The sequence below is a fragment of the Macaca mulatta genome, chromosome 5 (genome assembly GCF_049350105.2).
Source record: "Macaca mulatta isolate MMU2019108-1 chromosome 5, T2T-MMU8v2.0, whole genome shotgun sequence".
Lineage (NCBI taxonomy): Eukaryota > Metazoa > Chordata > Mammalia > Primates > Cercopithecidae > Macaca > Macaca mulatta.
Genome location: NC_133410.1, coordinates 90,268,685 through 90,340,448, shown reverse-complemented (window position 1 = coordinate 90,340,448; position 71,764 = coordinate 90,268,685).

The following is a 71,764-nucleotide window of genomic DNA, read 5'->3' as shown; positions in this document are numbered from 1 at the left end:
TCTCACAGATTTACATCTGTATTTCGTGGACCTCTTTTCTAGCCTTATTTCTGTGGAATCTGAGAACAGATATTTCGGATCCCTTTGAAGACTATAGGGCCAAAGGAAATATCCTCCGATAACTAAGAGAAAGAAGCTTTCTGAGAAACTTCTTTGTGTTCTGTGAAATCATCTCACAGAGTTACAGCTTTCCCCTCAAGAAGCCTTTCGCTAAGACAGTTCTTGTGGAATTGGCAAAGTGATATTTGGAAGCCCATAGAGGGCTATGGTGAAAAAGGAAATATCCTCCGATGAAATCTGGAAAGAAGCTTTCTGAGAAACTGCTTAGTGTTCTGTTAATTCATCACACAGAGTTACTTCTATATTTCGTGGATCTCTTTGCTAGCCTTATTTCTGTGGAATCTGAGAACAGATATTTCGGATCCCTTTGAAGACTATGGGGCCAGAGGAAATATCCTCCGATAACAAAGAGAAAGAAGCTTTCTGAGAAACTTCTTTGTGTTCTGTGAAATCATCTCACAGAGTTACAGCTTTCCCCTCAAGAAGCCTTTCGCTAAGACAGTTCTTGTGGAATTGGCAAAGTGATATTTGGAAGCCCATAGAGGGCTATGGTGAAAAAGGAAATATCCTCAGATGAAATCTGGAAAGAAGCTTTCTGAGAAACTGCTTAGTGTTCTGTTAATTCATCTCACAGATTTACATCTGTATTTCGTGGACCTCTTTTCTAGCCTTATTTCTGTGGAATCTGAGAACAGATATTTCGGATCCCTTTGAAGACTATAGGGCCAAAGGAAATATCCTCCGATAACTAAGAGAAAGAAGCTTTCTGAGAAACTTCTTTGTGTTCTGTGAAATCATCTCACAGAGTTACAGCTTTCCCCTCAAGAAGCCTTTCGCTAAGACAGTTCTTGTGGAATTGGCAAAGTGATATTTGGAAGCCCATAGAGGGCTATGGTGAAAAAGGAAATATCCTCCGATGAAATCTGGAAAGAAGCTTTCTGAGAAACTGCTTAGTGTTCTGTTAATTCATCACACAGAGTTACTTCTATATTTCGTGGATCTCTTTGCTAGCCTTATTTCTGTGGAATCTGAGAACAGATATTTCGGATCCCTTTGAAGACTATAGGGCCAAAGGAAATATCCTCCGATAACTAAGAGAAAGAAGCTTTCTGAGAAACTTCTTTGTGTTCTGTGAAATGAGCTCACAGAGTTACAGCTTTCCCCTCAAGAAGCCTTTCGCTAAGACTGTTCTTGTGGAATTGGCAAAGTGATATTTGGAAGCCCATAGAGGGCTATGGTGAAAAAGGAAATATCCTCAGATGAAATCTGGAAAGAAGCTTTCTGAGAAACTGCTTAGTGTTCTGTTAGTTCATCTCACAGAGTTATATCTGTATTTCGTGGATCCCTTTGCTAGCCTTATTTCTGTGGAATCTGAGAACAGATATTTCGGATCCCTTTGAAGACTACAGGGCCAAAGGAAATATCCTCCGATAACTAAGAGAAAGAAGCTTTCTGAGAAACTTCTTTGTGTTCTGTGAAATCATCTCACAGAGTTACAGCTTTCCCCTCAAGAAGCCTTTCGCTAAGACATTTCTTGTGGAATTGGCAAAGTGATATTTGGAAGCCCATAGAGGGCTATGGTCAAAAAGGAAATATCCTCAGATGAAATCTGGAAAGAAGCTTTCTGAGAATCTGCCCTGTGATGTGTGACTTCCACTCACAGAGTTACATCTGTATTTCGTGGATCTCTTTGCTAGCCTTATTTCTGTGGAATCTGAGAACAGATATTTCGGATCCCTTTGAAGACTATAGGGCCAAAGGAAATATCCTCCGAAAACTAAGAGAAAGAAGCTTTCTGAGAAACTTCTTTGTGTTCTGTGAAATCATCTCACAGAGTTACAGCTTTCCCCTCAAGAAGCCTTTCGCTAAGACAGTTCTTGTGGAATTGGCAAAGTGATGTTTGGAAGCCCTTAGAGGGCTATGGTGAAAAAGGAAATATCCTCAGATGAAATCTGGAAAGAAGCTTTCTGAGAAACTGCTTAGTGTTCTTTTAATTCATCTCACAGAGTTAAATCTATATTTCGTGGATCTCTTTGCTAGCCTTATTTCTGTGGAATCTGAGAACAGATATTTCGGATCCCTTTGAAGACTATAGGGCCAAAGGAAATATCCTCCGATAACAAAGAGAAAGAAGCTTTCTGAGAAACTTCTTTGTGTTCTGTGAAATCATCTCACAGAGTTACAGCTTTCCCCTCAAGAAGCCTTTCGCTAAGACAGTTCTTGTGGAATTGGCAAAGTGATATTTGGAAGCCCATAGAGGGCTATGGTGAAAAAGGAAATATCCTCAGATGAAATCTGGAAAGAAGCTTTCTAAGAAACTGCTTATTGTTCTGTTAATTCATCTCACAGAGTTACATCTGTATTTCGTGGACCTCTTTTCTAGCCTTATTTCTGAGGAATCTGAGAACAGATATTTCGGATCCCTTTGAAGACTATAGGGCCAAAGGAAATATCCTCCGATAACTAAGAGAAAGAAGCTTTCTCAGAAACTTCTTTGCGTTCTGTGAAATCATCTCACAGAGTTACAGCTTTCCCCTCAAGAAGCCTTTCGCTAAGACAGTTCTTCTGGAATTGGCAAAGTGATATTTGGAAGCCCATAGAGGGCTATGGTGAAAAAGGAAATATCCTACGATGAAATGTGGAAAGAAGCTTTCTGAGAAACTGCTTAGTGTTCTGTTAATTCATCACACAGTGTTACTTCTATATTTCGTGGATCTCTTTGCTAGCCTTATTTCTGTGGAATCTGAGAACAGATATTTCGGATCCCTTTGAAGACTATAGGTCCAAAGGAAATATCCTCCGATAACAAAGAGAAAGAAGCTTTCTGAGAAACTTCTTTGTGTTCTGTGAAATCATCTCACAGAGTTACAGCTTTCCCCTTAAGAAGCCTTTCGCTAAGACAGTTCTTGTGGAATTGGCAAAGTGATATTTGGAAGCCCTTAGAGGGCTATGGTGAAAAAGGAAATATACTCAGATGAAATCTGGAAAGAAGCTTTCTGAGAAACTGCTTAGTGTTCTGTTAATTCATCTCACAGAGTTACATCTGTATTTCGTGGATCTCTTTGCTAGCCTTATTTCTGTGGAATCTGAGAACAGATATTTCGGATCCCTTTGAAGACTTTAGGGCCAAAGGAAATATCCTCCGATAACTAAGAGAAAGAAGCTTTCTGAGAAACTTCTTTGTGTTCTGTGAAATCATCTCACAGAGTTACAGCTTTCCCTTCAAGAAGCCTTCGCTAAGACAGTTCTTGTGGAATTGGCCAAGTGATATTTGGAAGCCCATAGAGGGCTATGGTGAAAAAGGAAATATCCTCAGATGAAATCTGGAAAGAAGCTTTCTGAGAAACTGCTTAGTCTTCTGTTAATTCATCTCACAGAGTTACATCTATATTTCGTGGATCTCTTTGCTAGCCTTATTTCTGTGGAATCTGAGAACAGATATTTCGGATCCCTTTGAAGACTATAGGGCCAAAGGAAATGTCCTCCAATAACAAAGAGAAACAAGCTTTCTGAGAATCTTCATTGTGTTCTGTGAAATCATCTCACAGAGTTACAGCTTTCCCCTCAAGAAGCCTTTCGCTAAGACAGTTCTTGTGGAATTGGCAAAGTGATATTTGGAAGCCCATAGTGGGCTATGGTGAAAAAGGAAATATCCTCAGATGAAATCTGGAAAGAAGCTTTCTGAGAAACTGCTTAGTGTTCTGTTAATTCATCTCACAGAGTTACATCTGTATTTCGTGGATCTCTTTGCTAGCCTTATTAATGTGGAATCTGAGAACAGATATTTCGGATCCCTTTGAAGACTATAGGGCCAAAGGAAATATCCTTCGTAAACTAAGAGAAAGAAGCTTTCTGAGAAACTTCTTTGTGTTCTGTGAAATGAGCTCACAGAGTTACAGCTTTCCCCTCAAGAAGCCTTTCGCTAAGACAGTTCTTGTGGAATTGGCAAAGTGATATTTGGAAGGCCATAGAGGGCTATGGTGAAAAAGGAAATATCCTCAGATGAAATCTGGAAAGAAGCTTTCTGAGAAACTGCTCTGTGATGTGTGACTTCCACTCACAGAGTTACATCTGTATTTCGTGGACCTCTTTGCTAGCCTTATTTCTGTGGAATCTGAAAACAGATATTTCGGATCCCTTTGAAGACTATAGGGCCAAAGGAAATATCCTCCGATAACTAAGAGAAAGAAGCTTTCTGAGAAACTTCTTTGTGTTCTGTGAAATCATCTCACAGAGTTACAGCTTTCCCCTCAAAAAGCCTTTCGCTAAGACATTTCTTGTGGAATTGGCAAAGTGATATTTGGAAGCCCATAGAGGGCTATGGAGAAAAAGGAAATATCCTCCGATGAAATCTGGAAAGAAGATTTCTGAGAAACTGCTTAGTGTTCTGTTAATTCATCACACTGAGTTACTTCTACATTTCGTGGATCTCTTTGCTAGCCTTATTTCTGTGGAATCTGAGAACAGATATTTCGGATCCCTTTGAAGACTATAGGGCCAAAGGAAATATCCTCCGATAACTAAGAGAAAGAAGCTTTCTGAGAAACTTCTTTGTGTTCTGTGAAATGAGCTCACAGAGTTACAGCTTTCCCCTCAAGAAGCCTTTCGCTAAGACTGTTCTTGTGGAATTGGCAAAGTGATATTTGGAAGCCCATAGAGGGCTATGGTGAAAAAGGAAATATCCTCAGATGAAATCTGGAAAGAAGCTTTCTGAGAAACTGCTTAGTGTTCTGTTAGTTCATCTCACAGAGTTATATCTGTATTTCGTGGATCTCTTTGCTAGCCTTATTTCTGTGGAATCTGAGAACAGATATTTCGGATCCCTTTGAAGACTACAGGGCCAAAGGAAATATCCTCCGATAACTAAGAGAAAGAAGCTTTCTGAGAAACTTCTTTGTGTTCTGTGAAATCATCTCACAGAGTTACAGCTTTCCCCTCAAGAAGCCTTTCGCTAAGACATTTCTTGTGGAATTGGCAAAGTGATATTTGGAAGCCCATAGAGGGCTATGGTCAAAAAGGAAATATCCTCCGATGAAATCTGGAAAGAAGCTTTCTGAGAAACTGCTTAGTGTTCTGTTAATTCATCTCACAGAGTTACATCTGTATTTCGTGGATCTCTTTGCTAGACTTATTTCTGTGGAATCTGAGAACAGATATTTCGGATCCCTTTGAAGACTATAGGGCCAAAGGAAATATCCTCCGAAAACTAAGAGAAGTAAGCTTTCTGAGAAACTTCTTTGTGTTCTGTGAAATCATCTCACAGAGTTACAGCTTTCCCCTCAAGAAGCCTTTGGCTAAGACAGTTCTTGTGGAATTGGCAAAGTGATATTTGGAAGCCCATAGAGGGCTATGGTGAAAAAGGAAATATCCTCCGATGAAATCTGGAAAAAAGCTTTCTGAGAAACTGCTTAGTGTTCTGTTAATTCATCTCACAGAGTTACATCTGTATTTCGTGGATCTCTTTGCTAGCCTTATTTCTGTGGAATCTGAGAACAGATATTTCGGATCCCTTTGAAGACTATAGGGCCAAAGGAAATATCCTCCGATAACAAAGAGAAAGAAGCTTTCTGAGAAACTTCTTTGTGTTCTGTGAAATGAGCTCACAGAGTTACAGCTTTCCCCTCAAGAAGCCTTTCGCTAAGACAGTTCTTGTGGAATAGGCAAAGTGATATTTGGAAGCCCATAGAGGGCGATGGTGAGAAAGGAAATATCCTCAGATAAAATCTGGAAAGAAGCTTTCTGAGAATCTGCCCTGTGATGTGTGACTTCCACTCACAGAGTTACATCTGTATTTCGTGGATCTCTTTGCTAGCCTTATTTCTGTGGAATCTGAGAACAGATATTTCGGATCCCTTTGAAGACTATAGGGCCAAAGGAAATATCCTCCGATAACTAAGAGAAAGAAGCTTTCTGAGAAACTTCTTTGTGTTCTGTGAAATCATCTCACAGAGTTACAGCTTTCCCCTCAAGAAGCCTTTCGCTAAGACAGTTCTTGTGGAATTGGCAAAGTGATGTTTGGAAGCCCTTAGAGGGCTATGGTGAAAAAGGAAATATCCTCAGATGAAATCTGGAAAGAAGCTTTCTGAGAAACTGCTTAGTGTTCTTTTAATTCATCTCACAGAGTTAAATCTATATTTCGTGGATCTCTTTGCTAGCCTTATTTCTGTGGAATCTGAGAACAGATATTTCGGATCCCTTTGAAGACTATAGGGCCAAAGGAAATATCCTCCGATAACAAAGACAAAGAAGCTTTCTGAGAAACTTCTTTGTGTTCTGTGAAATCATCTCACAGAGTTACAGCTTTCCCCTCAAGAAGCCTTTCGCTAAGACAGTTCTTGTGGAATTGGCAAAGTGATATTTGGAAGCCCATAGAGGGCTATGGTGAAAAAGGAAATATCCTCAGATGAAATCTGGAAAGAAGCTTTCTGAGAAACTGCTTAGTGTTCTGTTAATTCATCTCACAGAGTTACATCTGTATTTCGTGGATCTCTTTGCTAGACTTATTTCTGTGGAATCTGAGAACAGATATTTCGGATCCCTTTGAAGACTATAGGGCCAAAGGAAATATCCTCCGAAAACTAAGAGAAGTAAGCTTTCTGAGAAACTTCTTTGTGTTCTGTGAAATCATCTCACAGAGTTACAGCTTTCCCCTCAAGAAGCCTTTGGCTAAGACAGTTCTTGTGGAATTGGCAAAGTGATATTTGGAAGCCCATAGAGGGCTATGGTGAAAAAGGAAATATCCTCCGATGAAATCTGGAAAAAAGCTTTCTGAGAAACTGCTTAGTGTTCTGTTAATTCATCTCACAGAGTTACATCTGTATTTCGTGGATCTCTTTGCTAGCCTTATTTCTGTGGAATCTGAGAACAGATATTTCGGATCCCTTTGAAGACTATAGGGCCAAAGGAAATATCCTCCGATAACAAAGAGAAAGAAGCTTTCTGAGAAACTTCTTTGTGTTCTGTGAAATGAGCTCACAGAGTTACAGCTTTCCCCTCAAGAAGCCTTTCGCTAAGACAGTTCTTGTGGAATAGGCAAAGTGATATTTGGAAGCCCATAGAGGGCGATGGTGAGAAAGGAAATATCCTCAGATGAAATCTGGAAAGAAGCTTTCTGAGAATCTGCCCTGTGATGTGTGACTTCCACTCACAGAGTTACATCTGTATTTCGTGGATCTCTTTGCTAGCCTTATTTCTGTGGAATCTGAGAACAGATATTTCGGATCCCTTTGAAGACTATAGGGCCAAAGGAAATATCCTCCGATAACTAAGAGAAAGAAGCTTTCTGAGAAACTTCTTTGTGTTCTGTGAAATCATCTCACAGAGTTACAGCTTTCCCCTCAAGAAGCCTTTCGCTAAGACAGTTCTTGTGGAATTGGCAAAGTGATGTTTGGAAGCCCTTAGAGGGCTATGGTGAAAAAGGAAATATCCTCAGATGAAATCTGGAAAGAAGCTTTCTGAGAAACTGCTTAGTGTTCTTTTAATTCATCTCACAGAGTTAAATCTATATTTCGTGGATCTCTTTGCTAGCCTTATTTCTGTGGAATCTGAGAACAGATATTTCGGATCCCTTTGAAGACTATAGGGCCAAAGGAAATATCCTCCGATAACAAAGACAAAGAAGCTTTCTGAGAAACTTCTTTGTGTTCTGTGAAATCATCTCACAGAGTTACAGCTTTCCCCTCAAGAAGCCTTTCGCTAAGACAGTTCTTGTGGAATTGGCAAAGTGATATTTGGAAGCCCATAGAGGGCTATGGTGAAAAAGGAAATATCCTCAGATGAAATCTGGAAAGAAGCTTTCTAAGAAACTGCTTATTGTTCTGTTAATTCATCTCACAGAGTTACATCTGTATTTCGTGGACCTCTTTTCTAGCCTTATTTCTGAGGAATCTGAGAACAGATATTTCGGATCCCTTTGAAGACTATAGGGCCAAAGGAAATATCCTCCGATAACTAAGAGAAAGAAGCTTTCTCAGAAACTTCTTTGTGTTCTGTGAAATCATCTCACAGAGTTACAGCTTTCCCCTCAAGAAGCCTTTCGCTAAGACAGTTCTTCTGGAATTGGCAAAGTGATATTTGGAAGCCCATAGAGGGCTATGGTGAAAAAGGAAATATCCTACGATGAAATGTGGAAAGAAGCTTTCTGAGAAACTGCTTAGTGTTCTGTTAATTCATCACACAGTGTTACTTCTATATTTCGTGGATCTCTTTGCTAGCCTTATTTCTGTGGAATCTGAGAACAGATATTTCGGATCCCTTTGAAGACTATAGGGCCAAAGGAAATATCCTCCGATAACAAAGAGAAAGAAGCTTTCTGAGAAACTTCTTTGTGTTCTGTGAAATCATCTCACAGAGTTACAGCTTTCCCCTTAAGAAGCCTTTCGCTAAGACAGTTCTTGTGGAATTGGCAAAGTGATATTTGGAAGCCCTTAGAGGGCTATGGTGAAAAAGGAAATATACTCAGATGAAATCAGGAAAGAAGCTTTCTGAGAAACTGCTTAGTGTTCTGTTAATTCATCTCACAGAGTTACATCTGTATTTCGTGGATCTCTTTGCTAGCCTTATTTCTGTGGAATCTGAGAACAGATATTTCGGATCCCTTTGAAGACTTTAGGGCCAAAGGAAATATCCTCCGATAACTAAGAGAAAGAAGCTTTCTGAGAAACTTCTTTGTGTTCTGTGAAATCATCTCACAGAGTTACAGCTTTCCCTTCAAGAAGCCTTCGCTAAGACAGTTCTTGAGGAATTGGCCAAGTGATATTTGGAAGCCCATAGAGGGCTATGGTGAAAAAGGAAATATCCTCAGATGAAATCTGGAAAGAAGCTTTCTGAGAAACTGCTTAGTCTTCTGTTAATTCATCTCACAGAGTTACATCTATATTTCGTGGATCTCTTTGCTAGCCTTATTTCTGTGGAATCTGAGAACAGATATTTCGGATCCCTTTGAAGACTATAGGGCCAAAGGAAATGTCCTCCAATAACAAAGAGAAACAAGCTTTCTGAGAATCTTCATTGTGTTCTGTGAAATCATCTCACAGAGTTACAGCTTTCCCCTCAAGAAGCCTTTCGCTAAGACAGTTCTTGTGGAATTGGCAAAGTGATATTTGGAAGCCCATAGTGGGCTATGGTGAAAAAGGAAATATCCTCAGATGAAATCTGGAAAGAAGCTTTCTGAGAAACTGCTTAGTGTTCTGTTAATTCATCTCACAGAGTTACATCTGTATTTCGTGGATCTCTTTGCTAGGCTTATTTCTGTGGAATCTGAGAACAGATATTTCGGATCCCTTTGAAGACTATAGGGCCAAAGGAAATATCCTTCGTAAACTAAGAGAAAGAAGCTTTCTGAGAAACTTCTTTGTGTTCTGTGAAATGAGCTCACAGAGTTACAGCTTTCCCCTCAAGAAGCCTTTCGCTAAGACAGTTCTTGTGGAATTGGCAAAGTGATATTTGGAAGGCCATAGAGGGCTATGGTGAAAAAGGAAATATCCTCAGATGAAATCTGGAAAGAAGCTTTCTGAGAAACTGCTCTGTGATGTGTGACTTCCACTCACAGAGTTACATCTGTATTTCGTGGATCTCTTTGCTAGCCTTATTTCTGTGGAATCTGAAAACAGATATTTCGGATCCCTTTGAAGACTATAGGGCCAAAGGAAATATCCTCCGATAACTAAGAGAAAGAAGCTTTCTGAGAAACTTCTTTGTGTTCTGTGAAATCATCTCACAGAGTTACAGCTTTCCCCTCAAGAAGCCTTTCGCTAAGACAGTTCTTGTGGAATTGGCAAAGTGATATTTGGAAGCCCATAGAGGGCTATGGTGAAAAAGGAAGTATCCTCCGATGAAATCTGGAAAGAAGCTTTCTGAGAAACTGCTTAGTGTTCTGTTAATTCATCTCACAGAGTTACATCTATATTTCGTGGATCTCTTTGCTAGCCTTATTTCTGTGGAATCTGAGAACAGATATTTCGGATCCCTTTGAAGACTATAGGGCCAAAGGAAATATCCTCCGAAAACTAAGAGAAATAAGCTTTCTGAGAAACTTCTTTGTGTTCTGTGAAATCATCTCACAGAGTTACAGCTTTCCCCTCAAGAAGCCTTTCGCTAAGACAGTTCTTGTGGAATTGGCAAAGTGATATTTGGAAGCCCATAGAGGATTAGGTGAAAAAGGAAATATCCTCCGATGAAATCTGGAAAGAAGCTTTCTGAGAAACTGCTTAGTGTTCTGTTAATTCATCTCACAGAGTTACATCTGTATTTCGTGGATCTCTTTGCTAGCCTTATTTCTGTGGAATCTGAGAACAGATATTTCGGATCCCTTTGAAGACTATAGGGCCAAAGGAAATATCCTCCGAAAACTAAGAGAAAGAAGCTTTCTGAGAAACTTCTTTGTGTTCTGTGAAATGAGCTCACAGAGTTACAGCTTTCCCCTCAAGAAGCCTTTCGCTAAGACAGTTCTTGTGGAAGTGGCAAAGTGATATTTGGAAGCCCATAGAGGGCGATGGTGAGAAAGGAAATATCCTCAAATGAAATCTGGAAAGAAGCTTTCTGAGAAACTGCTCTGTGATGTGTGACTTCCACTCACAGAGTTACATCTGTATTTCGTGGATCTCTTGGCTAGCCTTATTTCTGTGGAATCTGAAAACAGATATTTCGGATCCCTTTGAAGACTATAGGGCCAAAGGAAATATCCTCCGATAACTAAGAGAAAGAAGCTTTCTGAGAAACTTCTTTGTGTTCTGTGAAATCATCTCACAGAGTTACAGCTTTCCCCTCAAGAAGCCTTTCGCTAAGACAGTTCTTGTGGAATTGGCAAAGTGATATTTGGAAGCCCATAGAGGGCTATGGTGAAAAAGGAAATATCCTCCGATGAAATCTGGAAAGAAGCTTTCTGAGAAACTGCTTAGTGTTCTGTTAATTCATCTCACAGAGTTACATCTATATTTCGTGGATCTCTTTGCTAGCCTTATTTCTGTGGAATCTGAGAACAGATATTTCGGATCCCTTTGAAGACTATAGGGCCAAAGGAAATATCCTCCGAAAACTAAGAGAAACAAGCTTTCTGAGAAACTTCTTTGTGTTCTGTGAAATCATCTCACAGAGTTACAGCTTTCCCCTCAAGAAGCCTTTCGCTAAGACAGTTCTTGTGGAATTGGCAAAGTGATATTTGGAAGCCCTTAGAGGGCTATGGTGAAAAAGGAAATATCCTCAGATGAAATCTGGAAAGAAGCTTTCTGAGAAACTGCTTAGTGTTCTTTTAATTCATCTCACAGAGATAAATCTATACTTCGTGGATCTCTTTGCTAGCCTTATTTCTGTGGAATCTGAGAACAGATATTTCGGATCCCTTTGAAGACTATAGGGCCAAAGGAAATATCCTCCAATAACTAAGAGAAAGAAGCTTTCTGAGAAACTTCTTTGTGTTCTGTGAAATCATCTCACAGAGTTACAGCTTTCCCCTCAAGAAGCCTTTCGCTAAGACAGTTCTTGTGGAATTGGCAAAGTGATATTTGGAAGCCCATAGAGGGCTATGGTGAAAAAGGAAATATCCTCCGATGAAATCTGGAAAGAAGCTTTCTGAGAAACTGCTTAGTGTTCTGTTAATTCATCACAAAGAGTTACTTCTATATTTCGTGGATCTCTTTGCTAGCCTTATTTCTGTGGAATCTGAGAACAGATATTTCGGATCCCTTTGAAGATTATAGGGCCAAAGGAAATATCCTCCGATAACAAAGAGAAAGAAGCTTTCTGAGAAACTTCTTTGTGTTCTGTGAAATCATCTCACAGAGTTACAGCTTTCCCCTTAAGAAGCCTTTCGCTAAGACAGTTCTTGTGGAATTGGCAAAGTGATATTTGGAAGCCCTTAGAGGGCTATGGTGAAAAAGGAAATATCCTCCGATGAAATCTGGAAAGAAGCTTTCTGAGAAACTGCTTAGTGTTCTGTGAATTCATCTCACAGAGTTACATCTGTATTTCGTGGATCTCTTTGCTAGCCTTATTTCTGTGGAATCTGAGAACAGATATTTCGGATCCCTTTGAAGACAATAGGGCCAAAGGAAATATCCTCGGATAACTAAGAGAAAGAAGCTTTCTGAGAAACTTCTTTGTGTTCTGTGAAATCATCTCACAGAGTTACAGCTTTCCCCTCAAGAAGCCTTTCGCTAAGACAGTCCTTGTGGAATTGGCAAAGTGATATTTGGAAGCCCATAGAGGGCTATGGTGAAAAAGGAAATATCCTCTGATGAAATCTGGAAAGAAGCTTTCTGAGAAACTGCTTAGTCTTCTGTTAATTCATCTCACAGAGTTACATCTATATTTCGTGGATCTCTTTGCTAGCCTTATTTCTGTGGAATCTGAGAACAGATATTTCGGATCCCTTTGAAGACTATAGGGCCAAAGGAAATATCCTCCGAAAACTAAGAGAAAGAAGCTTTCTGAGAAACTTCTTTGTGTTCTGTGAAATCATCTCACAGAGTTACAGCTTTCCCCTCAAGAAGCCTTTCGCTAAGACAGTTCTTGTGGAATTGGCAAAGTGATATTTGGAAGCCCATAGAGGGCTATGGTGAAAAAGGAAATATCCTCCGATGAAATCTGGAAAGAAGCTTTCTGAGAAACTGCTTAGTGTTCTGTTAATTCATCTCACAGAGTTACATCTGTATTTCGTGGATCTCTTTGCTAGCCTTATTTCTGTGGAATCTGAGAACAGATATTTCGGATCCCTTTGAAGACTATAGGGCCAAAGGAAATATCCTCCGAAAACTAAGAGAAAGAAGCTTTCTGAGAAACTTCTTTGTGTTCTGTGAAATGAGCTCACAGAGTTACAGCTTTCCCCTCAAGAAACCTTTCGCTAAGACAGTTCTTGTGGAATTGGCAAAGTGATATTTGGAAGCCCATAGAGGGCTATGGTGAAAAAGGAAATACCTCAGATGAAATCTGGAAAGAAGCTTTCTGAGAAACTGCTCTGTGATGTGTGACTTCCACTCACAGAGTTACATCTGTATTTCGTGGATCTCTTTGCTAGCCTTATTTCTGTGGAATCTGAGAACAGATATTTCGGATCCCTTTGAAGACTATAGGGCCAAAGGAAATATCCTCCGATAACTAAGAGAAAGAAGCTTTCTGAGAAACCTCTTTGTGTTCTGTGAAATCATCTCGCAGAGTTACAGCTTTCCCCTCAAGAAGCCTTTCGCTAAGACAGTTCTTGTGGAATTGGCAAAGTGATATTTGGAAGCCCTTAGAGGGCTATGGTGAAAAAGGAAATATCCTCCGATGAAATGTGGAAAGAAGCTTTCTGAGAAACTGCTTAGTGTTCTGTTAATTCATCTCACAGAGTTACATCTATATTTCGTGGATCTCTTTGCTAGCCTTATTTCTGTGGAATCTGAGAACAGATATTTCGGATCCCTTTGAAGACTATAGGGCCAAAGGAAATATCCTCCGAAAACTAAGAGAAATAAGCTTTCTGAGAAACTTCTTTGTGTTCTGTGAAATCATCTCACAGAGTTACAGCTTTCCCTTCAAGAAGCCTTTCGCTAAGACAGTTCTTGTGGAATTGGCAAAGTGATATTTGGAAGCCCATAGAGGGCTATGGTGAAAAAGGAAATATCCTCCGATGAAATGTGGAAAGAAGCTTTCTGAGAAACTGCTTAGTTCTCTGTTAATTCATCTCACAGAGTTACAGCTGTATTTCGTGTACCTCTTTTCTAGCCTTATTTCTGTGGAATCTGAGAACAGACATTTCGGATCCCTTTGAAGACTATAGGGCCAAAGGTAATATCCTCCTATAACTAAGAGAAAGAAGCTTTCTGAGAAACTTCTTTGTGTTCTGTGAAATCATCTCACAGAGTTACAGCTTTCCCCTCAAGAAGCCTTTCGCTAAGACAGTTCTTGTGGAATTGGGAAAGTGATATTTGGAAGCCGATAGAGGGCTATGGTGAAAAAGGAAATATCCTCAGATGAAATCTGGAAAGAAACTTTCTGAGAAACTGCTCTGTGTTCTGTTAATTCATCTCACAGAGTTACATCTGTATTTCGGGGATCTCTTTGCTAGGCTTATTTCTGTGGAATCTGAGAACAGATATTTCGGATCCCTTTGAAGACTATAGGGCCAAAGGAAATATCCTCCGATAACAAAGAGAAAGAAGCTTTCTGAGAAACTTCTTTGTGTTCTGTGAAATGAGCTCACAGAGTTACAGCTTTCCCCTCAAGAAGCCTTTCGCTAAGACAGTTCTTGTGGAATTGGCAAAGTGATATTTGGAAGCCCCTAGAGGGCTATGGTGAAAAAGGAAATATACTCAGATGAAATCTGGAAAGAAGCTTTCTGAGAAACTGCTTAGTGTTCTGTTAATTCATCTCACAGAGTTACATCTGTATTTCGTGGATCTCTTTGCTAGCCTTATTTCTGTGGAATCTGAGAACAGATATTTCGAATCCCTTTGAAGACTATAGGGCCAAAGGAAATATCCTCCGAAAACTAAGAGAAATAAGCTTTCTGAAAAAATTCTTTGTGTTCTGTGAAATCATCTCACAGAGTTACAGCTTTCCCCTCAAGAAGCCTTTCGCTAAGACAGTTCTTGTGGAATTGGCAAAGTGATATTTGGAAGCCCATAGAGGGCTATGGTGAAAAAGGAAATATCCTCCGATGAAATCTGGAAAGAAGCTTTCTGAGAAACTGCTTAGTGTTCTGTTAATTCATCTCACAGAGTTACATCTGTATTTCGTGGATCTCTTCGCTAGCCTTATTTCTGTGGAATCTGAGAACAGATATTTCGGATCCCTTTGAAGACTATAGTGCCAAAGGAAATATCCTCCGAAAACTAAGAGAAACAAGCTTTCTGAGAAACTTCTTTGTGTTCTGTGAAATGAGCTCACAGAGTTACAGCTTTCCCCTCAAGAAGCCTTTCGCTAAGACAGTTCTTGTGGAACTGGCAAAGTATTATTTGGAAGCCCATAGAGGGCTATGGTGAAAAAGGAAATATCCTCAGATGAAATCTGGAAAGAAGCTTTCTGAGAAACTGCTCTGTGATGTGTGACATCCACTCACAGAGTTACATCTGTATTTCGTGGATCTCTTTGCTAGCCTTATTTCTGTGGAATCTGAGAACAGATATTTCGGATCCCTTTGAAGACTATAGGGCCAAAGGAAATATCCTCCGATAACTAAGAGAAAGAAGCTTTCTGAGAAACCTCTTTGGGTTCTGTGAAATCATCTCACAGAGTTACAGCTTTCCCCTCAAAAAGCCTTTCGCTAAGACAGTTCTTGTGGAATTGGCAAAGTGATATTTGGAAGCCCATAGAGGGCTATGGTGAAAAAGGAAATATCCACAGATGAAATCTGTAAAGAAGCTTTCTGAGAAACTGCTTAGTGTTCTGTTAATTCATCTCACAGAGTTAAATCTGTATTTCGTGGATCTCTTTGCTAGCCTTATTTCTGTGGAATCTGAGAACAGATATTTCGGATCCCTTTGAAGACTATAGGGCCAAAGGAATTATCCTCTGATAACAAAGAGAAAGAAGCTTTCTGAGAAACTTCTTTGTGTTCTGTGAAATCATCTCACAGAGTTACAGCTTTCCCCTCAAGAAGCCTTTCGCTAAGACAGTTCTTGTGGAATTGGCCAAGTGATATTTGGAAGCCCATAGAGGGCTATGGTGAAAAAGGAAATATCCTCAGATGAAATCTGGAAAGAAGCTTTCTGAGAAACTGCTTAGTGTTCTGTTAATTCATCTCACAGAGTTACATCTGTATTTCGTGGATCTCTTTGCTAGCCTGATTTCTGTGGAATCTGAGAACAGATATTTCGGATCCTTTTGAAGACTACAGGGCCAAACGAAATATCCTCCGATAACTAAGAGAAAGAAGCTTTCTGAGAAACTTCTTTGTGTTCTGTGAAATCATCTCACAGAGTTACAGCTTTCCCCTCAAGAAGCCTTTCGCTAAGACAGTTCTTGTGGAATTGGCAAAGTGATATTTGGAAGCCCATAGAGGGCTATGGTCAAAAAGGAAATATCCTCCGATGAAATCTGGAAAGAAGGTTTCTGAGAAACTGCTTAGTGTTCTGTTAATTCATCTCACAGAGTTACATCTGTATTTCGTGGATCTCTTTGCTAGCCTTATTTCTGTGGAATCTGAGAACAGATATTTCGGATACCTTTGAAGACTATAGGGCCAAAGGAAATATCCTCCGATAACAAAGAGAAAGAAGCTTTCTGAGAAACTTCTTTGTGTTCTGTGAAATCATCTCACAGAGTTACAGCTTTCCCCTCAAGAAGCCTTTCGCTAAGACAGTTCTTGTGGAATTGGCAAAGTGATATTTGGAAGCCCATAGAGGGCTATGGTAAAAAGGAAATATCCTTAGATGAAATCTGGAAAGAAGCTTTCTGTGAAACCACTTTGTGTTCTGTGACTTCCACTCACAGAGTTACATCTGTCTTTCGTGGATCTCTTTGCTAGCCTTATTTCTGTGGAATCTGAGAACAGATATTTCGGATCCCTTTGAAGAATATAGGGCCAAAGGAAATATCCTCCGATAACAAAGAGAAAGAAGCTCTCTGAGAAACTTCTTTGTGTTCTGTGAAATCATCTCACAGAGTTACAGCTTTCCCCTCAAGAAGCCTTTCGCTAAGACAGTTCTTGTGGAATTGGCAAAGTGATATTTGGAAGCCCATAGAGGGCTATGGTGAAAAAGGAAATATCCTCAGATGAAATCTGGAAAGAAGGTTTCTGAGAAACTGCTTAGTGTACTGTTAATTCATCTCACAGAGTTACATCTGTATTTCGTGGATCTCTTTGCTAGCCTTATTTCTGTGGAATCTGAAAACAGATATTTCGGATCCCTTTGAAGACTATAGGCTAAAGGAAATATCCTCCGATAACAAAGAGAAAGAAACTTTCTGAGAAACTTCTTTGTGTTCTGTGATATCATCTCACAGAGTTACAGCTTTCCCCTCAAGAAGCCTTTCGCTAAGACAATTCTTGTGGAATTGGCAAAGTGATATTTGGAAGCCCATAGAGGGCTATGGTGAAAAAGGAAATATCCTCAGATGAAATCTGGAAAGAAGCTTTCTGAGAAACTGCTTAGTGTTCTGTTAATTCATCTCACAGAGATACATCTGTATTTCGTGGATCTCTCTGCTAGCCTTATTTCTGTGGAATCTGAGAACAGATATTTCGGATCCCTTTGAAGACTATAGGGCCAAAGGAAATATCCTCCGATAACAAAGAGAAAGAAGCTTTCTGAGAAACTTCTTTGTGTTCTGTGAAATCATCTCACAGAGTTACAGCTTTCCCCTCAAGAAGTCTTTCGCTAAGACAGTTCTTGTGGAATTGGAAAAGTGATATTTGGAAGCCCATAGAGGGCTATGTTGAAAAAGGAATTATCCTCAGATGAAATCTTTAAAGAAGCTTTCTGAGAAACCGCTTAGTGTTCTGTGACTTCCACTCACAGAGTTACATCTGTATTTCGTGGATCTCTTTGCTAGCCTTATTTCTGCGGAATCTGAGAACAGATATTTCGGATCCCTTTGAAGACCATAGGGCCAAAGGAAATATCCTCCCACAACAAAGAGAAAGAAGGTTTCTGAGAAACTTCTTTGTGTTCTGTGAAATCATCTCACAGAGTTACAGCTTTCCCCTCAAGAAGTCTTTCGCTAAGACAGTTCTTGTGGAATTGGAAAAGTGATATTTGGAAGCCCATAGAGGGCGATGGTGAGAAAGGAAATATCCTCAGATGAAATCTGGAAAGAAGCTTTCTGAGAAACTGCTCTGTGATGTGTGACTTCCACTCACAGAGTTACATCTGTATTTCGTGGATCTCTTTGCTAGCCTTATTTCTGTGGAATCTGAAAACAGATATTTCGGATCCCTTTGAAGACTATAGGGCCAAAGGAAATATCCTCCGATAACTAAGAGAAAGAAGCTTTCTGAGAAACTTCTTTGTGTTCTGTGAAATCATCTCACAGAGTTACAGCTTTCCCCTCAAGAAGCCTTTCGCTAAGACAGTTCTTGTGGAATTGGCAAAGTGATATTTGGAAGGCCATAGAGGGCTATGGTGAAAAAGGAAATATCCTCAGATGAAATCTGGAAAGAAGCTTTCTGAGAAACTGCTCTGTGATGTGTGACTTCCACTCACAGAGTTACATCTGTATTTCGTGGATCTCTTTGCTAGCCTTATTTCTGTGGAATCTGAAAACAGATATTTCGGATCCCTTTGAAGACTATAGGGCCAAAGGAAATATCCTCCGATAACTAAGAGAAAGAAGCTTTCTGAGAAACTTCTTTGTGTTCTGTGAAATCATCTCACAGAGTTACAGCTTTCCCCTCAAGAAGCCTTTCGCTAAGACAGTTCTTGTGGAATTGGCAAAGTGATATTTGGAAGCCCATAGAGGGCTATGGTGAAAAAGGAAGTATCCTCCGATGAAATCTGGAAAGAAGCTTTCTGAGAAACTGCTTAGTGTTCTGTTAATTCATCTCACAGAGTTACATCTATATTTCGTGGATCTCTTTGCTAGCCTTATTTCTGTGGAATCTGAGAACAGATATTTCGGATCCCTTTGAAGACTATAGGGCCAAAGGAAATATCCTCCGAAAACTAAGAGAAATAAGCTTTCTGAGAAACTTCTTTGTGTTCTGTGAAATCATCTCACAGAGTTACAGCTTTCCCCTCAAGAAGCCTTTCGCTAAGACAGTTCTTGTGGAATTGGCAAAGTGATATTTGGAAGCCCATAGAGGATTAGGTGAAAAAGGAAATATCCTCCGATGAAATCTGGAAAGAAGCTTTCTGAGAAACTGCTTAGTGTTCTGTTAATTCATCTCACAGAGTTACATCTGTATTTCGTGGATCTCTTTGCTAGCCTTATTTCTGTGGAATCTGAGAACAGATATTTCGGATCCCTTTGAAGACTATAGGGCCAAAGGAAATATCCTCCGAAAACTAAGAGAAAGAAGCTTTCTGAGAAACTTCTTTGTGTTCTGTGAAATGAGCTCACAGAGTTACAGCTTTCCCCTCAAGAAGCCTTTCGCTAAGACAGTTCTTGTGGAAGTGGCAAAGTGATATTTGGAAGCCCATAGAGGGCGATGGTGAGAAAGGAAATATCCTCAGATGAAATCTGGAAAGAAGCTTTCTGAGAAACTGCTCTGTGATGTGTGACTTCCACTCACAGAGTTACATCTGTATTTCGTGGATCTCTTTGCTAGCCTTATTTCTGTGGAATCTGAAAACAGATATTTCGGATCCCTTTGAAGACTATAGGGCCAAAGGAAATATCCTCCGAAAACTAAGAGAAAGAAGCTTTCTGAGAAACTTCTTTGTGTTCTGTGAAATCATCTCACAGAGTTACAGCTTTCCCCTCAAGAAGCCTTTTTCTAAGACAGTTCTTGTGGAATTGGCAAAATGATATTTGGAAGCCCCTAGAGGGCTATGGTGAAAAAGGAAATATCCTCCGATGAAATCTGGAAAGAAGCTTTCTGAGAAACTGCTTAGTGTTCTGTTAATTCATCTCACAGAGTTACATCTATATTTCGTGGATCTCTTTGCTAGCCTTATTTCTGTGGAATCTGAGAACAGATATTTCGGATCCCTTTGAAGACTATAGGGCCAAAGGAAATATCCTCCGAAAACTAAGAGAAAGAAGCTTTCTGAGAAACTTCTTTGTGTTCTGTGAAATCATCTCACAGAGTTACAGCTTTCCCCTCAAGAAGCCTTTCGCTAAGACAGTTCTTGTGGAATTGGCAAAGTGATATTTGGAAGCCCTTAGAGGGCTATGGTGAAAAAGGAAATATCCTCAGATGAAATCTGGAAAGAAGCTTTCTGAGAAACTGCTTAGTGTTCTTTTAATTCATCTCACAGAGATAAATCTATACTTCGTGGATCTCTTTGCTAGCCTTATTTCTGTGGAATCTGAGAACAGATATTTCGGATCCCTTTGAAGACTATAGGGCCAAAGGAAATATCCTCCGATAACTAAGAGAAAGAAGCTTTCTGAGAAACTTCTTTGTGTTCTGTGAAATCATCTCACAGAGTTACAGCTTTCCCCTCAAGAAGCCTTTCGTTAAGACAGTTCTTGTGGAATTGGCAAAGTGATATTTGGAAGCCCATAGAGGGCTATGGTGAAAAAGGAAATATCCTCCGATGAAATCTGGAAAGAAGCTTTCTGAGAAACTGCTTAGTGTTCTGTTAATTCATCACAAAGTGTTACTTCTATATTTCGTGGATCTCTCTGCTAGCCTTATTTCTGTGGAATCTGAGAACAGATATTTCGGATCCCTTTGAAGATTATAGGGCCAAAGGAAATATCCTCCGATAACAACGAGAAAGAAGCTTTCTGAGAAACTTCTTTGTGTTCTGTGAAATCATCTCACAGAGTTACAGCTTTCCCCTCAAGAAGCCTTTCGCTAAGACAGTTCTTGTGGAATTGGCAAAGTGATATTTGGAAGCCCTTAGAGGGCTATGGTGAAAAAGGAAATATACTCAGATGAAATCTGGAAAGAAGCTTTCTGAGAAACTGCTTAGTGTTCTGTTAATTCATCTCACAGAGTTACATCTGTATTTCGTGGATCTCTTTGCTAGCCTTATTTCTGTGGTATCTGAGAACAGATATTTCGGATCCCTTTGAAGACAATAGGGCCAAAGGAAATATCCTCGGATAACTAAGAGAAAGAAGCTTTCTGAGAAACTTCTTTGTGTTCTGTGAAATCATCTCACAGAGTTACAGCTTTCCCCTCAAGAAGCCTTTCGCTAAGACAGTTCTTGTGGAATTGGCAAAGTGATATTTGGAAGCCCATAGAGGGCTATGGTGAAAAAGGAAATATCCTCTGATGAAATTTGGAAAGAAGCTTTCTGAGAAACTGCTTAGTCTTCTGTTAATTCATCTCACAGAGTTACATCTATATTTCGTGGATCTCTTTGCTAGCCTTATTTCTGTGGAATCTGAGAACAGATATTTCGGATCCCTTTGAAGACTATAGGGCCAAAGGAAATATCCTCCGAAAACTAAGAGAAAGAAGCTTTCTGAGAAACTTCTTTGTGTTCTGTGAAATCATCTCACAGAGTTACAGCTTTCCCCTCAAGAAGCCTTTCGCTAAGACAGTTCTTGTGGAATTGGCAAAGTGATATTTGGAAGCCCATAGAGGGCTATGGTGAAAAAGGAAATATCCTCCGATGAAATCTGGAAAGAAGCTTTCTGAGAAACTGCTTAGTGTTCTGTTAATTGATCTCACAGAGTTACATCTGTATTTCGTGGATCTCTTTGCTAGCCTTATTTCTGTGGAATCTGAGAACAGATATTTCGGATCCCTTTGAAGACTATAGGGCCAAAGGGAATATCCTCCGAAAACTAAGAGAAAGAAGCTTTCTGAGAAACTTCTTTGTGTTCTGTGAAATGAGCTCACAGAGTTACAGCTTTCCCCTCAAGAAGCCTTTCGCTAAGACAGTTCTTGTGGAATTGGCAAAGTGATATTTGGAAGCCCATAGAGGGCTATGGTGAAAAAGGAAATATCCTCAGATGAAATCTGGAAAGAAGCTTTCTGAGAAACTGCTCTGTGATGTGTGACTTCCACTCACAGAGTTACATCTGTATTTCGTGGATCTCTTTGCTAGCCTTATTTCTGTGGAATCTGAGAACAGATATTTCGGATCCCTTTGAAGATATAGGGCCAAAGGAAATATCCTCCGATAACTAAGAGAAAGAAGCTTTCTGAGAAACCTCTTTGTGTTCTGTGAAATCATCTCGCAGAGTTACAGCTTTCCCCTCAAGAAGCCTTTCGCTAAGACAGTTCTTGTGGAATTGGCAAAGTGATATTTGGAAGCCCTTAGAGGGCTATGGTGAAAAAGGAAATATCCTCCGATGAAATGTGGAAAGAAGCTTTCTGAGAAACTGCTTAGTGTTCTGTTAATTCATCTCACAGTGTTACATCTATATTTCGTGGATCTCTTTGCTAGCCTTATTTCTGTGGAATCTGAGAACAGATATTTCGGATCCCTTTGAAGACTATAGGGCCAAAGGAAATATCCTCCGAAAACTAAGAGAAAGAAGCTTTCTGAGAAACTTCTTTGTGTTCTGTGAAATCATCTCACAGAGTTACAGCTTTCCCCTCAAGAAGCCTTTCGCTAAGACAGTTCTTGTGGAATTGGCAAAGTGATATTTGGAAGCCCATAGAGGGCTATGGTGAAAAAGGAAATATCCTCCGATGAAATGTGGAAAGAAGCTTTCTGAGAAACTGCTTAGTTCTCTGTTAATTCATCTCACAGAGTTACAGCTGTATTTCGTGGACCTCTTTTCTAGCCTTATTTCTGTGGAATCTGAGAACAGACATTTCGGATCCCTTTGAAGACTATAGGGCCAAAGGTAATATCCTCCTATAACTAAGAGAAAGAAGCTTTCTGAGAAACTTCTTTGTGTTCTGTGAAATCATCTCACAGAGTTACAGCTTTCCCCTCAAGAAGCCTTTCGCTAAGACAGTTCTTGTGGAATTGGCAAAGTGATATTTGGAAGCCCATAGAGGGCTATGGTGAAAAAGGAAATATCCTCCGATGAAATCTGGAAAGAAGCTTTCTGAGAAACTGCTTAGTGTTCTGTTAATTCATCACAAAGAGTTACTTCTATATTTCGTGGATCTCTTTGCTAGCCTTATTTCTGTGGAATCTGAGAACAGATATTTCGGATCCCTTTGAAGATTATAGGGCCAAAGGAAATATCCTCCGATAACAAAGAGAAAGAAGCCTTCTGAGAAACTTCTTTGTGTTCTGTGAAATCATCTCACAGAGTTACAGCTTTCCCCTTAAGAAGCCTTTCGCTAAGACAGTTCTTGTGGAATTGGCAAAGTGATATTTGGAAGCCCTTAGAGGGCTATGGTGAAAAAGGAAATATACTCAGATGAAATCTGGAAAGAAGCTTTCTGAGAAACTGCTTAGTGTTCTGTTAATTCATCTCACAGAGTTACATCTGTATTTCGTGGATCTCTTTGCTAGCCTTATTTCTGTGGAATCTGAGAACAGATATTTCGGATCCCTTTGAAGACAATAGGGCCAAAGGAAATATCCTCGGATAACTAAGAGAAAGAAGCTTTCTGAGAAACTTCTTTGTGTTCTGTGAAATCATCTCACAGAGTTACAGCTTTCCCCTCAAGAAGCCTTTCGCTAAGACAGTTCTTGTGGAATTGGCAAAGTGATATTTGGAAGCCCATAGAGGGCTATGGTGAAAAAGGAAATATCCTCTGATGAAATCTGGAAAGAAGCTTTCTGAGAAACTGCTTAGTCTTCTGTTAATTCATCTCACAGAGTTACATCTATATTTCGTGGATCTCTTTGCTAGCCTTATTTCTGTGGAATCTGAGAACAGATATTTCGGATCCCTTTGAAGACTATAGGGCCAAAGGAAATATCCTCCGAAAACTAAGAGAAAGAAGCTTTCTGAGAAACTTCTTTGTGTTCTGTGAAATGAGCTCACAGAGTTACAGCTTTCCCCTCAAGAAGCCTTTCGCTAAGACAGTTCTTGTGGAATTGGCAAAGTGATATTTGGAAGCCCCTAGAGGGCTATGGTGAAAAAGGAAATATACTCAGATGAAATCTGGAAAGAAGCTTTCTGAGAAACTGCTTAGTGTTCTGTTAATTCATCTCACAGAGTTACATCTGTATTTCGTGGATCTCTTTGCTAGCCTTATTTCTGTGGAATCTGAGAACAGATATTTCGGATCCCTTTGAAGACTATAGGGCCAAAGGAAATATCCTCCGAAAACTAAGAGAAATAAGCTCTCTGAGAAACTTCTTTGTGTTCTGTGAAATCATCTCACAGAGTTACAGCTTTCCCCTCAAGAAGCCTTTCGCTAAGACAGTTCTTGTGGAATTGGCAAAGTGATATTTGGAAGCCCATAGAGGGCTATGGTGAAAAAGGAAATATCCTCAGATGAAATCTGGAAAGAAGGTTTCTGAGAAACTGCTTAGTGTACTGTTAATTCGTCTCACAGAGTTACATCTGTATTTCGTGGATCTCTTTGCTAGCCTTATTTCTGTGGAATCTGAAAACAGATATTTCGGATCCCTTTGAAGACTATAGGCTAAAGGAAATATCCTCCGATAACAAAGAGAAAGAAACTTTCTGAGAAACTTCCTTGTGTTCTGTGATATCATCTCACAGAGTTACAGCTTTCCCCTCAAGAAGCCTTTCGCTAAGACAATTCTTGTGGAATTGGCAAAGTGATATTTGGAAGCCCATAGAGGGCTATGGTGAAAAAGGAAATATCCTCAGATGAAATCTGGAAAGAAGCTTTCTGAGAAACTGCTTAGTGTTCTGTTAATTCATCTCACAGAGATACATCTGTATTTCGTGGATCTCTCTGCTAGCCTTATTTCTGTGGAATCTGAGAACAGATATTTCGGATCCCTTTGAAGACTATAGGGCCAAAGGAAATATCCTCCGATAACAAAGAGAAAGAAGCTTTCTGAGAAACTTCTTTGTGTTCTGTGAAATCATCTCACAGAGTTACAGCTTTCCCCTCAAGAAGCCTTTCGCTAAGACAGTTTTTGTGGAATTGGCAAAGTGATATTTGGAAGCCCATAGAGGGCTATGGTAAAAAGGAAATATCCTTAGATGAAATCTGGAAAGAAGCTTTCTGAGAAACCACTTTGTGTTCTGTGACTTCCACTCACAGAGTTACATCTGTCTTTCGTGGATCTCTTTGCTAGCCTTATTTCTGTGGAATCTGAGAACAGATATTTCGGATCCCTTTGAAGAATATAGGGCCAAAGGAAATATCCTCCGATAACAAAGAGAAAGAAGCTCTCTGAGAAACTTCTTTGTGTTCTGTGAAATCATCTCACAGAGTTACAGCTTTCCCCTCAAGAAGCCTTTCGCTAAGACAGTTCTTGTGGAATTGGCAAAGTGATATTTGGAAGCCCATAGAGGGCTATGGTGAAAAAGGAAATATCCTCAGATGAAATCTGGAAAGAAGGTTTCTGAGAAACTGCTTAGTGTACTGTTAATTCATCTCACAGAGTTAAATCTGTATTTCGTGGATCTCTTTGCTAGCCTTATTTCTGTGGAATCTGAAAACAGATATTTCGGATCCCTTTGAAGACTATAGGCTAAAGGAAATATCCTCCGATAACAAAGAGAAAGAAACTTTCTGAGAAACTTCTTTGTGTTCTGTGATATCATCTCACAGAGTTACAGCTTTCCCCTCAAGAAGCCTTTCGCTAAGACAATTCTTGTGGAATTGGCAAAGTGATATTTGGAAGCCCATAGAGGGCTATGGTGAAAAAGGAAATATCCTCAGATGAAATCTGGAAAGAAGCTTTCTGAGAAACTGCTCTGTGATGTGTGACTTCCACTCACAGAGTTACATCTGTATTTCGTGGATCTCTTTGCTAGCCTTATTTCTGTGGAATCTGAGAACAGATATTTCGGATCCCTTTGAAGACTATAGGGCCAAAGGAAATATCCTCCGATAACTAAGAGAAAGAAGCTTTCTGAGAAACCTCTTTGTGTTCTGTGAAATCATCTCGCAGAGTTACAGCTTTCCCCTCAAGAAGCCTTTCGCTAAGACAGTTCTTGTGGAATTGGCAAAGTGATATTTGGAAGCCCTTAGAGGGCTATGGTGAAAAAGGAAATATCCTCCGATGAAATGTGGAAAGAAGCTTTCTGAGAAACTGCTTAGTGTTCTGTTAATTCATCTCACAGAGTTACATCTATATTTCGTGGATCTCTTTGCTAGCCTTATTTCTGTGGAATCTGAGAACAGATATTTCGGATCCCTTTGAAGACTATAGGGCCAAAGGAAATATCCTCCGAAAACTAAGAGAAATAAGCTTTCTGAGAAACTTCTTTGTGTTCTGTGAAATCATCTCACAGAGTTACAGCTTTCCCCTCAAGAAGCCTTTCGCTAAGACAGTTCTTGTGGAATTGGCAAAGTGATATTTGGAAGCCCATAGAGGGCTATGGTGAAAAAGGAAATATCCTCCGATGAAATGTGGAAAGAAGCTTTCTGAGAAACTGCTTAGTTTTCTGTTAATTCATCTCACAGAGTTACAGCTGTATTTCGTGGACCTCTTTTCTAGCCTTATTTCTGTGGAATCTGAGAACAGACATTTCGGATCCCTTTGAAGACTAGAGGGCCAAAGGTACTATCCTCCTATAACTAAGAGAAAGAAGCTTTCTGAGAAACTTCTTTGTGTTCTGTGAAATCATCTCACAGAGTTACAGCTTTCCCCTCAAGAAGCCTTTCGCTAAGACAGTTCTTGTGGAATTGGGAAAGTGATATTTGGAAGCCGATAGAGGGCTATGGTGAAAAAGGAAATATCCTCAGATGAAATCTGGAAAGAAACTTTCTGAGAAACTGCTCTGTGTTCTGTTAATTCATCTCACAGAGTTACATCTGTATTTCGGGGATCTCTTTGCTAGGCTTATTTCTGTGGAATCTGAGAACAGATATTTCGGATCCCTTTGAAGACTATAGGGCCAAAGGAAATATCCTCCGATAACAAAGAGAAAGAAGCTTTCTGAGAAACTTCTTTGTGTTCTGTGAAATGAGCTCACAGAGTTACAGCTTTCCCCTCAAGAAGCCTTTCGCTAAGACAGTTCTTGTGGAATTGGCAAAGTGATATTTGGAAGCCCCTAGAGGGCTATGGTGAAAAAGGAAATATCCTCAGATGAAATCTGGAAAGAAGCTTTCTGAGAAACTGCTCTGTGATGTGTGACTTCCACTCACAGAGTTACATCTGTATTTCGTGGATCTCTTTGCTAGCCTTATTTCTGTGGAATCTGAAAACAGATATTTCGGATCCCTTTGAAGACTATAGGGCCAAAGGAAATATCCTCCGATAACTAAGAGAAAGAAGCTTTCTGAGAAACTTCTTTGTGTTCTGTGAAATCATCTCACAGAGTTACAGCTTTCCCCTCAAGAAGCCTTTCGCTAAGACAGTTCTTGTGGAATTGGCAAAGTGATATTTGGAAGCCCCTAGAGGGCTATGGTGAAAAAGGAAATATCCTCCGATGAAATCTGGAAAGAAGCTTTCTGAGAAACTGCTTAGTGTTCTGTTAATTCATCTCACAGAGTTACATCTATATTTCGTGGATCTCTTTGCTAGCCTTATTTCTGTGGAATCTGAGAACAGATATTTCGGATCACTTTGAAGACTATAGGGCCAAAGGAAATATCCTCCGAAAACTAAGAGAAAGAAGCTTTCTGAGAAACTTCTTTGTGTTCTGTGAAATCATCTCACAGAGTTACAGCTTTCCCCTCAAGAAGCCTTTCGCTAAGACAGTTCTTGTGGAATTGGCAAAGTGATATTTGGAAGCCCTTAGAGGGCTATGGTGAAAAAGGAAATATCCTCAGATGAAATCTGGAAAGAAGCTTTCTGAGAAACTGCTTAGTGTTCTTTTAATTCATCTCACAGAGATAAATCTATACTTCGTGGATCTCTTTGCTAGCCTTATTTCTGTGGAATCTGAGAACAGATATTTCGGATCCCTTTGAAGACTATAGGGCCAAAGGAAATATCCTCCGATAACTAAGAGAAAGAAGCTTTCTGAGAAACTTCTTTGTGTTCTGTGAAATCATCTCACAGAGTTACAGCTTTCCCCTCAAGAAGCCTTTCGCTAAGACAGTTCTTGTGGAATTGGCAAAGTGATATTTGGAAGCCCATAGAGGGCTATGGTGAAAAAGGAAATATCCTCCGATGAAATCTGGAAAGAAGCTTTCTGAGAAACTGCTTAGTGTTCTGTTAATTCATCACAAAGAGTTACTTCTATATTTCGTGGATCTCTTTGCTAGCCTTATTTCTGTGGAATCTGAGAACAGATATTTCGGATCCCTTTGAAGATTATAGGGCCAAAGGAAATATCCTCCGATAACAAAGAGAAAGAAGCTTTCTGAGAAACTTCTTTGTGTTCTGTGAAATCATCTCACAGAGTTACAGCTTTCCCCTTAAGAAGCCTTTTGCTAAGACAGTTCTTGTGGAATTGGCAAAGTGATATTTGGAAGCCCTTAGAGGGCTATGGTGAAAAAGGAAATATACTCAGATGAAATCTGGAAAGAAGCTTTCTGAGAAACTGCTTAGTGTTCTGTTAATTCATCTCACAGAGTTACATCTGTATTTCGTGGATCTCTTTGCTAGCCTTATTTCTGTGGAATCTGAGAACAGATATTTCGGATCCCTTTGAAGACAATAGGGCCAAAGGAAATATCCTCGGATAACTAAGAGAAAGAAGCTTTCTGAGAAACTTCTTTGTGTTCTGTGAAATCATCTCACAGAGTTACAGCTTTCCCCTCAAGAAGCCTTTCGCTAAGACAGTTCTTGTGGAATTGGCAAAGTGATATTTGTAAGCCCATAGAGGGCTATGGTGAAAAAGGAAATATCCTCTGATGAAATCTGGAAAGAAGCTTTCTGAGAAACTGCTTAGTCTTCTGTTAATTCATCTCACAGAGTTACATCTATATTTCGTGGATCTCTTTGCTAGCCTTATTTCTGTGGAATCTGAGAACAGATATTTCGGATCCCTTTGAAGACTATAGGGCCAAAGGAAATATCCTCCGAAAACTAAGAGAAAGAAGCTTTCTGAGAAACTTCTTTGTGTTCTGTGAAATCATCTCACAGAGTTACAGCTTTCCCCTCAAGAAGCCTTTCGCTAAGACAGTTCTTGTGGAATTGGCAAAGTGATATTTGGAAGCCCATAGAGGGCTATGGTGAAAAAGGAAATATCCTCCGATGAAATCTGGAAAGAAGCTTTCTGAGAAACTGCTTAGTGTTCTGTTAATTGATCTCACAGAGTTACATCTGTATTTCGTGGATCTCTTTGCTAGCCTTATTTCTGTGGAATCTGAGAACAGATATTTCGGATCCCTTTGAAGACTATAGGGCCAAAGGAAATATCCTCCGAAAACTAAGAGAAAGAAGCTTTCTGAGAAACTTCTTTGTGTTCTGTGAAATGAGCTCACAGAGTTACAGCTTTCCCCTCAAGAAGCCTTTCGCTAAGACAGTTCTTGTGGAATTGGCAAAGTGATATTTGGAAGCCCATAGAGGGCTAAGGTGAAAAAGGAAATATCCTCAGATGAAATCTGGAAAGAAGCTTTCTGAGAAACTGCTCTGTGATGTGTGACTTCCACTCACAGAGTTACATCTGTATTTCGTGGATCTCTTTGCTAGCCTTATTTCTGTGGAATCTGAGAACAGATATTTCGGATTCCTTTGAAGACTATAGGGCCAAAGGAAATATCCTCCGATAACTAAGAGAAAGAAGCTTTCTGAGAAACCTCTTTGTGTTCTGTGAAATCATCTCGCAGAGTTACAGCTTTCCCCTCAAGAAGCCTTTCGCTAAGACAGTTCTTGTGGAATTGGCAAAGTGATATTTGGAAGCCCTTAGAGGGCTATGGTGAAAAAGGAAATATCCTCCGATGAAATGTGGAAAGAAGCTTTCTGAGAAACTGCTTAGTGTTCTGTTAATTCATCTCACAGAGTTACATCTATATTTCGTGGATCTCTTTGCTAGCCTTATTTCTGTGGAATCTGAGAACAGATATTTCGGATCCCTTTGAAGACTATAGGGCCAAAGGAAATATCCTCCGAAAACTAAGAGAAATAAGCTTTCTGAGAAACTTCTTTGTGTTCTGTGAAATCATCTCACAGAGTTACAGCTTTCCCCTCAAGAAGCCTTTCGCTAAGACAGTTCTTGTGGAATTGGCAAAGTGATATTTGGAAGCCCATAGAGGGCTATGGTGAAAAAGGAAATATCCTCCGATGAAATGTGGAAAGAAGCTTTCTGAGAAACTGCTTAGTTTCTGTTAATTCATCTCACAGAGTTACAGCTGTATTTCGTGGACCTCTTTTCTAGCCTTATTTCTGTGGAATCTGAGAACAGATATTTCGGATCCCTTTGAAGACTATAGGGCCAAAGGTAATATCCTCCTATAACTAAGAGAAAGAAGCTTTCTGAGAAACTTCTTTGTGTTCTGTGAAATCATCTCACTGAGTTACAGCTTTCCCCTCAAGAAGCCTTTCGCTAAGACAGTTCTTGTGGAATTGGCAAAGTGATATTTGGAAGCCCATAGAGGGCTATGGTGAAAAAGGAAATATCCTCCGATGAAATCTGGAAAGAAGCTTTCTGAGAAACTGCTTAGTGTTCTGTTAATTCATCACAAAGAGTTACTTCTATATTTCGTGGATCTCTTTGCTAGCCTTATTTCTGTGGAATCTGAGAACAGATATTTCGGATCCCTTTGAAGATTATAGGGCCAAAGGAAATATCCTCCGATAACAAAGAGAAAGAAGCTTTCTGAGAAACTTCTTTGTGTTCTGTGAAATCATCTCACAGAGTTACAGCTTTCCCCTTAAGAAGCCTTTCGCTAAGACAGTTCTTGTGGAATTGGCAAAGTGATATTTGGAAGCCCTTAGAGGGCTATGGTGAAAAAGGAAATATACTCAGATGAAATCTGGAAAGAAGCTTTCTGAGAAACTGCTTAGTGTTCTGTTAATTCATCTCACAGAGTTACATCTGTATTTCGTGGATCTCTTTGCTAGCCTTATTTCTGTGGAATCTGAGAACAGATATTTCGGATCCCTTTGAAGACAATAGGGCCAAAGGAAATATCCTCGGATAACTAAGAGAAAGAAGCTTTCTGAGAAACTTCTTTGTGTTCTGTGAAATCATCTCACAGAGTTACAGCTTTCCCCTCAAGAAGCCTTTCGCTAAGACAGTTCTTGTGGAATTGGCAAAGTGATATTTGGAAGCCCATAGAGGGCTATGGTGAAAAAGGAAATATCCTCTGATGAAATCTGGAAAGAAGCTTTCTGAGAAACTGCTTAGTCTTCTGTTAATTCATCTCACAGAGTTACATCTATATTTCGTGGATCTCTTTGCTAGCCTTATTTCTGTGGAATCTGAGAACAGATATTTCGGATCCCTTTGAAGACTATAGGGCCAAAGGAAATATCCTCCGAAAACTAAGAGAAAGAAGCTTTCTGAGAAACTTCTTTGTGTTCTGTGAAATCATCTCACAGAGTTACAGCTTTCCCCTCAAGAAGCCTTTCGCTAAGACAGTTCTTGTGGAATTGGCAAAGTGATATTTGGAAGCCCATAGAGGGCTATGGTGAAAAAGGAAATATCCTCCGATGAAATCTGGAAAGAAGCTTTCTGAGAAACTGCTTAGTGTTCTGTTAATTGATCTCACAGAGTTACATCTGTATTTCGTGGATCTCTTTGCTAGCCTTATTTCTGTGGAATCTGAGAACAGATATTTCGGATCCCTTTGAAGACTATAGGGCCAAAGGAAATATCCTCCGAAAACTAAGAGAAAGAAGCTTTCTGAGAAACTTCTTTGTGTTCTGTGAAATGAGCTCACAGAGTTACAGCTTTCCCCTCAAGAAGCCTTTCGCTAAGACAGTTCTTGTGGAATTGGCAAAGTGATATTTGGAAGCCCATAGAGGGCTAAGGTGAAAAAGGAAATATCCTCAGATGAAATCTGGAAAGAAGCTTTCTGAGAAACTGCTCTGTGATGTGTGACATCCACTCACAGAGTTACATCTGTATTTCGTGGATCTCTTTGCTAGCCTTATTTCTGTGGAATCTGAGAACAGATATTTCGGATCCCTTTGAAGACTATAGGGCCAAAGGAAATATCCTCCGATAACTAAGAGAAAGAAGCTTTCTGAGAAACCTCTTTGGGTTCTGTGAAATCATCTCACAGAGTTACAGCTTTCCCCTCAAGAAGCCTTTCGCTAAGACAGTTCTTGTGGAATTGGCAAAGTGATATTTGGAAGCCCATAGAGGGCTATGGTGAAAAAGGAAATATCCACAGATGAAATCTGGAAAGAAGCTTTCTGAGAAACTGCTTAGTGTTCTGTTAATTCATCTCACAGAGTTAAATCTGTATTTCGTGGATCTCTTTGCGAGCCTTATTTCTGTGGAATCTGAGAACAGATATTTCGGATCCCTTTGAAGACTATAGGGCCAAAGGAATTATCCTCTGATAACAAAGAGAAAGAAGCTTTCTGAGAAACTTCTTTGTGTTCTGTGAAATCATCTCACAGAGTTACAGCTTTCCCCTCAAGAAGCCTTTCGCTAAGACAGTTCTTGTGGTATTGGCCAAGTGATATTTGGAAGCCCATAGAGGGCTATGGTGAAAAAGGAAATATCCTCAGATGAAATCTGGAAAGAAGCTTTCTGAGAAACTGCTTAGTGTTCTGTTAATTCATCTCACAGAGTTACATCTGTATTTCGTGGATCTCTTTGCTAGCCTGATTTCTGTGGAATCTGAGAACAGATATTTCGGATCCTTTTGAAGACTACAGGGCCAAAGGAAATATCCTCCGATAACTAAGAGAAAGAAGCTTTCTGAGAAACTTCTTTGTGTTCTGTGAAATCATCTCACAGAGTTACAGCTTTCCCCTCAAGAAGCCTTTCGCTAAGACAGTTCTTGTGGAATTGGCAAAGTGATATTTGGAAGCCCATAGAGGGCTATGGTCAAAAAGGAAATATCCTCCGATGAAATCTGGAAAGAAGTTTTCTGAGAAACTGCTTAGTGTTCTGTTAATTCATCTCACAGAGTTACATCTGTATTTCGTGGATCTCTTTGCTAGCCTTATTTCTGTGGAATCTGAGAACAGATATTTCGGATACCTTTGAAGACTATAGGGCCAAAGGAAATATCCTCCGATAACAAAGAGAAAGAAGCTTTCTGAGAAACTTCTTTGTGTTCTGTGAAATCATCTCACAGAGTTACAGCTTTCCCCTCAAGAAGCCTTTCGCTAAGACAGTTCTTGTGGAATTGGCAAAGTGATATTTGGAAGCCCATAGAGGGCTATGGTAAAAAGGAAATATCCTTAGATGAAATCTGGAAAGAAGCTTTCTGAGAAACCACTTTGTGTTCTGTGACTTCCACTCACAGAGTTACATCTGTCTTTCGTGGATCTCTTTGCTAGCCTTATTTCTGTGGAATCTGAGAACAGATATTTCGGATCCCTTTGAAGAATATAGGGCCAAAGGAAATATCCTCCGATAACAAAGAGAAAGAAGCTCTCTGAGAAACTTCTTTGTGTTCTGTGAAATCATCTCACAGAGTTACAGCTTTCCCCTCAAGAAGCCTTTCGCTAAGACAGTTCTTGTGGAATTGGCAAAGTGATATTTGGAAGCCCATAGAGGGCTATGGTGAAAAAGGAAATATCCTCAGATGAAATCTGGAAAGAAGGTTTCTGAGAAACTGCTTAGTGTACTGTTAATTCGTCTCACAGAGTTACATCTGTATTTCGTGGATCTCTTTGCTAGCCTTATTTCTGTGGAATCTGAAAACAGATATTTCGGATCCCTTTGAAGACTATAGGCTAAAGGAAATATCCTCCGATAACAAAGAGAAAGAAACTTTCTGAGAAACTTCCTTGTGTTCTGTGATATCATCTCACAGAGTTACAGCTTTCCCCTCAAGAAGCCTTTCGCTAAGACAATTCTTGTGGAATTGGCAAAGTGATATTTGGAAGCCCATAGAGGGCTATGGTGAAAAAGGAAATATCCTCAGATGAAATCTGGAAAGAAGCTTTCTGAGAAACTGCTTAGTGTTCTGTTAATTCATCTCACAGAGATACATCTGTATTTCGTGGATCTCTCTGCTAGCCTTATTTCTGTGGAATCTGAGAACAGATATTTCGGATCCCTTTGAAGACTATAGGGCCAAAGGAAATATCCTCCGATAACAAAGAGAAAGAAGCTTTCTGAGAAACTTCTTTGTGTTCTGTGAAATCATCTCACAGAGTTACAGCTTTCCCCTCAAGAAGCCTTTCGCTAAGACAGTTTTTGTGGAATTGGCAAAGTGATATTTGGAAGCCCATAGAGGGCTATGGTAAAAAGGAAATATCCTTAGATGAAATCTGGAAAGAAGCTTTCTGAGAAACCACTTTGTGTTCTGTGGCTTCCACTCACAGAGTTACATCTGTCTTTCGTGGATCTCTTTGCTAGCCTTATTTCTGTGGAATCTGAGAACAGATATTTCGGATCCCTTTGAAGAATATAGGGCCAAAGGAAATATCCTCCGATAACAAAGAGAAAGAAGCTCTCTGAGAAACTTCTTTGTGTTCTGTGAAATCATCTCACAGAGTTACAGCTTTCCCCTCAAGAAGCCTTTCGCTAAGACAGTTCTTGTGGAATTGGCAAAGTGATATTTGGAAGCCCATAGAGGGCTATGGTGAAAAAGGAAATATCCTCAGATGAAATCTGGAAAGAAGGTTTCTGAGAAACTGCTTAGTGTACTGTTAATTCATCTCACAGAGTTACATCTGTATTTCGTGGATCTCTTTGCTAGCCTTATTTCTGTGGAATCTGAAAACAGATATTTCGGATCCCTTTGAAGACTATAGGCTAAAGGAAATATCCTCCGATAACAAAGAGAAAGAAACTTTCTGAGAAACTTCTTTGTGTTCTGTGATATCATCTCACAGAGTTACAGCTTTCCCCTCAAGAAGCCTTTCGCTAAGACAATTCTTGTGGAATTGGCAAAGTGATATTTGGAAGCCCATAGAGGGCTATGGTGAAAAAGGAAATATCCTCAGATGAAATCTGGAAAGAAGCTTTCTGAGAAACTGCTTAGTGTTCTGTTAATTCATCTCACAGAGATACATCTGTATTTCGTGGATCTCTCTGCTAGCCTTATTTCTGTGGAATCTGAGAACAGATATTTCGGATCCCTTTGAAGACTATAGGGCCAAAGGAAATATCCTCCGATAACAAAGAGAAAGAAGCTTTCTGAGAAACTTCTTTGTGTTCTGTGAAATCATCTCACAGAGTTACAGCTTTCCCCTCAAGAAGTCTTTCGCTAAGACAGTTCTTGTGGAATTGGAAAAGTGATATTTCGAAGCCCATAGAGGGCTATGTTGAAAAAGGAATTATCCTCAGATGAAATCTTTAAAGAAGCTTTCTGAGAAACCGCTTAGTGTTCTGTGACTTCCACTCACAGAGTTACATCTGTATTTCGTGGATCTCTTTGCTAGCCTTATTTCTGTGGAATCTGAGAACAGATATTTCGGATCCCTTTGAAGACCATAGGGCCAAAGGAAATATCCTCCCACAACAAAGAGAAAGAAGGTTTCTGAGAAACTTCTTTGTGTTCTGTGAAATCATCTCACAGAGTTACAGCTTTCCCCTCAAGAAGTCTTTCGCTAAGACAGTTCTTGTGGAATTGGAAAAGTGATATTTGGAAGCCCATAGAGGGCGATGGTGAGAAAGGAAATATCCTCAGATGAAATCTGGAAAGAAGCTTTCTGAGAAACTGCTCTGTGATGTGTGACTTCCACTCACAGAGTTACATCTGTATTTCGTGGATCTCTTTGCTAGCCTTATTTCTGTGGAATCTGAAAACAGATATTTCGGATCCCTTTGAAGACTATAGGGCCAAAGGAAATATCCTCCGATAACTAAGAGAAAGAAGCTTTCTGAGAAACTTCTTTGTGTTCTGTGAAATCATCTCACAGAGTTACAGCTTTCCCCTCAAGAAGCCTTTCGCTAAGACAGTTCTTGTGGAATTGGCAAAGTGATATTTGGAAGGCCATAGAGGGCTATGGTGAAAAAGGAAATATCCTCAGATGAAATCTGGAAAGAAGCTTTCTGAGAAACTGCTCTGTGATGTGTGACTTCCACTCACAGAGTTACATCTGTATTTCGTGGATCTCTTTGCTAGCCTTATTTCTGTGGAATCTGAAAACAGATATTTCGGATCCCTTTGAAGACTATAGGGCCAAAGGAAATATCCTCCGATAACTAAGAGAAAGAAGCTTTCTGAGAAACTTCTTTGTGTTCTGTGAAATCATCTCACAGAGTTACAGCTTTCCCCTCAAGAAGCCTTTCGCTAAGACAGTTCTTGTGGAATTGGCAAAGTGATATTTGGAAGCCCATAGAGGGCTATGGTGAAAAAGGAAGTATCCTCCGATGAAATCTGGAAAGAAGCTTTCTGAGAAACTGCTTAGTGTTCTGTTAATTCATCTCACAGAGTTACATCTATATTTCGTGGATCTCTTTGCTAGCCTTATTTCTGTGGAATCTGAGAACAGATATTTCGGATCCCTTTGAAGACTATAGGGCCAAAGGAAATATCCTCCGAAAACTAAGAGAAATAAGCTTTCTGAGAAACTTCTTTGTGTTCTGTGAAATCATCTCACAGAGTTACAGCTTTCCCCTCAAGAAGCCTTTCGCTAAGACAGTTCTTGTGGAATTGGCAAAGTGATATTTGGAAGCCCATAGAGGATTAGGTGAAAAAGGAAATATCCTCCGATGAAATCTGGAAAGAAGCTTTCTGAGAAACTGCTTAGTGTTCTGTTAATTCATCTCACAGAGTTACATCTGTATTTCGTGGATCTCTTTGCTAGCCTTATTTCTGTGGAATCTGAGAACAGATATTTCGGATCCCTTTGAAGACTATAGGGCCAAAGGAAATATCCTCCGAAAACTAAGAGAAAGAAGCTTTCTGAGAAACTTCTTTGTGTTCTGTGAAATCATCTCACAGAGTTACAGCTTTCCCCTCAAGAAGCCTTTCGCTAAGACAGTTCTTGTGGAAGTGGCAAAGTGATATTTGGAAGCCCATAGAGGGCGATGGTGAGAAAGGAAATATCCTCAGATGAAATCTGGAAAGAAGCTTTCTGAGAAACTGCTCTGTGATGTGTGACTTCCACTCACAGAGTTACATCTGTATTTCGTGGATCTCTTTGCTAGCCTTATTTCTGTGGAATCTGAAAACAGATATTTCGGATCCCTTTGAAGACTATAGGGCCAAAGGAAATATCCTCCGATAACTAAGAGAAAGTAGCTTTCTGAGAAACTTCTTTGTGTTCTGTGAAATCATCTCACAGAGTTACAGCTTTCCCCTCAAGAAGCCTTTCGCTAAGACAGTTCTTGTGGAATTGGCAAAGTGATATTTGGAAGCCCCTAGAGGGCTATGGTGAAAAAGGAAATATCCTCCGATGAAATCTGGAAAGAAGCTTTCTGAGAAACTGCTTAGTGTTCTGTTAATTCATCTCACAGAGTTACATCTATATTTCGTGGATCTCTTTGCTAGCCTTATTTCTGTGGAATCTGAGAACAGATATTTCAGATCCCTTTGAAGACTATAGGGCCAAAGGAAATATCCTCCGAAAACTAAGAGAAAGAAGCTTTCTGAGAAACTTCTTTGTGTTCTGTGAAATCATCTCACAGAGTTACAGCTTTCCCCTCAAGAAGCCTTTCGCTAAGACAGTTCTTGTGGAATTGGCAAAGTGATATTTGGAAGCCCTTAGAGGGCTATGGTGAAAAAGGAAATATCCTCAGATGAAATCTGGAAAGAAGCTTTCTGAGAAACTGCTTAGTGTTCTTTTAATTCATCTCACAGAGATAAATCTATACTTCGTGGATCTCTTTGCTAGCCTTATTTCTGTGGAATCTGAGAACAGATATTTCGGATCCCTTTGAAGACTATAGGGCCAAAGGAAATATCCTCCGATAACTAAGAGAAAGAAGCTTTCTGAGAAACTTCTTTGTGTTCTGTGAAATCATCTCACAGAGTTACAGCTTTCCCCTCAAGAAGCCTTTCGCTAAGACAGTTCTTGTGGAATTGGCAAAGTGATATTTGTAAGCCCATAGAGGGCTATGGTGAAAAAGGAAATATCCTCTGATGAAATCTGGAAAGAAGCTTTCTGAGAAACTGCTTAGTCTTCTGTTAATTCATCTCACAGAGTTACATCTATATTTCGTGGATCTCTTTGCTAGCCTTATTTCTGTGGAATCTGAGAACAGATATTTCGGATCCCTTTGAAGACTATAGGGCCAAAGGAAATATCCTCCGAAAACTAAGAGAAAGAAGCTTTCTGAGAAACTTCTTTGTGTTCTGTGAAATCATCTCACAGAGTTACAGCTTTCCCCTCAAGAAGCCTTTCGCTAAGACAGTTCTTGTGGAATTGGCAAAGTGATATTTGGAAGCCCATAGAGGGCTATGGTGAAAAAGGAAATATCCTCCGATGAAATCTGGAAAGAAGCTTTCTGAGAAACTGCTTAGTGTTCTGTTAATTGATCTCACAGAGTTACATCTGTATTTCGTGGATCTCTTTGCTAGCCTTATTTCTGTGGAATCTGAGAACAGATATTTCGGATCCCTTTGAAGACTATAGGGCCAAAGGAAATATCCTCCGAAAACTAAGAGAAAGAAGCTTTCTGAGAAACTTCTTTGTGTTCTGTGAAATGAGCTCACAGAGTTACAGCTTTCCCCTCAAGAAGCCTTTCGCTAAGACAGTTCTTGTGGAATTGGCAAAGTGATATTTGGAAGCCCATAGAGGGCTAAGGTGAAAAAGGAAATATCCTCAGATGAAATCTGGAAAGAAGCTTTCTGAGAAACTGCTCTGTGATGTGTGACTTCCACTCACAGAGTTACATCTGTATTTCGTGGATCTCTTTGCTAGCCTTATTTCTGTGGAATCTGAGAACAGATATTTCGGATCCCTTTGAAGACTATAGGGCCAAAGGAAATATCCTCCGATAACTAAGAGAAAGAAGCTTTCTGAGAAACCTCTTTGTGTTCTGTGAAATCATCTCGCAGAGTTACAGCTTTCCCCTCAAGAAGCCTTTCGCTAAGACAGTTCTTGTGGAATTGGCAAAGTGATATTTGGAAGCCCTTAGAGGGCTATGGTGAAAAAGGAAATATCCTCCGATGAAATGTGGAAAGAAGCTTTCTGAGAAACTGCTTAGTGTTCTGTTAATTCATCTCACAGAGTTACATCTATATTTCGTGGATCTCTTTGCTAGCCTTATTTCTGTGGAATCTGAGAACAGATATTTCGGATCCCTTTGAAGACTATAGGGCCAAAGGAAATATCCTCCGAAAACTAAGAGAAATAAGCTTTCTGAGAAACTTCTTTGTGTTCTGTGAAATCATCTCACAGAGTTACAGCTTTCCCCTCAAGAAGCCTTTCGCTAAGACAGTTCTTGTGGAATTGGCAAAGTGATATTTGGAAGCCCATAGAGGGCTATGGTGAAAAAGGAAATATCCTCCGATGAAATGTGGAAAGAAGATTTCTGAGAAACTGCTTAGTTCTCTGTTAATTCATCTCACAGAGTTACAGCTGTATTTCGTGAACCTCTTTTCTAGCCTTATTTCTGTGGAATCTGAGAACAGAGATTTCGGATCCCTTTGAAGACTATAGGGCCAAAGGTAATATCCTCCTATAACTAAGAGAAAGAAGCTTTCTGAGAAACTTCTTTGTGTTCTGTGAAATCATCTCACTGAGTTACAGCTTTCCCCTCAAGAAGCCTTTCGCTAAGACAGTTCTTGTGGAATTGGCAAAGTGATATTTGGAAGCCCATAGAGGGCTATGGTGAAAAAGGAAATATCCTCCGATGAAATCTGGAAAGAAGCTTTCTGAGAAACTGCTTAGTGTTCTGTTAATTCATCACAAAGAGTTACTTCTATATTTCGTGGATCTCTTTGCTAGCCTTATTTCTGTGGAATCTGAGAACAGATATTTCGGATCCCTTTGAAGATTATAGGGCCAAAGGAAATATCCTCCGATAACAAAGAGAAAGAAGCTTTCTGAGAAACTTCTTTGTGTTCTGTGAAATCATCTCACAGAGTTACAGCTTTCCCCTTAAGAAGCCTTTCGCTAAGACAGTTCTTGTGGAATTGGCAAAGTGATATTTGGAAGCCCTTAGAGGGCTATGGTGAAAAAGGAAATATCCTCAGATGAAATCTGGAAAGAAGCTTTCTGAGAAACTGCTTAGTGTTCTGTTAATTCATCTCACAGAGTTACATCTGTATTTCGTGGATCTCTTTGCTAGCCTTATTTCTGTGGAATCTGAGAACAGATATTTCGGATCCCTTTGAAGACAATAGGGCCAAAGGAAATATCCTCGGATAACTAAGAGAAAGAAGCTTTCTGAGAAACTTCTTTGTGTTCTGTGAAATCATCTCACAGAGTTACAGCTTTCCCCTCAAGAAGCCTTTCGCTAAGACAGTTCTTGTGGAATTGGCAAAGTGATATTTGGAAGCCCATAGAGGGCTATGGTGAAAAAGGAAATATCCTCTGATGAAATCTGGAAAGAAGCTTTCTGAGAAACTGCTTAGTCTTCTGTTAATTCATCTCACAGAGTTACATCTATATTTCGTGGATCTCTTTGCTAGCCTTATTTCTGTGGAATCTGAGAACAGATATTTCGGATCCCTTTGAAGACTATAGGGCCAAAGGAAATATCCTCCGAAAACTAAGAGAAAGAAGCTTTCTGAGAAACTTCTTTGTGTTCTGTGAAATCATCTCACAGAGTTACAGCTTTCCCCTCAAGAAGCCTTTCGCTAAGACAGTTCTTGTGGAATTGGCAAAGTGATATTTGGAAGCCCATAGAGGGCTATGGTGAAAAAGGAAATATCCTCCGATGAAATCTGGAAAGAAGCTTTCTGAGAAACTGCTTAGTGTTCTGTTAATTGATCTCACAGAGTTACATCTGTATTTCGTGGATCTCTTTGCTAGCCTTATTTCTGTGGAATCTGAGAACAGATATTTCGGATCCCTTTGAAGACTATAGGGCCAAAGGAAATATCCTCCGAAAACTAAGAGAAAGAAGCTTTCTGAGAAACTTCTTTGTATTCTGTGAAATGAGCTCACAGAGTTACAGCTTTCCCCTCAAGAAGCCTTTCGCTAAGACAGTTCTTGTGGAATTGGCAAAGTGATATTTGGAAGCCCATAGAGGGCTAAGGTGAAAAAGGAAATATCCTCAGATGAAATCTGGAAAGAAGCTTTCTGAGAAACTGCTCTGTGATGTGTGACTTCCACTCACAGAGTTACATCTGTATTTCGTGGATCTCTTTGCTAGCCTTATTTCTGTGGAATCTGAGAACAGATATTTCGGATCCCTTTGAAGACTATAGGGCCAAAGGAAATATCCTCCGATAACTAAGAGAAAGAAGCTTTCTGAGAAACCTCTTTGTGTTCTGTGAAATCATCTCGCAGAGTTACAGCTTTCCCCTCAAGAAGCCTTTCGCTAAGACAGTTCTTGTGGAATTGGCAAAGTGATATTTGGAAGCCCTTAGAGGGCTATGGTGAAAAAGGAAATATCCTCCGATGAAATGTGGAAAGAAGCTTTCTGAGAAACTGCTTAGTGTTCTGTTAATTCATCTCACAGAGTTACATCTATATTTCGTGGATCTCTTTGCTAGCCTTATTTCTGTGGAATCTGAGAACAGATATTTCGGATCCCTTTGAAGACTATAGGGCCAAAGGAAATATCCTCCGAAAACTAAGAGAAATAAGCTTTCTGAGAAACTTCTTTGTGTTCTGTGAAATCATCTCACAGAGTTACAGCTTTCCCCTCAAGAAGCCTTTCGCTAAGACAGTTCTTGTGGAATTGGCAAAGTGATATTTGGAAGCCCATAGAGGGCTATGGTGAAAAAGGAAATATCCTCCGATGAAATGTGGAAAGAAGCTTTCTGAGAAACTGCTTAGTTCTCTGTTAATTCATCTCACAGAGTTACAGCTGTATTTCGTGGACCTCTTTTCTAGCCTTATTTCTGTGGAATCTGAGAACAGAGATTTCGGATCCCTTTGAAGACTATAGGGCCAAAGGTAATATCCTCCTATAACTAAGAGAAAGAAGCTTTCTGAGAAACTTCTTTGTGTTCTGTGAAATCATCTCACTGAGTTACAGCTTTCCCCTCAAGAAGCCTTTCGCTAAGACAGTTCTTGTGGAATTGGCAAAGTGATATTTGGAAGCCCATAGAGGGCTATGGTGAAAAAGGAAATATCCTCCGATGAAATCTGGAAAGAAGCTTTCTGAGAAACTGCTTAGTGTTCTGTTAATTCATCACAGAGAGTTACTTCTATATTTCGTGGATCTCTTTGCTAGCCTTATTTCTGTGGAATCTGAGAACAGATATTTCGGATCCCTTTGAAGATTATAGGGCCAAAGGAAATATCCTCCGATAACAAAGAGAAAGAAGCTTTCTGAGAAACTTCTTTGTGTTCTGTGAAATCATCTCACAGAGTTACAGCTTTCCCCTCAAGAAGCCTTTCGCTAAGACAGTTCTTGTGGAATTGGCAAAGTGATATTTGGAAGCCCTTAGAGGGCTATGGTGAAAAAGGAAATATACTCAGATGAAATCTGGAAAGAAGCTTTCTGAGAAACTGCTTAGTGTTCTGTTAATTCATCTCACAGAGTTACATCTGTATTTCGTGGATCTCTTTGCTAGCCTTATTTCTGTGGAATCTGAGAACAGATATTTCGGATCCCTTTGAAGACAATAGGGCCAAAGGAAATATCCTCGGATAACTAAGAGAAAGAAGCTTTCTGAGAAACTTCTTTGTGTTCTGTGAAATCATCTCACAGAGTTACAGCTTTCCCCTCAAGAAGCCTTTCGCTAAGACAGTTCTTGTGGAATTGGCAAAGTGATATTTGGAAGCCCATAGAGGGCTATGGTGAAAAAGGAAATATCCTCTGATGAAATCTGGAAAGAAGCTTTCTGAGAAACTGCTTAGTGTTCTGTTAATTCATCTCACAGAGTTACATCTATATTTCGTGGATCTCTTTGCTAGCCTTATTTCTGTGGAATCTGAGAACAGATATTTCGGATCCCTTTGAAGACTATAGGGCCAAAGGAAATATCCTCCGAAAACTAAGAGAAAGAAGCTTTCTGAGAAACTTCTTTGTGTTCTGTGAAATCATCTCACAGAGTTACAGCTTTCCCCTCAAGAAGCCTTTCGCTAAGACAGTTCTTGTGGAATTGGCAAAGTGATATTTGGAAGCCCATAGAGGGCTATGGTGAAAAAGGAAATATCCTCCGATGAAATCTGGAAAGAAGCTTTCTGAGAAACTGCTTAGTGTTCTGTTAATTGATCTCACAGAGTTACATCTGTATTTCGTGGATCTCTTTGCTAGCCTTATTTCTGTGGAATCTGAGAACAGATATTTCGGATCCCTTTGAAGACTATAGGGCCAAAGGAAATATCCTCCGAAAACTAAGAGAAAGAAGCTTTCTGAGAAACTTCTTTGTGTTCTGTGAAATGAGCTCACAGAGATACAGCTTTCCCCTCAAGAAGCCTTTCGCTAAGACAGTTCTTGTGGAATTGGCAAAGTGATATTTGGAAGCCCATAGAGGGCTATGGTGAAAAAGGAAATATCCTCAGATGAAATCTGGAAAGAAGCTTTCTGAGAAACTGCTCTGTGATGTGTGACTTCCACTCACAGAGTTACATCTGTATTTCGTGGATCTCTTTGCTAGCCTTATTTCTGTGGAATCTGAGAACAGATATTTCGGATCCCTTTGAAGACTATAGGGCCAAAGGAAATATCCTCCGATAACTAAGAGAAAGAAGCTTTCTGAGAAACCTCTTTGTGTTCTGTGAAATCATCTCGCAGAGTTACAGCTTTCCCCTCAAGAAGCCTTTCGCTAAGACAGTTCTTGTGGAATTGGCAACGTGATATTTGGAAGCCCTTAGAGGGCTATGGTGAAAAAGGAAATATCCTCCGATGAAATGTGGAAAGAAGCTTTCTGAGAAACTGCTTAGTGTTCTGTTAATTCATCTCACAGAGTTACATCTATATTTCGTGGATCTCTTTGCTAGCCTTATTTCTGTGGAATCTGAGAACAGATATTTCGGATCCCTTTGAAGACTATAGGGCCAAAGGAAATATCCTCCGAAAACTAAGAGAAATAAGCTTTCTGAGAAACTTCTTTGTGTTCTGTGAAATCATCTCACAGAGTTACAGCTTTCCCCTCAAGAAGCCTTTCGCTAAGACCGTTCTTGTGGAATTGGCAAAGTGATATTTGGAAGCCCATAGAGGGCTATGGTGAAAAAGGAAATATCCTCCGATGAAATGTGGAAAGAAGCTTTCTGAGAAACTGCTTAGTTTTCTGTTAATTCATCTCACAGAGTTACAGCTGTATTTCGTGGACCTCTTTTCTAGCCTTATTTCTGTGGAATCTGAGAACAGACATTTCGGATCCCTTTGAAGACTATAGGGCCAAAGGTAATATCCTCCTATAACTAAGAGAAAGAAGCTTTCTGAGAAACTTCTTTGTGTTCTGTGAAATCATCTCACAGAGTTACAGCTTTCCCCTCAAGAAGCCTTTCGCTAAGACAGTTCTTGTGGAATTGGGAAAGTGATATTTGGAAGCCGATAGAGGGCTATGGTGAAAAAGGAAATATCCTCAGATGAAATCTGGAAAGAAACTTTCTGAGAAACTGCTCTGTGTTCTGTTAATTCATCTCACAGAGTTACATCTGTATTTCGTGGATCTCTTTGCTAGGCTTATTTCTGTGGAATCTGAGAACAGATATTTCGGATCCATTTGAAGACTATAGGGCCAAAGGAAATATCCTCCGATAACAAAGAGAAAGAAGCTTTCTGAGAAACTTCTTTGTGTTCTGTGAAATGAGCTCACAGAGTTACAGCTTTCCCCTCAAGAAGCCTTTCGCTAAGACAGTTCTTGTGGAATTGGCAAAGTGATATTTGGAAGCCCCTAGAGGGCTATGGTGAAAAAGGAAATATACTCAGATGAAATCTGGAAAGAAGCTTTCTGAGAAACTGCTTAGTGTTCTGTTAATTCATCTCACAGAGTTACATCTGTATTTCGTGGATCTCTTTGCTAGCCTTATTTCTGTGGAATCTGAGAACAGATATTTCGGATCCCTTTGAAGACTATAGGGCCAAAGGAAATATCCTCCGAAAACTAAGAGAAATAAGCTTTCTGAGAAAATTCTTTGTGTTCTGTGAAATCATCTCACAGAGTTACAGCTTTCCCCTCAAGAAGCCTTTCGCTAAGACAGTTCTTGTGGAATTGGCAAAGTGATATTTGGAAGCCCATAGAGGGCTATGGTGAAAAAGGAAATATCCTCCGATGAAATCTGGAAAGAAGCTTTCTGAGAAACTGCTTAGTGTTCTGTTAATTCATCTCACAGAGTTACATCTGTATTTCGTGGATCTCTTCGCTAGCCTTATTTCTGTGGAATCTGAGAACAGATATTTCGGATCCCTTTGAAGACTATAGTGCCAAAGGAAATATCCTCCGAAAACTAAGAGAAAGAAGCTTTCTGAGAAACTTCTTTGTGTTCTGTGAAATGAGCTCACAGAGTTACAGCTTTCCCCTCAAGAAGCCTTTCGCTAAGACAGTTCTTGTGGAACTGGCAAAGTGATATTTGGAAGCCCATAGAGGGCTATGGTGAAAAAGGAAATATCCTCAGATGAAATCTGGAAAGAAGCTTTCTGAGAAACTGCTCTGTGATGTGTGACATCCACTCACAGAGTTACATCTGTATTTCGTGGATCTCTTTGCTAGCCTTATTTCTGTGGAATCTGAGAACAGATATTTCGGATCCCTTTGAAGACTATAGGGCCAAAGGAAATATCCTCCGATAACTAAGAGAAAGAAGCTTTCTGAGAAACCTCTTTGGGTTCTGTGAAATCATCTCACAGAGTTACAGCTTTCCCCTCAAGAAGCCTTTCGCTAAGACAGTTCTTGTGGAATTGGCAAAGTGATATTTGGAAGCCCATAGAGGGCTATGGTGAAAAAGGAAATATCCACAGATGAAATCTGGAAAGAAGCTTTCTGAGAAACTGCTTAGTGTTCTGTTAATTCATCTCACAGAGTTAAATCTGTATTTCGTGGATCTCTTTGCGAGCCTTATTTCTGTGGAATCTGAGAACAGATATTTCGGATCCCTTTGAAGACTATAGGGCCAAAGGAATTATCCTCTGATAACAAAGAGAAAGAAGCTTTCTGAGAAACTTCTTTGTGTTCTGTGAAATCATCTCACAGAGTTACAGCTTTCCCCTCAAGAAGCCTTTCGATAAGACAGTTCTTGTGGAATTGGCCAAGTGATATTTGGAAGCCCATAGAGGGCTATGGTGAAAAAGGAAATATCCTCAGATGAAATCTGGAAAGAAGCTTTCTGAGAAACTGCTTAGTGTTCTGTTAATTCATCTCACAGAGTTACATCTGTATTTCGTGGATCTCTTTGCTAGCCTGATTTCTGTGGAATCTGAGAACAGATATTTCGGATCCTTTTGAAGACTACAGGGCCAAAGGAAATATCCTCCGATAACTAAGAGAAAGAAGCTTTCTGAGAAACTTCTTTGTGTTCTGTGAAATCATCTCGCAGAGTTACAGCTTTCCCCTCAAGAAGCCTTTCGCTAAGACAGTTCTTGTGGAATTGGCAAAGTGATATTTGGAAGCCCATAGAGGGCTATGGTCAAAAAGGAAATATCCTCCGATGAAATCTGGAAAGAAGGTTTCTGAGAAACTGCTTAGTGTTCTGTTAATTCATCTCACAGAGTTACATCTGTATTTCGTGGATCTCTTTGCTAGCCTTATTTCTGTGGAATCTGAGAACAGATATTTCGGATACCTTTGAAGACTATAGGGCCAAAGGAAATATCCTCCGATAACAAAGAGAAAGAAGCTTTCTGAGAAACTTCTTTGTGTTCTGTGAAATCATCTCACAGAGTTACAGCTTTCCCCTCAGGAAGCCTTTCGGTAAGACAGTTCTTGTGGAATTGGCAAAGTGATATTTGGAAGCCCATAGAGGGCTATGGTAAAAAGGAAATATCCTTAGATGAAATCTGGAAAGAAGCTTTCTGAGAAACCACTTTGTGTTCTGTGACTTCCACTCACAGAGTTACATCTGTCTTTCGTGGATCTCTTTGCTAGCCTTATTTCTGTGGAATCTGAGAACAGATATTTCGGATCCCTTTGAAGAATATAGGGCCAAAGGAAATATCCTCCGATAACAAAGAGAAAGAAGCTCTCTGAGAAACTTCTTTGTGTTCTGTGAAATCATCTCACAGAGTTACAGCTTTCCCCTCAAGAAGCCTTTCGCTAAGACAGTTCTTGTGGAATTGGCAAAGTGATATTTGGAAGCCCATAGAGGGCTATGGTGAAAAAGGAAATATCCTCAGATGAAATGTGGAAAGAAGCTTTCTGAGAAACTGCTTAGTGTACTGTTAATTCATCTCACAGTGTTACATCTGTATTTCGTGGATCTCTTTGCTAGCCTTATTTCTGTGGAATCTGAAAACAGATATTTCGGATCCCTTTGAAGACTATAGGCTAAAGGAAATGTCCTCCGATAACAAAGAGAAAGAAACTTTCTGAGAAACTTCTTTGTGTTCTGTGATATCATCTCACAGAGTTACAGCTTTCCCCTCAAGAAGCCTTTCGCTAAGACAATTCTTGTGGAATTGGCAAAGTGATATTTGGAAGCCCATAGAGGGCTATGGTGAAAAAGGAAATATCCTCAGATGAAATCTGGAAAGAAGCTTTCTGAGAAACTGCTTAGTGTTCTGTTAATTCATCTCACAGAGATACATCTGTATTTCGTGGATCTCTCTGCTAGCCTTATTTCTGTGGAATCTGAGAACAGATATTTCGGATCCCTTTGAAGACCATAGGGCCAAAGGAAATATCCTCCCACAACAAAGAGAAAGAAGCTTTCTGAGAAACTTCTTTGTGTTCTGTGAAATCATCTCACAGAGTTACAGCTTTCCCCTCAAGAAGTCTTTCGCTAAGACAGTTCTTGTGGAATTGGAAAAGTGATATTTGGAAGCCCATAGAGGGCGATGGTGAGAAAGGAAATATCCTCAGATGAAATCTGGAAAGAAGCTTTCTGAGAAACTGCTCTGTGATGTGTGACTTCCACTCACAGAGTTACATCTGTATTTCGTGGATCTCTTTGCTAGCCTTATTTCTGTGGAATCTGAAAACAGATATTTCGGATCCCTTTGAAGACTATAGGGCCAAAGGAAATATCCTCCGATAACTAAGAGAAAGAAGCTTTCTGAGAAACTTCTTTGTGTTCTGTGAAATCATCTCACAGAGTTACAGCTTTCCCCTCAAGAAGCCTTTCGCTAAGACAGTTCTTGTGGAATTGGCAAAGTGATATTTGGAAGGCCATAGAGGGCTATGGTGAAAAAGGAAATATCCTCAGATGAAATCTGGAAAGAAGCTTTCTGAGAAACTGCTCTGTGATGTGTGACTTCCACTCACAGAGTTACATCTGTATTTCGTGGATCTCTTTGCTAGCCTTATTTCTGTGGAATCTGAAAACAGATATTTCGGATCCCTTTGAAGACTATAGGGCCAAAGGAAATATCCTCCGATAACTAAGAGAAAGAAGCTTTCTGAGAAACTTCTTTGTGTTCTGTGAAATCATCTCACAGAGTTACAGCTTTCCCCTCAAGAAGCCTTTCGCTAAGACAGTTCTTGTGGAATTGGCAAAGTGATATTTGGAAGCCCATAGAGGGCTATGGTGAAAAAGGAAGTATCCTCCGATGAAATCTGGAAAGAAGCTTTCTGAGAAACTGCTTAGTGTTCTGTTAATTCATCTCACAGAGTTACATCTATATTTCGTGGATCTCTTTGCTAGCCTTATTTCTGTGGAATCTGGGAACAGATATTTCGGATCCCTTTGAAGACTATAGGGCCAAAGGAAATATCCTCCGAAAACTAAGAGAAATAAGCTTTCTGAGAAACTTCTTTGTGTTCTGTGAAATCATCTCACAGAGTTACAGCTTTCCCCTCAAGAAGCCTTTCGCTAAGACAGTTCTTGTGGAATTGGCAAAGTGATATTTGGAAGCCCATAGAGGATTAGGTGAAAAAGGAAATATCCTCCGATGAAATCTGGAAAGAAGCTTTCTGAGAAACTGCTTAGTGTTCTGTTAATTCATCTCACAGAGTTACATCTGTATTTCGTGGATCTCTTTGCTAGCCTTATTTCTGTGGAATCTGAGAACAGATATTTCGGATCCCTTTGAAGACTATAGGGCCAAAGGAAATATCCTCCGAAAACTAAGAGAAAGAAGCTTTCTGAGAAACTTCTTTGTGTTCTGTGAAATGAGCTCACAGAGTTACAGCTTTCCCCTCAAGAAGCCTTTCGCTAAGACAGTTCTTGTGGAAGTGGCAAAGTGATATTTGGAAGCCCATAGAGGGCGATGGTGAGAAAGGAAATATCCTCAGATGAAATCTGGAAAGAAGCTTTCTGAGAAACTGCTCTGTGTTCTGTTAATTCATCTCACAGAGTTACATCTGTATTTCGTGGATCTCTTTGCTAGGCTTATTTCTGTGGAATCTGAGAACAGATATTTCGGATCCCTTTGAAGACTATAGGGCCAAAGGAAATATCCTCCGATAACAAAGAGAAAGAAGCTTTCTGAGAAACTTCTTTGTGTTCTGTGAAATCATCTCACAGAGTTACAGCTTTCCCCTCAAGAAGCCTTTCGCTAAGACAGTTCTTGTGGAATTGGCAAAGTGATATTTGGAAGCCCTTAGAGGGCTATGGTGAAAAAGGAAATATCCTCAGATGAAATCTGGAAAGAAGCTTTCTGAGAAACTGCTTAGTGTTCTTTTAATTCATCTCACAGAGATAAATCTATACTTCGTGGATCTCTTTGCTAGCCTTATTTCTGTGGAATCTGAGAACAGATATTTCGGATCCCTTTGAAGACTATAGGGCCAAAGGAAATATCCTCCGATAACTAAGAGAAAGAAGCTTTCTGAGAAACTTCTTTGTGTTCTGTGAAATCATCTCACAGAGTTACAGCTTTCCCCTCAAGAAGCCTTTCGCTAAGACAGTTCTTGTGGAATTGGCAAAGTGATATTTGGAAGCCCATAGAGGGCTATGGTGAAAAAGGAAATATCCTCCGATGAAATCTGGAAAGAAGCTTTCTGAGAAACTGCTTAGTGTTCTGTTAATTCATCACAAAGAGTTACTTCTATATTTCGTGGATCTCTTTGCTAGCCTTATTTCTGTGGAATCTGAGAACAGATATTTCGGATCCCTTTGAAGACTATAGGGCCAAAGGAAATATCCTCCGAAAACTAAGAGAAAGAAGCTTTCTGAGAAACTTCTTTGTGTTCTGTGAAATCATCTCACAGAGTTACAGCTTTCCCCTCAAGAAGCCTTTCGCTAAGACAGTTCTTGTGGAATTGGCAAAGTGATATTTGGAAGCCCATAGAGGGCTATGGTGAAAAAGGAAATATCCTCCGATGAAATCTGGAAAGAAGCTTTCTGAGAAACTGCTTAGTGTTCTGTTAATTGATCTCACAGAGTTACATCTGTATTTCGTGGATCTCTTTGCTAGCCTTATTTCTGTGGAATCTGAGAACAGATATTTCGGATCCCTTTGAAGACTATAGGGCCAAAGGAAATATCCTCCGAAAACTAAGAGAAAGAAGCTTTCTGAGAAACTTCTTTGTGTTCTGTGAAATGAGCTCACAGAGTTACAGCTTTCCCCTCAAGAAGCCTTTCGCTAAGACAGTTCTTGTGGAATTGGCAAAGTGATATTTGGAAGCCCATAGAGGGCTATGGTGAAAAAGGAAATATCCTCAGATGAAATCTGGAAAGAAGCTTTCTGAGAAACTGCTCTGTGATGTGTGACTTCCACTCACAGAGTTACATCTGTATTTCGTGGATCTCTTTGCTAGCCTTATTTCTGTGGAATCTGAGAACAGATATTTCGGATCCCTTTGAAGACTATAGGGCCAAAGGAAATATCCTCCGATAACTAAGAGAAAGAAGCTTTCTGAGAAACCTCTTTGTGTTCTGTGAAATCATCTTGCAGAGTTACAGCTTTCCCCTCAAGAAGCCTTTCGCTAAGACAGTTCTTGTGGAATTGGCAAAGTGATATTTGGAAGCCCTTAGAGGGCTATGGTGAAAAAGGAAATATCCTCCGATGAAATGTGGAAAGAAGCTTTCTGAGAAACTGCTTAGTGTTCTGTTAATTCATCTCACAGAGTTACATCTATATTTCGTGGATCTCTTTGCTAGCCTTATTTCTGTGGAATCTGAGAACAGATATTTCGGATCCCTTTGAAGACTATAGGGCCAAAGGAAATATCCTCCGAAAACTAAGAGAAATAAGCTTTCTGAGAAACTTCTTTGTGTTCTGTGAAATCATCTCACAGAGTTACAGCTTTCCCCTCAAGAAGCCTTTCGCTAAGACAGTTCTTGTGGAATTGGCAAAGTGATATTTGGAAGCCCATAGAGGGCTATGGTGAAAAAGGAAATATCCTCCGATGAAATGTGGAAAGAAGCTTTCTGAGAAACTGCTTAGTTCTCTGTTAATTCATCTCACAGAGTTACAGCTGTATTTCGTGGACCTCTTTTCTAGCCTTATTTCTGTGGAATCTGAGAACAGACATTTCGGATCCCTTTGAAGACTATAGGGCCAAAGGTAATATCCTCCTATAACTAAGAGAAAGAAGCTTTCTGAGAAACTTCTTTGTGTTCTGTGAAATCATCTCACAGAGTTACAGCTTTCCCCTCAAGAAGCCTTTCGCTAAGACAGTTCTTGTGGAATTGGCAAAGTGATATTTGGAAGCCCATAGAGGGCTATGGTGAAAAAGGAAATATCCTCCGATGAAATGTGGAAAGAAGCTTTCTGAGAAACTGCTTAGTTTTCTGTTAATTCATCTCACAGAGTTACAGCTGTATTTCGTGGACCTCTTTTCTAGCCTTATTTCTGTGGAATCTGAGAACAGACATTTCGGATCCCTTTGAAGACTATAGGGCCAAAGGTAATATCCTCCTATAACTAAGAGAAAGAAGCTTTCTGAGAAACTTCTTTGTGTTCTGTGAAATCATCTCACAGAGTTACAGCTTTCCCCTCAAGAAGCCTTTCGCTAAGACAGTTCTTGTGGAATTGGGAAAGTGATATTTGGAAGCCGATAGAGGGCTATGGTGAAAAAGGAAATATCCTCAGATGAAATCTGGAAAGAAACTTTCTGAGAAACTGCTCTGTGTTCTGTTAATTCATCTCACAGAGTTACATCTGTATTTCGGGGATCTCTTTGCTAGGCTTATTTCTGTGGAATCTGAGAACAGATATTTCGGATCCCTTTGAAGACTATAGGGCCAAAGGAAATATCCTCCGATAACAAAGAGAAAGAAGCTTTCTGAGAAACTTCTTTGTGTTCTGTGAAATGAGCTCACAGAGTTACAGCTTTCCCCTCAAGAAGCCTTTCGCTAAGACAGTTCTTGTGGAATTGGCAAAGTGATATTTGGAAGCCCCTAGAGGGCTATGGTGAAAAAGGAAATATACTCAGATGAAATCTGGAAAGAAGCTTTCTGAGAAACTGCTTAGTGTTCTGTTAATTCATCTCACAGAGTTACATCTGTATTTCGTGGATCTCTTTGCTAGCCTTATTTCTGTGGAATCTGAGAACAGATATTTCGGATCCCTTTGAAGACTATAGGGCCAAAGGAAATATCCTCCGAAAACTAAGAGAAATAAGCTTTCTGAGAAAATTCTTTGTGTTCTGTGAAATCATCTCACAGAGTTACAGCTTTCCCCTCAAGAAGCCTTTCGCTAAGACAGTTCTTGTGGAATTGGCAAAGTGATATTTGGAAGCCCATAGAGGGCTATGGTGAAAAAGGAAATATCCTCCGATGAAATCTGGAAAGAAGCTTTCTGAGAAACTGCTTAGTGTTCTGTTAATTCATCTCAGAGAGTTACATCTGTATTTCGTGGATCTCTTCGCTAGCCTTATTTCTGTGGAATCTGAGAACAGATATTTCGGATCCCTTTGAAGACTATAGTGCCAAAGGAAATATCCTCCGAAAACTAAGAGAAAGAAGCTTTCTGAGAAACTTCTTTGTGTTCTGTGAAATGAGCTCACAGAGTTACAGCTTTCCCCTCAAGAAGCCTTTCGCTAAGACAGTTCTTGTGGAATTGGCAAAGTGATATTTGGAAGCCCATAGAGGGCTATGGTGAAAAAGGAAATATCCTCAGATGAAATCTGGAAAGAAGCTTTCTGAGAAACTGCTCTGTGATGTGTGACATCCACTCACAGAGTTACATCTGTATTTCGTGGATCTCTTTGCTAGCCTTATTTCTGTGGAATCTGAGAACAGATATTTCGGATCCCTTTGAAGACTATAGGGCCAAAGGAAATATCCTCCGATAACTAAGAGAAAGAAGCTTTCTGAGAAACCTCTTTGGGTTCTGTGAAATCATCTCACAGAGTTACAGCTTTCCCCTCAAGAAGCCTTTCGCTAAGACAGTTCTTGTGGAATTGGCAAAGTGATATTTGGAAGCCCATAGAGGGCTATGGTGAAAAAGGAAATATCCACAGATGAAATCTGGAAAGAAGCTTTCTGAGAAACTGCTTAGTGTTCTGTTAATTCATCTCACAGAGTTAAATCTGTATTTCGTGGATCTCTTTGCGAGCCTTATTTCTGTGGAATCTGAGAACAGATATTTCGGATCCCTTTGAAGACTATAGGGCCAAAGGAATTATCCTCTGATAACAAAGAGAAAGAAGCTTTCTGAGAAACTTCTTTGTGTTCTGTGAAATCATCTCACAGAGTTACAGCTTTCCCCTCAAGAAGCCTTTCGCTAAGACAGTTCTTGTGGAATTGGCAAAGTGATATTTGGAAGCCCATAGAGGGCTATGGTGAAAAAGGAAATATCCTCCGATGAAATCTGGAAAGAAGCTTTCTGAGAAACTGCTTAGTGTTCTGTTAATTCATCTCACAGAGTTACATCTGTATTTCGTGGATCTCTTTGCTAGCCTGATTTCTGTGGAATCTGAGAACAGATATTTCGGATCCTTTTGAAGACTACAGGGCCAAAGGAAATATCCTCCGATAACTAAGAGAAATAAGCTTTCTGAGAAACTTCTTTGTGTTCTGTGAAATCATCTCACAGAGTTACAGCTTTCCCCTCAAGAAGCCTTTCGCTAAGACAGTTCTTGTGGAATTGGCAAAGTGATATTTGGAAGCCCATAGAGGGCTATGGTCAAAAAGGAAATATCCTCCGATGAAATCTGGAAAGAAGGTTTCTGAGAAACTGCTTAGTGTTCTGTTAATTCATCTCACAGAGTTACATCTGTATTTCGTGGATCTCTTTGCTAGCCTTATTTCTGTGGAATCTGAGAACAGATATTTCGGATACCTTTGAAGACTATAGGGCCAAAGGAAATATCCTCCGATAACAAAGAGAAAGAAGCTTTCTGAGAAACTTCTTTGTGTTCTGTGAAATCATCTCACAGAGTTACAGCTTTCCCCTCAAGAAGCCTTTCGCTAAGACAGTTCTTGTGGAATTGGCAAAGTGATATTTGGAAGCCCATAGAGGGCTATGGTAAAAAGGAAATATCCTTAGATGAAATCTGGAAAGAAGCTTTCTGAGAAACCACTTTGTGTTCTGTGACTTCCACTCACAGAGTTACATCTGTCTTTCGTGGATCTCTTTGCTAGCCTTATTTCTGTGGAATCTGAGAACAGATATTTCGGATCCCTTTGAAGAATATAGGGCCAAAGGAAATATCCTCCGATAACAAAGAGAAAGAAGCTCTCTGAGAAACTTCTTTGTTTTCTGTGAAATCATCTCACAGAGTTACAGCTTTCCCCTCAAGAAGCCTTTCGCTAAGACAGTTCTTGTGGAATTGGCAAAGTGATATTTGGAAGCCCATAGAGGGCTATGGTGAAAAAGGAAATATCCTCAGATGAAATCTGGAAAGAAGGTTTCTGAGAAACTGCTTAGTGTACTGTTAATTCATCTCACAGAGTTACATCTGTATTTCGTGGATCTCTTTGCTAGCCTTATTTCTGTGGAATCTGAAAACAGATATTTCGGATCCCTTTGAAGACTATAGGCTAAAGGAAATATCCTCCGATAACAAAGAGAAAGAAACTTTCTGAGAAACTTCTTTGTGTTCTGTGATATCATCTCACAGAGTTACAGCTTTCCCCTCAAGAAGCCTTTCGCTAAGACAATTCTTGTGGAATTGGCAAAGTGATATTTGGAAACCCATAGAGGGCTATGGTGAAAAAGGAAATATCCTCAGATGAAATCTGGAAAGAAGCTTTCTGAGAAACTGCTTAGTGTTCTGTTAATTCATCTCACAGAGATACATCTGTATTTCGTGGATCTCTCTGCTAGCCTTATTTCTGTGGAATCTGAGAACAGATATTTCGGATCCCTTTGAAGACTATAGGGCCAAAGGAAATATCCTCCGATAACAAAGAGAAAGAAGCTTTCTGAGAAACTTCTTTGTGTTCTGTGAAATCATCTCACAGAGTTACAGCTTTCCCCTCAAGAAGTCTTTCGCTAAGCAGTTCTTGTGGAATTGGAAAAGTGATATTTGGAAGCCCATAGAGGGCTATGTTGAAAAAGGAATTATCCTCAGATGAAATCTTTAAAGAAGCTTTCTGAGAAACCGCTTAGTGTTCTGTGACTTCCACTCACAGAGTTACATCTGTATTTCGTGGATCTCTTTGCTAGCCTTATTTCTGTGGAATCTGAGAACAGATATTTCGGATCCCTTTGAAGACCATAGGGCCAAAGGAAATATCCTCCCACAACAAAGAGAAAGAAGGTTTCTGAGAAACTTCTTTGTGTTCTGTGAAATCATCTCACAGAGTTACAGCTTTCCCCTCAAGAAGTCTTTCGCTAAGACAGTTCTTGTGGAATTGGAAAAGTGATATTTGGAAGCCCATAGAGGGCGATGGTGAGAAAGGAAATATCCTCAGATGAAATCTGGAAAGAAGCTTTCTGAGAAACTGCTCTGTGATGTGTGACTTCCACTCACAGAGTTACATCTGTATTTCGTGGATCTCTTTGCTAGCCTTATTTCTGTGGAATCTGAAAACAGATATTTCGGATCCCTTTGAAGACTATAGGGCCAAAGGAAATATCCTCCGATAACTAAGAGAAAGAAGCTTTCTGAGAAACTTCTTTGTGTTCTGTGAAATCATCTCACAGAGTTACAGCTTTCCCCTCAAGAAGCCTTTCGCTAAGACAGTTCTTGTGGAATTGGCAAAGTGATATTTGGAAGGCCATAGAGGGCTATGGTGAAAAAGGAAATATCCTCAGATGAAATCTGGAAAGAAGCTTTCTGAGAAACTGCTCTGTGATGTGTGACTTCCACTCACTGAGTTACATCTGTATTTCGTGGATCTCTTTGCTAGCCTTATTTCTGTGGAATCTGAAAACAGATATTTCGGATCCCTTTGAAGACTATAGGGCCAAAGGAAATATCCTCCGATAACTAAGAGAAAGAAGCTTTCTGAGAAACTTCTTTGTGTTCTGTGAAATCATCTCACAGAGTTACAGCTTTCCCCTCAAGAAGCCTTTCGCTAAGACAGTTCTTGTGGAATTGGCAAAGTGATATTTGGAAGCCCATAGAGGGCTATGGTGAAAAAGGAAGTATCCTCCGATGAAATCTGGAAAGAAGCTTTCTGAGAAACTGCTTAGTGTTCTGTTAATTCATCTCACAGAGTTACATCTATATTTCGTGGATCTCTTTGCTAGCCTTATTTCTGTGGAATCTGAGAACAGATATTTCGGATCCCTTTGAAGACTATAGGGCCAAAGGAAATATCCTCCGAAAACTAAGAGAAATAAGCTTTCTGAGAAACTTCTTTGTGTTCTGTGAAATCATCTCACAGAGTTACAGCCTTCCCCTCAAGAAGCCTTTCGCTAAGACAGTTCTTGTGGAATTGGCAAAGTGATATTTGGAAGCCCATAGAGGATTAGGTGAAAAAGGAAATATCCTCCGATGAAATCTGGAAAGAAGCTTTCTGAGAAACTGCTTAGTGTTCTGTTAATTCATCTCACAGAGTTACATCTGTATTTCGTGGATCTCTTTGCTAGCCTTATTTCTGTGGAATCTGAGAACAGATATTTCGGATCCCTTTGAAGACTATAGGGCCAAAGGAAATATCCTCCGAAAACTAAGAGAAAGAAGCTTTCTGAGAAACTTCTTTGTGTTCTGTGAAATGAGCTCACAGAGTTACAGCTTTCCCCTCAAGAAGCCTTTCGCTAAGACAGTTCTTGTGGAAGTGGCAAAGTGATATTTGGAAGCCCATAGAGGGCGATGGTGAGAAAGGAAATATCCTCAGATGAAATCTGGAAAGAAGCTTTCTGAGAAACTGCTCTGTGATGTGTGACTTCCACTCACAGAGTTACATCTGTATTTCGTGGATCTCTTTGCTAGCCTTATTTCTGTGGAATCTGAAAACAGATATTTCGGATCCCTTTGAAGACTATAGGGCCAAAGGAAATATCCTCCGATAACTAAGAGAAAGAAGCTTTCTGAGAAACTTCTTTGTGTTCTGTGAAATCATCTCACAGAGTTACAGCTTTCCCCTCAAGAAGCCTTTCGCTAAGACAGTTCTTGTGGAATTGGCAAAGTGATATTTGGAAGCCCCTAGAGGGCTATGGTGAAAAAGGAAATATCCTCCGATGAAATCTGGAAAGAAGCTTTCTGAGAAACTGCTTAGTGTTCTGTTAATTCATCTCACAGAGTTACATCTATATTTCGTGGATCTCTTTGCTAGCCTTATTTCTGTGGAATCTGAGAACAGATATTTCGGATCCCTTTGAAGACTATAGGGCCAAAGGAAATATCCTCCGAAAACTAAGAGAAAGAAGCTTTCTGAGAAACTTCTTTGTGTTCTGTGAAATCATCTCACAGAGTTACAGCTTTCCCCTCAAGAAGCCTTTCGCTAAGACAGTTCTTGTGGAATTGGCAAAGTGATATTTGGAAGCCCTTAGAGGGCTATGGTGAAAAAGGAAATATCCTCAGATGAAATCTGGAAAGAAGCTTTCTGAGAAACTGCTTAGTGTTCTTTTAATTCATCTCACAGAGATAAATCTATACTTCGTGGATCTCTTTGCTAGCCTTATTTCTGTGGAATCTGAGAACAGATATTTCGGATCCCTTTGAAGACTATAGGGCCAAAGGAAATATCCTCCGATAACTAAGAGAAAGAAGCTTTCTGAGAAACTTCTTTGTGTTCTGTGAAATCATCTCACAGAGTTACAGCTTTCCCCTCAAGAAGCCTTTCGCTAGGACAGTTCTTGTGGAATTGGCAAAGTGATATTTGGAAGCCCATAGAGGGCTATGGTGAAAAAGGAAATATCCTCCGATGAAATCTGGAAAGAAGCTTTCTGAGAAACTGCTTAGTGTTCTGTTAATTCATCACAAAGAGTTACTTCTATATTTCGTGGATCTCTTTGCTAGCCTTATTTCTGTGGAATCTGAGAACAGATATTTCGGATCCCTTTGAAGATTATAGGGCCAAAGGAAATATCCTCCGATAACAAAGAGAAAGAAGCTTTCTGAGAAACTTCTTTGTGTTCTGTGAAATCATCTCACAGAGTTACAGCTTTCCCCTTAAGAAGCCTTTCGCTAAGACATTTCTTGTGGAATTGGCAAAGTGATATTTGGAAGCCCTTAGAGGGCTATGGTGAAAAAGGAAATATACTCAGATGAAATCTGGAAAGAAGCTTTCTGAGAAACTGCTTAGTGTTCTGTTAATTCATCTCACAGAGTTACATCTGTATTTCGTGGATCTCTTTGCTAGCCTTATTTCTGTGGAATCTGAGAACAGATATTTCGGATCCCTTTGAAGACAATAGGGCCAAAGGAAATATCCTCGGATAACTAAGAGAAAGAAGCTTTCTGAGAAACTTCTTTGTGTTCTGTGAAATCATCTCACAGAGTTACAGCTTTCCCCTCAAGAAGCCTTTCGCTAAGACAGTTCTTGTGGAATTGGCAAAGTGATATTTGGAAGCCCATAGAGGGCTATGGTGAAAAAGGAAATATCCTCTGATGAAATCTGGAAAGAAGCTTTCTGAGAAACTGCTTAGTCTTCTGTTAATTCATCTCACAGAGTTACATCTATATTTCGTGGATCTCTTTGCTAGCCTTATTTCTGTGGAATCTGAGAACAGATATTTCGGATTCCTTTGAAGACTATAGGGCCAAAGGAAATATCCTCCGAAAACTAAGAGAAAGAAGCTTTCTGAGAAACTTCTTTGTGTTCTGTGAAATCATCTCACAGAGTTACAGCTTTCCCCTCAAGAAGCCTTTCGCTAAGACAGTTCTTGTGGAATTGGCAAAGAGATATTTGGAAGCCCATAGAGGGCTATGGTGAAAAAGGAAATATCCTCCGATGAAATCTGGAAAGAAGCTTTCTGAGAAACTGCTTAGTGTTGTGTTAATTGATCTCACAGAGTTACATCTGTATTTCGTGGATCTCTTTGCTAGCCTTATTTCTGTGGAATCTGAGAACAGATATTTCGGATCCCTTTGAAGACTATAGGGCCAAAGGAAATATCCTCCGAAAACTAAGAGAAAGAAGCTTTCTGATAAACTTCTTTGTGTTCTGTGAAATGAGCTCACAGAGTTACAGCTTTCCCCTCAAGAAGCCTTTCGCTAAGACAGTTCTTGTGGAATTGGCAAAGTGATATTTGGAAGCCCATAGAGGGCTATGGTGAAAAAGGAAATATCCTCAGATGAAATCTGGAAAGAAGCTTTCTGAGAAACTGCTCTGTGATGTGTGACTTCCACTCACAGAGTTACATCTGTATTTCGTGGATCTCTTTGCTAGCCTTATTTCTGTGGAATCTGAGAACAGATATTTCGGATCCCTTTGAAGACTATAGGGCCAAAGGAAATATCCTCCGATAACTAAGAGAAAGAAGCTTTCTGAGAAACCTCTTTGTGTTCTGTGAAATCATCTCGCAGAGTTACAGCTTTCCCCTCAAGAAGCCTTTCGCTAAGACAGTTCTTGTGGAATTGGCAAAGTGATATTTGGAAGCCCTTAGAGGGCTATGGTGAAAAAGGAAATATCCTCCGATGAAATGTGGAAAGAAGCTTTCTGAGAAACTGCTTAGTTTTCTGTTAATTCATCTCACAGAGTTACAGCTGTATTTCGTGGACCTCTTTTCTAGCCTTATTTCTGTGGAATCTGAGAACAGACATTTCGGATCCCTTTGAAGACTATAGGGCCAAAGGAAATATCCTCCTATAACTAAGAGAAAGAAGCTTTCTGAGAAACTTCTTTGTGTTCTGTGAAATCATCTCACAGAGTTACAGCTTTCCCCTCAAGAAGCCTTTCGCTAAGACAGTTCTTGTGGAATTGGGAAAGTGATATTTGGAAGCCGATAGAGGGCTATGGTGAAAAAGGAAATATCCTCAGATGAAATCTGGAAAGAAACTTTCTGAGAAACTGCTCTGTGTTCTGTTAATTCATCTCACAGAGTTACATCTGTATTTCGGGGATCTCTTTGCTAGGCTTATTTCTGTGGAATCTGAGAACAGATATTTCGGATCCCTTTGAAGACTATAGGGCCAAAGGAAATATCCTCCGATAACAAAGAGAAAGAAGCTTTCTGAGAAACTTCTTTGTGTTCTGTGAAATGAGCTCACAGAGTTACAGCTTTCCCCTCAAGAAGCCTTTCGCTAAGACAGTTCTTGTGGAATTGGCAAAGTGATATTTGGAAGCCCCTAGAGGGCTATGGTGAAAAAGGAAATATACTCAGATGAAATCTGGAAAGAAGCTTTCTGAGAAACTGCTTAGTGTTCTGTTAATTCATCTCACAGAGTTACATCTGTATTTCGTGGATCTCTTTGCTAGCCTTATTTCTGTGGAATCTGAGAACAGATATTTCGGATCCCTTTGAAGACTATAGGGCCAAAGGAAATATCCTCCGAAAACTAAGAGAAATAAGCTTTCTGAGAAAATTCTTTGTGTTCTGTGAAATCATCTCACAGAGTTACAGCTTTCCCCTCAAGAAGCCTTTCGCTAAGACAGTTCTTGTGGAATTGGCAAAGTGATATTTGGAAGCCCATAGAGGGCTATGGTGAAAAAGGAAATATCCTCCGATGAAATCTGGAAAGTAGCTTTCTGAGAAACTGCTTAGTGTTCTGTTAATTCATCTCACAGAGTTACATCTGTATTTCGTGGATCTCTTCGCTAGCCTTATTTCTGTGGAATCTGAGAACAGATATTTCGGATCCCTTTGAAGACTATAGTGCCACAGGAAATATCCTCCGAAAACTAAGAGAAAGAAGCTTTCTGAGAAACTTCTTTGTGTTCTGTGAAATGAGCTCACAGAGTTACAGCTTTCCCCTCAAGAAGCCTTTCGCTAAGATAGTTCTTGTGGAACTGGCAAAGTGATATTTGGAAGCCCATAGAGGGCTATGGTGAAAAAGGAAATATCCTCAGATGAAATCTGGAAAGAAGCTTTCTGAGAAACTGCTCTGTGATGTGTGACATCCACTCACAGAGTTACATCTGTATTTCGTGGATCTCTTTGCTAGCCTTATTTCTGTGGAATCTGAGAACAGATATTTCGGATCCCTTTGAAGACTATAGGGCCAAAGGAAATATCCTCCGATAACTAAGAGAAAGAAGCTTTCTGAGAAACCTCTTTGGGTTCTGTGAAATCATCTCACAGAGTTACAGCTTTCCCCTCAAGAAGCCTTTCGCTAAGACAGTTCTTGTGGAATTGGCAAAGTGATATTTGGAAGCCCATAGAGGGCTACGGTGAAAAAGGAAATATCCACAGATGAAATCTGGAAAGAAGCTTTCTGAGAAACTGCTTAGTGTTCTGTTAATTCATCTCACAGAGTTAAATCTGTATTTCGTGGATCTCTTTGCTAGCCTTATTTCTGTGGAATCTGAGAACAGATATTTCGGATCCCTTTGAAGACAATAGGGCCAAAGGAAATATCCTCGGATAACTAAGAGAAAGAAGCTTTCTGAGAAACTTCTTTGTGTTCTGTGAAATCATCTCACAGAGTTACAGCTTTCCCCTCAAGAAGCCTTTCGCTAAGACAGTTCTTGTGGAATTGGCAAAGTGATATTTGGAAGCCCATAGAGGGCTATGGTGAAAAAGGAAATATCCTCTGATGAAATCTGGAAAGAAGCTTTCTGAGAAACTGCTTAGTCTTCTGTTAATTCATCTCACAGAGTTACATCTATATTTCGTGGATCTCTTTGCTAGCCTTATTTCTGTGGAATCTGAGAACAGATATTTCGGATCCCTTTGAAGACTATAGGGCCAAAGGAAATATCCTCCGAAAACTAAGAGAAAGAAGCTTTCTGAGAACCTTCTTTGTGTTCTGTGAAATCATCTCACAGAGTTACAGCTTTCCCCTCAAGAAGCCTTTCGCTAAGACAGTTCTTGTGGAATTGGCAAAGTGATATTTGGAAGCCCATAGAGGGCTATGGTGAAAAAGGAAATATCCTCCGATGAAATCTGGAAAGAAGCTTTCTGAGAAACTGCTTAGTGTTCTGTTAATTGATCTCACAGAGTTACATCTGTATTTCGTGGATCTCTTTGCTAGCCTTATTTCTGTGGAATCTGAGAACAGATATTTCGGATCCCTTTGAAGACTATAGGGCCAAAGGAAATATCCTCCGAAAACTAAGAGAAAGAAGCTTTCTGAGAAACTTCTTTGTGTTCTGTGAAATGAGCTCACAGAGTTACAGCTTTCCCCTCAAGAAGCCTTTCGCTAAGACAGTTCTTGTGGAATTGGCAAAGTGATATTTGGAAGCCCATAGAGGGCTATGGTGAAAAAGGAAATATCCTCAGATGAAATCTGGAAAGAAGCTTTCTGAGAAACTGCTCTGTGATGTGTGACTTCCACTCACAGAGTTACATCTGTATTTCGTGGATCTCTTTGCTAGCCTTATTTCTGTGGAATCTGAGAACAGATATTTCGGATCCCTTTGAAGACTATAGGGCCAAAGGAAATATCCTCCGATAACTAAGAGAAAGAAGCTTTCTGAGAAACCTCTTTGTGTTCTGTGAAATCATCTCGCAGAGTTACAGCTTTCCCCTCAAGAAGCCTTTCGCTAAGACAGTTCTTGTGGAATTGGCAAAGTGATATTTGGAAGCCCTTAGAGGGCTATGGTGAAAAAGGAAATATCCTCCGATGAAATGTGGAAAGAAGCTTTCTGAGAAACTGCTTAGTGTTCTGTTAATTCATCTCACAGAGTTACATCTATATTTCGTGGATCTCTTTGCTAGCCTTATTTCTGTGGAATCTGAGAACAGATATTTCGGATCCCTTTGAAGACTATAGGGCCAAAGCAAATATCCTCCGAAAACTAAGAGAAATAAGCTTTCTGAGAAACTTCTTTGTGTTCTGTGAAATCATCTCACAGAGTTACAGCTTTCCCCTGAAGAAGCCTTTCGCTAAGACAGTTCTTGTGGAATTGGCAAAGTGATATTTGGAAGCCCATAGAGGGCTATGGTGAAAAAGGAAATATCCTCCGATGAAATGTGGAAAGAAGCTTTCTGAGAAACTGCTTAGTTTTCTGTTAATTCATCTCACAGAGTTACAGCTGTATTTCGTGGACCTCTTTTCTAGCCTTATTTCTGTGGAATCTGAGAACAGACATTTCGGATCCCTTTGAAGACTATAGGGCCAAAGGTAATATCCTCCTATAACTAAGAGAAAGAAGCTTTCTGAGAAACTTCTTTGTGTTCTGTGAAATCATCTCACAGAGTTACAGCTTTCCCCTCAAGAAGCCTTTCGCTAAGACAGTTCTTGTGGAATTGGGAAAGTGATATTTGGAAGCCGATAGAGGGCTATGGTGAAAAAGGAAATATCCTCAGATGAAATCTGGAAAGAAACTTTCTGAGAAACTGCTCTGTGTTCTGTTAATTCATCTCACAGAGTTACATCTGTATTTCGGGGATCTCTTTGCTAGGTTTATTTCTGTGGAATCTGAGAACAGATATTTCGGATCCCTTTGAAGACTATAGGGCCAAAGGAAATATCCTCCGATAACAAAGAGAAAGAAGCTTTCTGAGAAACTTCTTTGTGTTCTGTGAAATGAGCTCACAGAGTTACAGCTTTCCCCTCAAGAAGCCTTTCGCTAAGACAGTTCTTGTGGAATTGGCAAAGTGATATTTGGAAGCCCCTAGAGGGCTATGGTGAAAAAGGAAATATACTCAGATGAAATCTGGAAAGAAGCTTTCTGAGAAACTGCTTAGTGTTCTGTTAATTCATCTCACAGAGTTACATCTGTATTTCGTGGATCTCTTTGCTAGCCTTATTTCTGTGGAATCTGAGAACAGATATTTCGGATCCCTTTGAAGACTATAGGGCCAAAGGAAATATCCTCCGAAAACTAAGAGAAATAAGCTTTCTGAGAAAATTCTTTGTGTTCTGTGAAATCATCTCACAGAGTTACAGCTTTCCCCTCAAGAAGCCTTTCGCTAAGACAGTTCTTGTGGAATTGGCAAAGTGATATTTGGAAGCCCATAGAGGGCTATGGTGAAAAAGGAAATATCCTCCGATGAAATCTGGAAAGAAGCTTTCTGAGAAACTGCTTAGTGTTCTGTTAATTCATCTCACAGAGTTACATCTGTATTTCGTGGATCTCTTCGCTAGCCTTATTTCTGTGGAATCTGAGAACAGATATTTCGGATCCCTTTGAAGACTATAGTGCCAAAGTAAATATCCTCCGAAAACTAAGAGAAAGAAGCTTTCTGAGAAACTTCTTTGTGTTCTGTGAAATGAGCTCACAGAGTTACAGCTTTCCCCTCAAGAAGCCTTTCGCTAAGACAGTTCTTGTGGAACTGGCAAAGTGATATTTGGAAGCCCATAGAGGGCTATGGTGAAAAAGGAAATATCCTCAGATGAAATCTGGAAAGAAGCTTTCTGAGAAACTGCTCTGTGATGTGTGACATCCACTCACAGAGTTACATCTGTATTTCGTGGATCTCTTTGCTAGCCTTATTTCTGTGGAATCTGAGAACAGATATTTCGGATCCCTTTGAAGACTATAGGGCCAAAGGAAATATCCTCCGATAACTAAGAGAAAGAAGCTTTCTGAGAAACTTCTTTGGGTTCTGTGAAATCATCTCACAGAGTTACAGCTTTCCCCTCAAGAAGCCTTTCGTTAAGACAGTTCTTGTGGAATTGGCAAAGTGATATTTGGAAGCCCATAGAGGGCTATGGTGAAAAAGGAAATATCCACAGATGAAATCTGGAAAGAAGCTTTCTGAGAAACTGCTTAGTGTTCTGTTAATTCATCTCATAGAGTTAAATCTGTATTTCGTGGATCTCTTTGCGAGCCTTATTTCTGTGGAATCTGAGAACAGATATTTCGGATCCCTTTGAAGACTATAGGGCCAAAGGAATTATCCTCTGATAACAAAGAGAAAGAAGCTTTCTGAGAAACTTCTTTGTGTTCTGTGAAATCATCTCACAGAGTTACAGCTTTCCCCTTAAGAAGCCTTTCGCTAAGACAGTTCTTGTGGAATTGGCAAAGTGATATTTGGAAGCCCTTAGAGGGCTATGGTGAAAAAGGAAATATACTCAGATGAAATCTGGAAAGAAGCTTTCTGAGAAACTGCTTAGTGTTCTTTTAATTCATCTCACAGAGTTACATCTGTATTTCGTGGATCTCTTTGCTAGCCTTATTTCTGTGGAATCTGAGAACAGATATTTCGGATCCCTTTGAAGACAATAGGGCCAAAGGAAATATCCTCGGATAACTAAGAGAAAGAAGCTTTCTGAGAAACTTCTTTGTGTTCTGTGAAATCATCTCACAGAGTTACAGCTTTCCCCTCAAGAAGCCGTTCGCTAAGACAGTTCTTGTGGAATTGGCAAAGTGATATTTGGAAGCCCATAGAGGGCTATGGTGAAAAAGGAAATATCCTCTGATGAAATCTGGAAAGAAGCTTTCTGAGAAACTGCTTAGTCTTCTGTTAATTCATCTCACAGAGTTACATCTATATTTCGTGGATCTCTTTGCTAGCCTTATTTCTGTGGAATCTGAGAACAGATATTTCGGATCCCTTTGAAGACTATAGGGCCAAAGGAAATATCCTCCGAAAACTAAGAGAAACAAGCTTTCTGAGAACCTTCTTTGTGTTCTGTGAAAACATCTCACAGAGTTACAGCTTTCCCCTCAAGAAGCCTTTCGCTAAGACAGTTCTTGTGGAATTGGCAAAGTGATATTTGGAAGCCCATAGAGGGCTATGGTGAAAAAGGAAATATCCTCCGATGAAATCTGGAAAGAAGCTTTCTGAGAAACTGCTTAGTGTTCTGTTAATTGATCTCACAGAGTTACATCTGTATTTCGTGGATCTCTTTGCTAGCCTTATTTCTGTGAAATCTGAGAACAGATATTTCGGATCCCTTTGAAGACTATAGGGCCAAAGGAAATATCCTCCGAAAACTAAGAGAAAGAAGCTTTCTGAGAAACTTCTTTGTGTTCTGTGAAATGAGCTCACAGAGTTACAGCTTTCCCCTCAAGAAGCCTTTCGCTAAGACAGTTCTTGTGGAATTGGCAAAGTGATATTTGGAAGCCCATAGAGGGCTATGGTGAAAAAGGAAATATCCTCAGATGAAATCTGGAAAGAAGCTTTCTGAGAAACTGCTCTGTGATGTGTGACTTCCACTCACAGAGTTACATCTGTATTTCGTGGATCTCTTTGCTAGCCTTATTTCTGTGGAATCTGAGAACAGATATTTCGGATCCCTTTGAAGACTATAGGGCCAAAGGAAATATCCTCCGATAACTAAGAGAAAGAAGCTTTCTGAGAAACCTCTTTGTGTTCTGTGAAATCATCTCGCAGAGTTACAGCTTTCCCCTCAAGAAGCCTTTCGCTAAGACAGTTCTTGTGGAATTGGCAAAGTGATATTTGGAAGCCCTTAGAGGGCTATGGTGAAAAAGGAAATATCCTCCGATGAAATGTGGAAAGAAGCTTTCTGAGAAACTGCTTAGTGTTCTGTTAATTCATCTCACAGAGTTACATCTATATTTCGTGGATCTCTTTGCTAGCCTTATTTCTGTGGAATCTGAGAACAGATATTTCGGATCCCTTTGAAGACTATAGGGCCAAAGGAAATATCCTCCGAAAACTAAGAGAAATAAGCTTTCTGAGAAACTTCTTTGTGTTCTGTGAAATCATCTCACAGAGTTACAGCTTTCCCCTCAAGAAGCCTTTCGCTAAGACAGTTCTTGTGGAATTGGCAAAGTGATATTTGGAAGCCCATAGAGGGCTATGGTGAAAAAGGAAATATCCTCCGATGAAATGTGGAAAGAAGGTTTCTGAGAAACTGCTTAGTTTTCTGTTAATTCATCTCACAGAGTTACAGCTGTATTTCGTGGACCTCTTTTCTAGCCTTATTTCTGTGGAATCTGAGAACAGACATTTCGGATCCCTTTGAAGACTATAGGGCCAAAGGTAATATCCTCCTATAACTAAGAGAAAGAAGCTTTCTGAGAAACTTCTTTGTGTTCTGTGAAATCATCTCACAGAGTTACAGCTTTCCCCTCAAGAAGCCTTTCGCTAAGACAGTTCTTGTGGAATTGGGAAAGTGATATTTGGAAGCCGATAGAGGGCTATGGTGAAAAAGGAAATATCCTCAGATGAAATCTGGAAAGAAACTTTCTGAGAAACTGCTCTGTGTTCTGTTAATTCATCTCACAGAGTTACATCTGTATTTCGGGGATCTCTTTGCTAGGCTTATTTCTGTGGAATCTGAGAACAGATATTTCGGATCCCTTTGAAGACTATAGGGCCAAAGGAAATATCCTCCGATAACAAAGAGAAAGAAGCTTTCTGAGAAACTTCTTTGTGTTCTGTGAAATGAGCTCACAGAGTTACAGCTTTCCCCTCAAGAAGCCTTTCGCTAAGACAGTTCTTGTGGAATTGGCAAAGTGATATTTGGAAGCCCATAGAGGGCTATGGTGAAAAAGGAAATATACTCAGATGAAATCTGGAAAGAAGCTTTCTGAGAAACTGCTTAGTGTTCTGTTAATTCATCTCACAGAGTTACATCTGTATTTCGTGGATCTCTTTGCTAGCCTTATTTCTGTGGAATCTGAGAACAGATATTTCGGATCCCTTTGAAGACTATAGGGCCAAAGGAAATATCCTCCGAAAACTAAGAGAAATAAGCTTTCTGAGAAAATTCTTTGTGTTCTGTGAAATCATCTCACAGAGTTACAGCTTTCCCCTCAAGAAGCCTTTCGCTAAGACAGTTCTTGTGGAATTGGCAAAGTGATATTTGGAAGCCCATAGAGGGCTATGGTGAAAAAGGAAATATCCTCCGATGAAATCTGGAAAGAAGCTTTCTGAGAAACTGCTTAGTGTTCTGTTAATTCATCTCACAGAGTTACATCTGTATTTCGTGGATCTCTTCGCTAGCCTTATTTCTGTGGAATCTGAGAACAGATATTTCGGATCCCTTTGAAGACTATAGTGCCAAAGGAAATATCCTCCGAAAACTAAGAGAAAGAAGCTTTCTGAGAAACTTCTTTGTGTTCTGTGAAATGAGCTCACAGAGTTACAGCTTTCCCCTCAAGAAGCCTTTCGCTAAGACAGTTCTTGTGGAACTGGCAAAGTGATATTTGGAAGCCCATAGAGGGCTATGGTGAAAAAGGAAATATCCTCAGATGAAATCTGGAAAGAAGCTTTCTGAGAAACTGCTCTGTGATGTGTGACATCCACTCACAGAGTTACATCTGTATTTCGTGGATCTCTTTGCTAGCCTTATTTCTGTGGAATCTGAGAACAGATATTTCGGATCCCTTTGAAGACTATAGGGCCAAAGGAAATATCCTCCGATAACTAAGAGAAAGAAGCTTTCTGAGAAACCTCTTTGGGTTCTGTGAAATCATCTCACAGAGTTACAGCTTTCCCCTCAAGAAGCCTTTCGCTAAGACAGTTCTTGTGGAATTGGCAAAGTGATATTTGGAAGCCCATAGAGGGCTATGGTGAAAAAGGAAATATCCACAGATGAAATCTGGAAAGAAGCTTTCTGAGAAACTGCTTAGTGTTCTGTTAATTCATCTCACAGAGTTAAATCTGTATTTCGTGGATCTCTTTGCGAGCCTTATTTCTGTGGAATCTGAGAACAGATATTTCGGATCCCTTTGAAGACTATAGGGCCAAAGGAATTATCCTCTGATAACAAAGAGAAAGAAGCTTTCTGAGAAACTTCTTTGTGTTCTGTGAAATCATCTCACAGAGTTACAGCTTTCCCCTCAAGAAGCCTTTCGCTAAGACAGTTCTTGTGGAATTGGCCAAGTGATATTTGGAAGCCCATAGAGGGCTATGGTGAGAAAGGAAATATCCTCAGATGAAATCTGGAAAGAAGCTTTCTGAGAAACTGCTTAGTGTTCTGTTAATTCATCTCACAGAGTTACATCTGTATTTCGTGGATCTCTTTGCTAGCCTGATTTCTGTGGAATCTGAGAACAGATATTTCGGATCCTTTTGAAGACTACAGGGCCAAAGGAAATATCCTCCGATAACTAAGAGAAAGAAGCTTTCTGAGAAACTTCTTTGTGTTCTGTGAAATCATCTCACAGAGTTACAGCTTTCCCCTCAAGAAGCCTTTCGCTAAGACAGTTCTTGTGGAATTGGCAAAGTGATATTTGGAAGCCCATAGAGGGCTATGGTCAAAAAGGAAATATCCTCCGATGAAATCTGGAAAGAAGGTTTCTGAGAAACTGCTTAGTGTTCTGTTAATTCATCTCCCAGAGTTACATCTGTATTTCGTGGATCTCTTTGCTAGCCTTATTTCTGTGGAATCAGAGAACAGATATTTCGGATACCTTTGAAGACTATAGGGCCAAAGGAAATATCCTCCGATAACAAAGGGAAAGAAGCTTTCTGAGAAACTTCTTTGTGTTCTGTGAAATCATCTCACAGAGTTACAGCTTTCCCCTCAAGAAGCCTTTCGCTAAGACAGTTCTTGTGGAATTGGCAAAGTGATATATGGAAGCCCATAGAGGGCTATGGTAAAAAGGAAATATCCTCAGATGAAATCTGGAAAGAAGCTTTCTGAGAAACCACTTTGTGTTCTGTGACTTCCACTCACAGAGTTACATCTGTCTTTCGTGGATCTCTTTGCTAGCCTTATTTCTGTGGAATCTGAGAACAGATATTTCGGATCCCTTTGAAGAATATAGGGCCAAAGGAAATATCCTCCGATTACAAAGAGAAAGAAGCTCTCTGAAAAACTTCTTTGTGTTCTGTGAAATCATCTCACAGAGTTACAGCTTTCCCCTCAAGAAGCCTTTCGCTAAGACAGTTCTTGTGGAATTGGCAAAGTGATATTTGGAAGCCCATAGAGGGCTATGGTGAAAAAGGAAGTATCCTCCGATGAAATCTGGAAAGAAGCTTTCTGAGAAACTGCTTAGTGTTCTGTTAATTCATCTCACAGAGATACATCTGTATTTCGTGGATCTCTCTGCTAGCCTTATTTCTGTGGAATCTGAGAACAGATATTTCGGATCCCTTTGAAGACTATAGGGCCAAAGGAAATATCCTCCGATAACAAAGAGAAAGAAGCTTTCTGAGAAACTTCTTTGTGTTCTGTGAAATCATCTCACAGAGTTACAGCTTTCCCCTCAAGAAGTCTTTCGCTAAGACAGTTCTTGTGGAATTGGAAAAGTGATATTTGGAAGCCCATAGAGGGCTATGGTGAAAAAGGAATTATCCTCAGATGAAATCTTTAAAGAAGCTTTCTGAGAAACCGCTTAGTGTTCTGTGACTTCCACTCACAGAGTTACATCTGTATTTCGTTTATCTCTTTGCTAGCCTTATTTCTGTGGAATCTGAGAACAGATATTTCGGATCCCTTTGAAGACCATAGGGCCAAAGGAAATATCCTCCCACAACAAAGAGAAAGAAGGTTTCTGAGAAACTTCTTTGTGTTCTGTGAAATCATCTCACAGAGTTACAGCTTTCCCCTCAAGAAGCCTTTCGCTAAGACAGTTCTTGTGGAATTGGCAAAGTGATATTTGGAAGCCCATAGAGGGCTATGGTGAAAAAGGAAATATCCTCAGAAGAAATCTGGAAAGAAGCTTTCTGAGAAACTGCTTAGTGTTCTGTGACTTCCACTCACAGAGTTACATCTGTATTTCGTGGATCTCTTTGCTAGCTTTATTTCTGTGGAATCTGAGAACAGATATTTGGGATCCCTTTGAAGACTATAGGGCCAAAGCAAAAATCCTCCGATAACAAAGAGAAAGAAGCTTTCTGAGAAACTTCTTTGTGTTCTGTGAAATCATCTCACAGAGTTACAGCTTTCCCCTCAAGAAGTCTTTCCCTAAGACAGTTTTTGTGGAATTGACAAAGTGATATTTGGAAGCCCATAGAGGGCTATGGTGAAAAAGGAAATATCCTCAGATGAAATCTGGAAAGAAGCTTTCTGAGAAACTGCTTAGAGTTCTGTTAATTCATCTCACAGAGTTACATCTGTATTTCTTGGATCTCTTTGCTAGCCTTATTTCTGTGGAATCTGAGAACAGATATTTCGGATCCCTTTGAAGACTATAGGGCCAAAGCAAAAATCCTCCGATAACAAAGAGAAAGAAGCTTTCTGAGAAACTTCTTTGTGTTCTGTGAAATCATCTCACAGAGTTACAGCTTTCCCCTCAAGAAGCCTTTCGCTAAGACAGTTCTTGTGGAATTGGCAAAGTGATATTTGGAAGCCCATAGAAGGCTATGGTGAAAAAGGAAATATCCTCAGATGAAATCTTTAAAGAAGCTTTCTGAGAAACTGCTTAGTGTTCTGTTAATTCATCTCCCAGAGTTACATCTGTATTTCGTGGATCTCTTTGCTAGCCTTATTTCTGTGGAATCTGAGAACAGATATTTCGGATCCCTTTGAAGACTATAGGGCCAAAGGAAATATCCTCCGATAACAAAGAGAAAGAAGCTTTCAGAGAAACTTCTTTGTGTTCTGTGAAATCATCTCACAGAGTTACAGCTTTCCCCTCAAGAAGCCTTTCGCTAAGACAGTTCTTGTGGATTTGTCAAAGTGATATTTGGAAGCCCCTGGTGGGCTATGGTGAAAAAGGAAATATCCTCAGATGAAATCTGGAAAGAAGCTTTCTGAGAAACCGCTTAGTGTTCTGTGACTTCCACTCACAGAGTTACATCTGTATTTCGTGGATCTCTTTGCTAGCCTTATTTCTGTGGAATCTGACAACAGATATTTCGGATCCCTTTGAAGACTATAGGGCCA